This window comes from Jatropha curcas, chromosome 8 (assembly GCF_041381405.1).
Source record: "Jatropha curcas cultivar XTBG-Jc1 chromosome 8, XTBG_Jcur_1.0, whole genome shotgun sequence".
NCBI classification, from domain to species: domain Eukaryota; kingdom Viridiplantae; phylum Streptophyta; class Magnoliopsida; order Malpighiales; family Euphorbiaceae; genus Jatropha; species Jatropha curcas.
Window position 1 is genome coordinate 26,704,849 of NC_143158.1, and position 71,732 is coordinate 26,776,580.

At 31.2% G+C, this 71,732-nt stretch overlaps 6 protein-coding genes across 11 annotated transcripts; 2 read left to right on the forward strand and 4 right to left on the reverse strand.

Moving 5' to 3' along the window:
- Window positions 1–864: 864 nt before the first annotated feature.
- Window positions 865–5,281, reverse strand: LOC105639255 (putative 2-oxoglutarate-dependent dioxygenase AOP1.2). Its single transcript, XM_012223247.4, has 3 exons — window positions 4,867–5,281; window positions 2,140–2,464; window positions 865–1,197 (listed from the first exon to the last, which is right to left on the reverse strand). Exons 1-3 carry the CDS (start codon window positions 5,229–5,231, stop codon window positions 958–960), a joined length of 930 nt encoding a protein of 309 aa, XP_012078637.1. The 5' UTR covers window positions 5,232–5,281; the 3' UTR covers window positions 865–957.
- A 9,112-nt stretch (window positions 5,282–14,393) lies between these two features.
- Window positions 14,394–16,262, forward strand: LOC105639455 (putative 2-oxoglutarate-dependent dioxygenase AOP1). The gene is made up of 3 exons (XM_089725069.1): window positions 14,394–14,817; window positions 15,440–15,761; window positions 15,893–16,262. Exons 1-3 carry the CDS (start codon window positions 14,438–14,440, stop codon window positions 16,148–16,150), a joined length of 960 nt encoding a protein of 319 aa, XP_089581195.1. The 5' UTR covers window positions 14,394–14,437; the 3' UTR covers window positions 16,151–16,262.
- Window positions 16,263–17,020: 758 nt separating this feature from the next.
- LOC149494429 (transcriptional corepressor LEUNIG-like) lies at window positions 17,021–26,054 on the reverse strand. Of its 2 annotated transcripts, none has more exons than XM_089725068.1 (7): window positions 25,841–26,054; window positions 25,424–25,533; window positions 24,982–25,131; window positions 19,775–19,930; window positions 18,373–18,489; window positions 17,982–18,188; window positions 17,021–17,418 (listed from the first exon to the last, which is right to left on the reverse strand). In XM_089725068.1, exons 1-7 carry the CDS (start codon window positions 25,947–25,949, stop codon window positions 17,275–17,277), a joined length of 993 nt encoding a protein of 330 aa, XP_089581194.1. In that variant the 5' UTR covers window positions 25,950–26,054; the 3' UTR covers window positions 17,021–17,274. The 2 variants fall into 2 exon arrangements, with proteins under 2 accessions (XP_089581194.1, XP_089581193.1); XM_089725067.1 differs by having other exon boundaries at window positions 25,424–25,552; window positions 25,841–25,981.
- A 1,061-nt stretch (window positions 26,055–27,115) lies between these two features.
- LOC105639456 (putative 2-oxoglutarate-dependent dioxygenase AOP1) lies at window positions 27,116–34,111 on the forward strand. Its single transcript, XM_089725262.1, has 4 exons — window positions 27,116–27,170; window positions 32,402–32,726; window positions 33,269–33,590; window positions 33,722–34,111. Exons 1-4 carry the CDS (start codon window positions 27,116–27,118, stop codon window positions 33,977–33,979), a joined length of 960 nt encoding a protein of 319 aa, XP_089581388.1. The 3' UTR covers window positions 33,980–34,111.
- A 791-nt stretch (window positions 34,112–34,902) lies between these two features.
- LUG (transcriptional corepressor LEUNIG) lies at window positions 34,903–46,397 on the reverse strand. 5 transcript variants are annotated; one of them, XM_037639186.2, is made up of 19 exons: window positions 46,240–46,397; window positions 45,875–46,005; window positions 45,094–45,191; window positions 44,861–44,970; window positions 42,485–42,928; window positions 42,294–42,379; window positions 41,854–41,932; window positions 41,708–41,774; window positions 41,443–41,492; window positions 40,787–41,098; window positions 40,455–40,679; window positions 39,906–40,136; window positions 39,680–39,821; window positions 39,263–39,372; window positions 38,821–38,970; window positions 37,712–37,867; window positions 36,254–36,370; window positions 35,863–36,069; window positions 34,903–35,299 (listed from the first exon to the last, which is right to left on the reverse strand). In XM_037639186.2, the coding sequence occupies exons 2-19, from the start codon at window positions 45,904–45,906 to the stop codon at window positions 35,156–35,158; spliced, it is 2,760 nt and encodes a 919-aa protein (XP_037495114.1). In that variant the 5' UTR covers window positions 45,907–46,005; window positions 46,240–46,397; the 3' UTR covers window positions 34,903–35,155. The 5 variants fall into 5 exon arrangements, with proteins under 5 accessions (XP_037495114.1, XP_012078642.2, XP_012078639.2 ...); XM_012223252.4 differs by having other exon boundaries at window positions 39,680–39,794; window positions 39,906–40,151; XM_012223249.4 differs by having other exon boundaries at window positions 39,906–40,151.
- A 13,683-nt stretch (window positions 46,398–60,080) lies between these two features.
- Window positions 60,081–62,702, reverse strand: YUC1 (Flavin-binding monooxygenase family protein). Its single transcript, XM_012223253.4, has 4 exons — window positions 61,555–62,702; window positions 61,198–61,446; window positions 60,980–61,102; window positions 60,081–60,587 (listed from the first exon to the last, which is right to left on the reverse strand). Exons 1-4 carry the CDS (start codon window positions 62,203–62,205, stop codon window positions 60,369–60,371), a joined length of 1,242 nt encoding a protein of 413 aa, XP_012078643.1. The 5' UTR covers window positions 62,206–62,702; the 3' UTR covers window positions 60,081–60,368.
- Window positions 62,703–71,732: the final 9,030 nt, after the last annotated feature.

The window sequence follows — 71,732 nt, forward strand, 5'->3', positions numbered from 1 at the left end:
ACTCCGAGGCAAACCTCGCCATACCGTACCACACTGGTTTCGCTTTGCCATGGGCTCATTAGGAGAGCGGCCCAGCTCTCAACCAGTTGTGCCCCAGAGGCACATACCCCGCCTGCACGGAGACTTTGCATGGGGTAAGTACCACTAGGGTAGAACTTTCCTTAATCCGCTAAGCCGCCCCAACCCATGCAGGTTGAAACGCAGCTAGGTACGCTCTTCAATGCTGGCCTTAACACGGTCACGGAATTTGTCCGTAACATAGAGCTTCCTATCGTTTTGCTCATTCTCGTATTTGAGACACTATTTTGGATACGATTTTATCCGTATGGTTAAAATGATGAATATTTTCCTTTAAAAAAAATAGGCTACTAATTTGTTATATTATTGTAGGAAGTAAAAATAAAAAATAAAAAAAACAAAGAAAAATGTTGTTGGGCTAGCTTAAAGATGAAAAAGACACATAAAAATGGCTAAATGGTTCGATTTGGAGCCTTATCCAAATCCAATTTATAATGACGGTTATTAAGAAAATTGAAATTGAATTAAACCTTGAATGTACTCAATTGAATCGAATCAAATTTATAAATTGCAATTTAATTTGCATAGTATACTTTTAAATATATATGATTTCTCAAATTTCACTTCTTAAAATCCATAACCAAATTGGTCATAGTTGATATATAGAGTATAGTTGAGTAATAGCATGTGTGTGTCTATGTAATATGCTTGAAAAAAGAAAATTAGATTATTAAAAGAAAATCGAATTTACTTGTCTCGCTTGTGTCTCACCCAACTTGAAGCTGAACGAGTAATAGATGAATTTTTTAAGTGTATAAAACTATAAATTAGTTAATTAAGTTGATATTCAAAAATCAACTGCAAAGCAAAATTAATTGATTAAAATGTCTTTTACAAAACATTAATTATATTTACCCTATTAATTAAATAATTAAGTAATCAAATGGCTGCATATATCTCAAGAGCATCATCACTTAACTTGGAAACAAAGTAAGAAATGTAATCTGCAAAAATGAAAGGGCGGTAGAGAAGAGGATGGTCCTTGTCAACAAATTCTCGAGGCACTTCAATTTTTGCTTCCTCTTTTGGCATTGTAAATAGTCCACAAGAGAACCTGTCTTCCTCCCCACTTACTACCACCCTGTGTCTTGCTGCTTCAAGCCTTCCATTGCTCCATACCTACCAATCATTTATTTATTTATGTACCACCAAAAATTTCAATTCGTAATCTTTCAAAAACTTGCTTATTCTTCTAACACTCTTTTGATTTCTTTTATCATTTTCATTAGACATTAATAATTATTGATTGTTAAAGAAATAATAAATATAAAGTATGGTTCGTAACTGTTAATTTTGAATTACCGTTAATCTGCTTAAAATTTAGTACCATACCAATTTTTTTTAAAATATTCATATTCAAACCCGTTAATAATTTTACTATTGGTGTCATTCCAAACTCATTTTACTGTAAATAAATTATAGTGGTTTGAGTAGGTATGACCACGGTTTCAGAACCGACTATTTCAGTTTCAAAACCACCAGCTCTAGTTAAAAACTAGGTGAAATCGAAATCAAACACGCTTTTAGCCGTTTCTAAGACAATGTTGAAACCGTCAGTTTCAGTTTTTTTTTTCAGTTTCCACTGAAATTAAATAATATAGTTTAAACTATTTAAAATATTTTTCTAGATTTATAACTTAAATCATAATAATAAATATTGCTTCTAAAATAAAACTAAACTAATTTAATAAAAATTCTTAAATGCTACTTTAAAGATTATAATAAAATATAAAAAAATAAGTTTACAGTTTCTTTAAGAACATATTTTTCACGGTTTTGAACCAGAACCATCAAAACCACCAGTTTTGATTTCAAAAAACGAAGAACCGAAATCGAACCTTAAGTGCACGTTTTCAGTTACGGTTTGAAACCAGAATCGAATCTTAAGTTCACGGCTTCGGTTATGGTTTAAAATCAAAATTATTGACCACAATTTAATGCTGGTTTTGACAAGTTTTTTTCAAATTTGAAACCAAACCGTGGTCATCTCTAGGTTTGAGTTGCTAGAAAAACCTACCCCTCCATCCTTAAAATAAACCAAAGAGAGGGCTAGTCATTTACCTTTAGGGCTTCACCAATAATGACAAAGAAAGCATCTTGAGGAACCATTGCACAAACCCAATTGCCATCTTTGGTTTGAACCTGGAGACCCTGAACTTCATTTTGACATAAGATGGTGATTGCATTTTTGTCGGTGTGAGATCGTAGAGCAATCACCGAATCGTCACCGTTTCGTGGAGCTATATACTTCATTACACGAAACAGACTTGTGCTATCCTGAACATGCAAATCATAGTGATTTGCCATGCCAAAGCTTTCGAATATCATTTTCAATACCGCTAAATTCAGCTCCAGCATTTCTGAGCTCATCGTATGGAGACTCTCACTATTCACATAATAAGTAAAATGAAAATTAACAAATATATATATATCAAATAATTTCACAAGATGTAAGAATGAATTTCTCCGCCATTAAATTTTAAAATCATATATTAGAATAAGTATAATTTCTTTTTATTGGTTAAATAAGGACAAAAGAAACAAAACGCACGAATTAATAATAAATATATGTTCCTTCAAGACATGCGAAACTATATAATCTACATAAAGTTTCACAATACACAACTAATGTGTGATAACAAAGGATTAATGTAAAGACTAATGACTAAGATCTTGTTGTGCAATAACTATAGCTTTTAGAGGTTCAAAGTTTTTTTTATAAAACATTCAACACTTTAACGTTTAGCGTTTAACATTTAACTTTTAATTAATTAATTAATTTTTTTTACTATCATACCCATTGTGTTTTTTTTTTTTTCAAATTCAATTAATTAAACAGTTAATATATTATTATAAATTAAATAATTATTTTTACCAAATACTTTTAATTTAAACTGCTATATAAATAGCTACTAGTTAAAGTATTTATTTGATAAAATTAGCTATTTTAGTTGTGTATTTTAGTAGCATTTGCGTAACTTTTCATAAAATATTAAAAGTTAAGCGTTATAATGATTTGATCATTTATAAAACGCTACCTTCATATTATGTTATTAAAACCGTAAAAAATAGTGTTTCGCATTTTGATTTATTTAAAATATTATTGTCATAGGCTAACAGATCAACTAAGAGCTAATATTACTCAACAAATCTTAATTATTTTATTTTAATGCGTCATTTGTATTTATCCCAATAAAATTTGATGATTGGGAATTGAAATTTGAATACTATATGGAGCATTTATTACTGAGATATTGATACCGTACTGCAACTACAGGAAAGATTATTAATTGAGAGAGCAGTGGTTTTTAATTGAAGTGCTACTGTTACAAAAAAAAAGCTGACTCTCACTATATCTCTCTGTTTAGATTTTCTGCAACGACATGTGCAGTTACAATTATAACAATAATCATTTCAAAGCCACTGTAATAAATTCAATCTGTTATAAAAGATAAGTCTCAATTTATTAGGGCATTGGCAGCTTGTGAGAGAGTTTGGTAGCACCCATTATACACTTCTCCAACTGGCCTTTTTTTTTACTCTAAAATAGAAAAATACCTTTTATACAAGATACTATTTATGATAAATAATTGTTAGGATTTGAAATTGAATTTTGATAAACTCAATATTGATTTAGATTGATCTTTCAGAATCTTGAAATTTTTCTTTTTAAATTGATGTTTATATTCAGATTTATTAATTGGTAACAACGTTAGTGAAGAAATGACTCGAACTGATGTGAATAAACTAATCAGACAATGGTTTTATTAAGTAATAACTGTTTAACGTTACTTTGTTTCAGTGTTCGGCAATATAGTATTTAAACTAGCTCAAACATCTAACCGTTATTAAAATAATTAAACGCTTCCAAAACAGCTAATTTTGCCGAATATCTTATTGGCTCCTATATTCATAATTTAGATGCATATTAATTTGATTTTGATGTAGAAGGTGTGATGTGTATATATTTTGGCTGGAAACTGTAGATTGTGCATAGTGTGTTACAGGTTGGGAGACGAATAAAACATGTGAAAGGCTGGCTTTGCAAGAAATTACAAGGCAAATGATAGAATGTAGAAATAAAGTCAGAGAAATATTAAGCATGCATGGTGAATAGGCACACCCCATAGAAAATGGCCAAAATAGAAACTATATGAAGAGGGACCATTTTGAAAAGGAATCATACAATGATATGCCCAAATATGGAACCATATGATACACATCCTCACACCAATGACCAAATCAAAACTTATTCAAAAACAAAAAATTTTAATAGATTTCACTAACAACTATTAATGTAAATTTACAATCAAAATTACTTTATTTAATTTCATGATTTGATCTATATAGATTGGTCAATGCATGAACATAAATTTTAACTTAACTAAAAATTATAATTAACTACTTTGGTGGAGGAGATTTGAAAGGATTGATTAAATAAGGTTCAAACCTGACGTAACTTTTCATATAGAGTTGAATTCGATAGCAGCTTTTTAAATAGCTTTTAGTGTCAAAAATGCATTATAGTTTCAATAACATAGTGTTCGAACTGAGTTTTAGATGTTGAAATAGTGTTTTATAAAAAGTTAACCAATATAACGTTTAGCTTTTAGCGTTTTATGAAAAGCTATTCAAACAATTAATAGATAAACATTATTAAAAAAGTTACTAGCTACCAGAACAGTTAATTTACCGAACAGACTCTTAGTAGGGTAAAATTTTCAAATTTTGAAAAATGTTAAAGATTTTCAATGTAGAAAAATAAAAATCAAATGTGAATTGTCTTACCAGAAAGTTGGATTTCCTTGTGGCCACATGAGGTTGGTGAAGGAGTGAACAGTGTCGAGATTGTGAGCATCATCAAGGCCAAAGCTCTCAGAGAAAGGAACAATGGGAGACATACCAGAATAGCTACGATAAGGCTTTGGGTTTATGTACTTAGCTTTCACTTCTTGAGGAAGATCAAATAGTGAGTTCATCCCCATAAATAAGTCTTCACGTAATTTTGCAGAGAGATTATCATACATTAAAATGAAGCAACCATGTCTTTCACATGCCTCTCTTACTTGCTTACACACTGTTCCCCATTTCTCACTTCCAATTTCTAATGCCTCTTTTGAAAAATCAAGAATTGGTATTTGAGCTTTTGCCATTTTTTGTTTCTCTCTCCCTCTGTGTTTTTGTGCTTCAAGTAGCAAAAGAAATTGGGTATTATATAAGGGGAAGGGAGATACATGTCTAAAAAATTGAAATTGGGTTTTTTTTTTTTTTTAGAAATATAAAATTGACCAATTGATATGGGCACCCTTTTGTGGGGTTTTTCTTTTCTTTCAATCTACGGGATGAATTGATTGGGAAAAAATATGCATGTAAAAAGACTAATTAGTGAGAGGTCTCGACTCCTCTCGTCCACAAGTGTTTTCACTATTTTAGTAAATTTAGAGAAAGGTTATCTTTATTGCGTAGCCATAATATTATTTCGACTAGTGGAATCTCTTAATGAAAAAAAATAATAATAATAGGTGTGAGTATATATGTTGAGGCATATGCATATGCAATAGTAACCCAACGGCACTAGGAGTGTTGGATTGGAGGTTCCACCTCTCATGCACAATCCGTTAAATTAGGGATTTGACAGAATTCCCATTGGGGAAATTCTCATTGCTTGCTAACTAGTCCTGCTTACACATATCAAACTTGAGGGAAAATAAATATTAGTATGCATAAATAATTAGAGTTAAAATTTTATTTTTTATGATCAAGCTCAATTTGAAGAAATATAAAAGGACTCAAATTTGACAAGATTTCAATTTAAAATTTTAATATTTTTTTTATTAATCTCAAACCAAAGCTCAAGTAAGACAGTAAAATAACAACAACTTATTAATTAGTATATATTTTATATATTTATAATATATATATATATATATATATATATATATATATATGTAATTTAAAAAAATTTGAAATGACCAACTAAAAGTTTTAATTTAAAAATGTATATGTAAATATTTTATTACAAATATATATAACTATTTATATAAAGTTGGAACAAACCAAAAGTTTCAAAGTTGAAACAAATAAAACCTTTTCAATATTGACTTATCACTCTCATTTTTCACCATTCTATTTTTTTATTTTTTTAAAAAATTGAAATTAATTGAAAAAAAATTGATTAGATTATTCATTTACTTATTATATATTATTAAATTAATAAAAAATACCTTACATACTATGCTCTTCTTCATATCTATTTTTCCTTTAATCGAGTTTGGAATCCACAGTTTAATAAATATAGAAAATGAAGCCCATTTCTTTAAAATCCCACTATAGTAATGACAACAAAAAGAGAAATAAAATTATATTTTTATTTTTATTTTTTTCTAAATTGTTTTGATGGTTAGGAAATGAAGTTGTTATTGATCATTAGTTGCATATTTGAATTTTTAGTAGAAATAATTATATATACGAATATGTTTTTAGATGAAATTGTGACACTATACGTAGCCAAAGTGGATTTCGTTATATATATTTACTTGTATTTATTAATTTGTCAATAATTTTAATTTGAAAAAATATTTTAACATAATATAAATTTAGAAAATATAAAAAAGGTATAATCAATAATTAATATTTCAAAAAAAAAAAAGCTACATAAATATATAAAAGCTAAACGTGGTGAAATTTTAGAAACTCAATTTACTATCTTCTCAAAAATAAAAAATAAAAAGAAAAAAATTAATTTACTAAGTTGGAATTAAACTTAATTTTTCTTTTAAAAAGAAATTCATTTAATACAAAAGAATTAGTAATGATATTGAAAACTCAACTACCTTATATGTCATTAATCAATGGTCTTTTGTATCATTCATATTAAATGGTCTTTTCATATCTCTTTAGATGACTATATATTTTGTATGAAAGCTAAAACTTATTTGTTTGGAAACTTAATTTGTTAAGTTAGAATTAAACTTTTCTTTTTCTTTTTAAAGGAAATTCAATTAATGAAAAACAATTAGTAGTATATGTATTTTGTGTCATTAATTCATATATTGAAAATTAATAGCCTTTTATTGAAAGGGTAATTTCATATATCTTTAAATGATATTACCTCTGTTCCATAATATTTATCACATTTGAAAAAATAGTTTGTTTCAAAATACTTGTCACATTTGTGGTTTCAAAGGGTAATAAATATTTTTTTTTCATATTTATTCTTTGTATATTACCAATAATTATTACTTCAATTTAATGATTTTCTTAGAGAATTAGTATTAAATTAAAGGTAATATAGTCAAATTATCTAATAATTTATTATATTCTAGATAAATTTAATGATTTTTTTAAGAGACGTCTAAATGTAATAAATATTATGGAATAGATGGTAGGGATTGGTTGAGGTGCCCTTATAATAAATTGTTGCAAAAAGATATTTTGGATAGAGGGTAGGCATTTATGCATGGGAGAGAGAGAGAGAGTAAGTAGGAGTCTATGATTCCATATTATATCATTAAATGCAAATTACCAGAAGTGCAGAAGGGAACGCATTCTTTTTTAAGATTCTTTGGACACAAACAATTATGAGTTTTGATTGTTTTCTTATTAGGTCTGTTTCCAAGGACACGTTAAACCTAAAACCCTGCTATAGGTAAGAGGAGGACATGTCATCCCTTAACCTTAACCCTTGTCTTCTTAACAATACATGAACCTTTTCATAAGGGTTTAGGTCTTCTTCTCTTCAATAGAAGAGTTCAAACCATAATTTGTAAAGAAATAAATTAATATAAAAATAGGTTAAAGAAAGAGTAAGATGTTAAGAATCTCAATCGATTAAATACTAAATCCACAAAACATGTAAGGAAGATAAACCAGCTAGCCTGCTAATTGATTGGTATCGAACTTTTAGCATTGGTTGTTCCAAACCGAAATAAACCCATTAATATGATCTCTATTATTTTTATTTAATTTAATGAATATTTCAAATTTTCTTAATATAATATGATGTGGAAATGAGTAATGGAGCTATGTTTTGAGTGAATAAAATCATCAGTTGGGAGTTAGGAGAGCAGTAGGCACATGAATGAGTGTATTCCTCAGTTGGTCTGTTGAAAAGGTAGCACTCCATGTTATCTCCAAATTCTAGAATATTAATTGCATGATTTTTTTGGCTTTTTTTAGACGGAAAATTTTTGATGAGGGGATCACAAAATTTAAATTTAAGGCCAAGACTGAAATTTTCTTTAAAAAAAAAAAACAGTTAGGTTAACTTTTACGGGCCGAGGTTACTTCAACTTAACACCAATTGTACCTTATCGTATTCAATTTTTGATTATTTTGTAAATATCCGAACTTCAATTTATGCAATAATAAAATGATTCTTACTCAATTTTAAACTAGATTTTATTAGCACACAGTCTAGTGATAAGTGCATATACAACCCGATAATAGATCCGAATTCAAACTCTCCCTCCTCCAATATTTCTTTAACTATAATTATTTTCACCAATTTAGTGAATTAAGGAGATGATTATCTTTATTTTCACCTTTCTGTTGCTTATTTTTTCTCTCATTCTGCTTCTTCATTACCATAGTTAGTTGCAATCGACCTGCCACTCAACTCCCCCTCAAACTAATGACTTGCAACTAGTATCGTAGAAACCCAAGTCGAATCACTTCTGTTTGGTCATGTTGATGGCAATAAAAATATAGCTCCTCTAAAAAAGCTCACAATTGACGATAAACCCATCTTTTTTTTATATATTAAGATAAACTGATTCTACAATTGTGAATTTATAAATTGGAATTTAAATCCAACCTAGAGTTTATTTAATTAAATAAAAGAACAAATACCATTGTTATAGTGAGAATTTTAATTCTTGAAGACCAATTAAGATATATTGGTTGTAATTGGGGAAGCTAGAATTAGGATATTGAGATAGTTTTTGCATGTCATATAGGTTGTACTTGTAAAGACTTATTAATGGATAGGACGGTGAAAGATTGGGATAGCCGGTGGATGATGTTTTGGAGCAACAGAATATAGCGCCCACAAACTGCAAAAAAATTAATTTTGATGGGACTTTGTTCTAAGAATTTTGTTGATTGAAACTACAAGTCGGCAACCCACATGCCTCTCTTACTATAACCAGCTACTATCATATATAAATTTTAAAATTCATGTAATAAAATTTTAATCCCAATATGAAAAGAGTTTTAAGGTTTGAAATACCATAAAATATACCTACAGTGAGGGATGAACAGTCTTATCTGTAACTAAGCTCCGATTAAGCGATTTCTGGTTACAGGATCCGAATACCGATGGTTTATACTAAAAAATTTTAAATTTCATGTAATAGCATTCATCATTTTTTTTTATGGCATTTGGAGTGAGAATACTTCAAATTTTAAAATTAACGATAATTACAAATTAATATAAATTTAGAATTTGAGCTAAATATATAAATTTATTCATGTACTTTTTGTGACAAATTTTGTTACATTTTAAATTTTATTGTGAATACAGCGTTCCTCCTAAAATTACAAATTTTGATTAAAATTCACGCTTCTTTACATTTTGCCTCAACAATAGCTTTAAGGTGTTTAATTTTTATATAAAAATATTGATTTGATTTATAGTTAATATATTTTATATTTTTCAACTATTGAATAAATATTTATTTTATATAATTTTAAAAATTAAAAGATTCAATAGAATATATTGTAAATTGAAATATTTAATAACCGCAATTTTATTAATTGAATTATTTACCAAATGAAAGTAAAAATTAAAAGCATCAAGAAAATTTCTTTTTATGAATACAAGGGGGTTAGATTTATGAATTTATTCTATAAAATTGTATTTCTCTCTCTTCCATTCCACTCCTAGGTAGGGGGCCATTGGCAAAATTTGGTTAACTAGCTAGGTACTGGCCACATATCTTGTGATCATCAGTTAGGATGTGACTTCAATTATATCATTTCATTAGAGAAAGGTTTAAAATGTCTAATCATGGTTAAATACCTAATTGATATTTTGACTAATTGCACCCAAAATAAAGTCCTAGAAATGATTGTATTAAAATTAAAAAATATATATTCACCTTGAAAATTAAAAAAAAATTATATATTTTTTGACTTATGATGGCATAATGTCAAGCCCCGCACAACAAGCAACCAGAAATACAAGACAGCCTCTACAATTTATAAGGAAGGCTATAAATTAGGTCGCCATAATGGACTAAAACCTGTGAACTCTCTAGTCCAAAATTGGAGGTCTAAGCTCGCATTCTAGAAAACTCCACATTACTCCACCTAAAAAATATTTTGTGTAATGTCTACATAATTCTAGAATTTTTCATGTAATCTAGACCGTTCATTTTTATAGGTAAATCTTAGCCGCACATTAAGGAGGTGGAAATGACTATAAATACTACCCCCTCACCTCACTTGTAAATCATCCAAGCAAATACAAAGCATTTGAGCAATAAGAGTTCTTACAAGCTCTTTTGTGTTCTCTTCTCTACTTAACTCACATTTTCGCTCCAACACAACTCCAAAACTTATTTAGCGCATCCTAAAGCCTCAAGAGCGACTAAATGCAACACAGAAAGGTATAGCAAAATCTTATCTCCGTGGCAATAAGCTTACTTTCTTTTGCTCTTTGTAGATCCATGGCATTGATATTAGGGAAAATTGCTTTTTTATCTTTATATTTTATTGACTTTACCTTGATATTTTTTTAAATATATTATTTGACCTTTATATTTCATCTTTTGTTATACTGTTAAATCGTTTTATCAATTTATTTTATCTTTTCTATCAATTATTATTAATTAATTTTGCAAAATATATAGACAAAATAGTAAATAAATACAAAAAATATTAGTTAATTTAATATAAGGACAAAATAATAATTTAGTGATGAAAAAGTATAAAAAATTAACAAAATAATATAACAATATGACCGATAAACAAAAAAAACAAAGAAGTCGGACATCAATTTATGCATTAAGCTAAATAAAATATATATAATAGTTGGTGGTTAGCAATGATAGAGCCTTAAATTTTTCATGGGCAAAAATATATTTGTCATCTCATACGATGAATATAAAATAAACATGATTAAAAAAAGGCTAAAAATAGTGTAATTACATAAACAAATATATTATATGTGGTTAAAATTTTTTTAATGAAAATAAATAAAATAATACAGATTTTTTAAGTATACATAATGACTTTCAATAAGAAAAATTTTTTTTCTAAAATTTAGATATTAGAAATTACAATGAAAACAACTTTATAGTATTTAGAATTTTAAATATGTGGTTGAAATTTTAAAATTCAGTCAATTCGATTTCATATTATTTTCTAAAAATTATTAAAACAGAATCATGAATTGTAATATTAAATTCATCTCTTTAAATAAATTATATATCGTGTGTTTATTTTGTATTAACTGTTAATTCCATAAATTAGTACACATCTTTAGAAGCTAAAAAAATTTTACAATACTTAAGGAATTATACTGTCTTTTCTACGTGATGGAAACAATGGGCGTAGTCTCGTGGACTGATATATCTTCAAGCAATGACGGAGGCAGAGGTGGCGGGATGGCCGCGGCCTCCCTAGCTCCATTTTTTTTTTTTTTTTACATTTAAAAATTTTATTTTAAATTTTTGTCTTAGTTAATTTTATAAAAAATTTTCTTTTGCCTTCTGGCATTGCCACCGTGGCTGTTCAAGGTTTTTTGAAAGTAATGCACTAGCTAGAATGAAGTAAAAGTTTAGGAACAAAGAATAGTATAATAACCGGTTTCTACTCTCTACAATAAAGCCATGTATGTGCTATTTCTTTTAGGCATCCATTTTAGTTCCGAGGATGAGAGGTTTTCTACCTTATTATTGTGTATTCCATAATATTATTTCGGTCTATTAGACTTTTTAATAAATAGAAAAAAATATTTATCTATACTGTGTATATATTCATTCTTCATACACTCAATTTATTTAAAAAAATTTATCACTCTTTATTAATATTTTATTTCTTTTTTTTGGGTGAAAAGACTCATATGCACGCTAATATATAATTTAGTAATAAATGCATATTTGACTTGACAATAAATCCAGAGTCAAATCCTTCATCCCTTATTTGTATAAATATTGCTGCTAGTCTTCTAAAGGAATGCTTATTTTAATATTTGGAATGTCATCTCAGATTGCTTGTATGATTTTTATCCTCTTGGTCAATACATTTTTATGTATGCTCAAAGGATTTTTTTTTTTTTTTTTTTTTAGAAGATGCTGAAAGGATCTTAAAACTGCTAATCAATATTCTTTCTTTTGATTTTTTTTTTTTTTTTTGAAGAGTTTATAAAAATAATAGAGGGAAAGGGATTCCGGCATCACTAGTACTGCTATTATATGCTAAAAACAAGAAATTCAATCCAAGAATTTGAAGAGGATGACATAAAAGCTAATCAAATAACCAATAATAATGTAATTAATAAATAAGTACAAATTGACAATATGTTTATTTTTTTTTTTTTTGAGTGTTGAATAAGTAAAGGGCTTATAATTATTGAAATGGCATTCAAAATGAAATAATATAATTTAAAATTTAGTTATTGCTTTGAAATTAATTATAAATTCATTAATTCCAAAAAAAAAATGATAACTTTATGAATAATAGGAGAAAATTAAACCTTCTAGAAATAGCTTGTCACTTTCATGATTCGTATTACTTGGCTTCAATTTTCTTCATGACATGATTAATTAATATATATTTAATATTATTATGAGAACATGCCATTGTGCAAATGGTTTAAAGATGACTCATCCTAATATAGACATCTTACCAAAGAACCAGTAGATGATTTAATATGATTTGGACTATTTTCTTATAATATAAGGTCTTTTTCTTTTTCTTTTTTTTAAGTTCATCAAAATTTTTAAATCAAAATGAATCAATTTAATTTTGATGATTCAATTTAGTTTGGTTTTGATTTTGTTACATTTTAATTAGTTCACTTCATTTTAGTTTTGGTAACAAAAAGAATAAATTAACTAAACCAAGTAGAACAGGATTATATGTATATAATATTAAAAATATTTATATATATATATATATATATATATGTATTCGAAATTTTCCTAGATAATCTTGAGTCACAAAATTCTTTGCGGCAAGCGTTATTTTTTGGTGGCTTTGTGACAGACCAGATTCGGCTTTGGGTAAGCTTAGGCGCTTGGTACCACAGGTAATTGTATGGTCTGTGTAGAGAATGTATTGTAAGTGTAATTGGGATAATAAAGCTTGTTTTCCAGACCTCCTTTTACAAAATATCAGTAGGTTGCTATTAAACTAGAGCATTGCCAATTCTGGTAAGAGATTTGCAGCAACTTGTCCAGCAAAAGATGATTGCCACTTCATTTCGGCTTCTTTTGACCAACAAAAATTAAAACCAATGATTATTACTTGGATTCGACCTAGGCAAGATTGCTATAAACTGAATATTGATGCGTCTTTCAATAAATTTTCAGCAGCGGGAGTGCTATCCTCCGAAACAGCCATGGTAATTTTGTTGCTGCCGCTTGTTTTCCAATTGATGCCGGGACAGTTTATGATGTAGAGCTTGAGGCTTTGATTTGGTGGCTTTCTTGGAGTATTGATAAAGGTTTTTATCCCCTTCAGGTGGAAATGGATTGTCTGGAACTAGTTGCTCATGTTAATCGGGCACAGTGGATTAGAGCAGGTCCTTCGGTTTTGCTGCGTGTTGCTGACTTATTGCATCTTCACTCTTCTTCCATTCATCACATATATCGTGAAGGAAATCAAGTCGCACATCTTTTGGCCACTCATCATAGACTTCATCATACTTCTCTTTCTTTTATCTCTTTTAATTCTTTGCCTCATTTGATTAAAGGAGTTGTATTATTGGAGGCTATAGAGACTAAATATTTGAGATATAAATAAAATAAAAATATCTTTTGCTAAAAAATATATATATATATATATATTCGAAATTTTGATTATTTTGTTTCTATTTTCTTTATAAATAGTTTGTAGGAAATTGAAAGCAAGAAAGGTAGTCATGCAACCGTAGATATGTATATTAATGTATATATAATGACGGAGGGAGGGGTGCCAAGGGTAAATCCCTGCCGCTAATCCAAATTTTATTTTTAAAATTTACTCCTAAAATAAAATGTTAATAATTTTCAATTTTATTTACAAAATAGTGATTTTATGAATTTTGCGTCTCTTTAGTTTTGAAAATTTTTTTTGGCCCATTCTACCTTTTATTTCCGGCTATAAATAGTTGAAAGTACCTGCTATTAACAGTCCTGAAAAGTTGACAGAAATGGCTATGGCATCTCAAAATCAGGTTCCTATCATCAATCTTTCAAGAACTTCACTACATTGTGTGCGTGGAGAACAAGAGTGGCACAATTTATGCAAAAGGGTTAGGGAAGCTTGTGAAACATTTGGGTGCTTTGAGGTGGTTTACGATCAAATATCCCTGCAACTAAGAGATGAGACCTTCGAAATGGTCAGGCAAGTTTTTAGTCTTCCATCAGAGACAAAGAAGAAAAATTTTAACCCAAAGCCTTATCATGGGTATGCAGGGGGGTACCCAGTAATTCCCTTGTATGAGAGCTTAGGCATTGAAGATGTCACCAACTATGACTCCCTCAGAAGCTTTACAGAATTACTTTGGCCTCATGGCCATCACCAGTTCAGGTAAGGAGGATTAATCTTGACCTTGTCGGAGTTTCCTAGGTGATATCTTTATAATACAACTAGCTAAATCAATTGGTTGTTATTTTAAAAAACCGTTGATCATTGATACTATTTTTTTTATTGAAAAGACAACCGCTGTCCATATACTTTCAGTAAATAAGCTTATTTTTTTTCCAAGATGATTGGAAAGATTGTTTCCTGTCATTCAGGTTGAAGGAAAAGCTTACTGTTGCAAATGACAAGGAATGAAATGATTTTCTTGTCATCTGCTTTTGGAGGGAATTACATTAAAAAAAAAAAAAAAAAACAAGTGACCTCAATTTGGCGAGAACAAAAGTTTAATTCGCAAAAAGCGTAGTTTGCTGGAAGGCTAAAAACTTTTATGTTTTATAATCCGAGATGGACTAAACCTCGATGTTACCATAAAAAACAAAAGTGACCTTTATTACAAAGAATGAATTATGAAATTATGAACTATAATTCAAGTGAATTTAACCTTACTTTTTTTTTTTTTATCAGCAGAAAAAATACTATTTATTATTATTATATTAGAATCCAGGAATAAGATACTATTTAACCTTGCTTAGTACTAATTTCATGAAAAATGAATAAACTATTGTAGCCAAACAATTAGCTCCACGTTGAAGCCAGTGGAAGAGCTATGCAAGATAATACAAAAGATGATTATTGATAGCTATGGATTGAAAGAAAAATTAGGGTTGATAATGGAAACAAAGACTTTGTTAAGGATGATGAAATACAAAGCTCCTCCAAGTGGGGAATATATGGATGGACTCAAAGCCCATACAGATAAACCAATGTGTACTCTTTTGTTTGAGGATCAAGTTTCAGGGCTTGAAATTGAAACCAAAGATGGACAATGGATTCAACTCTCTCCATCCACCACCAATTCCTTTTTCTTTATTGTTGGAGATCCTCTTATGGTAATTTCCTTGGTTCATTGATTTCTTCTTAGGTTCTGTTTAGGATTGAGTTTATATCTGCTTTCAAACCATTCGAAGAAATTCCTCAAAGAACTAAGCATTGAAGTTGTGTTATGAACATTGATTTGCAGGCATGGAGTAATGGAAAATTGCATGCAGTGAAACATAGGGTGATGATGAAGGGTGACAAAGACAGGCATTCTTTTGGAGCATTTGCAGTTCCAGTAGAAGGGACTATCATCAAGCCACCTAAGGAATTAGTTGATGGAAATCAACCCCAGCTTTTGAAGGAATTTGATTATATGGACTTCATAATATTCTCATATTCAAAGGAGGGAATGACTATAGAATCAGCAAAGCAGATGTTTGCATTCGCTGGGAACAATTAAGTAATCATTCGTGGAAAGGCTCAATACATACATTCACCCTTAAACTTTGCAATTTTAATTTTATGACACCTTAAATTTTATAAATGATTTATCATACACTTGAACTTATAAATTTTAATAATATAACACATGTTTCAATACTAACATCAATTAATTTTAGAATTTTTGATTTCTATTGGTAAAATATCGATTCAATATCCAGCTAGCAAAATACGTTTAGAATAATGATTTTCACGAATTTCAACTTTTTAACGTGCTTAATTGATCTAATTTTACAAGTCGAAATTTCAAACTTTTTAATTATTTAATTGATCGAATTTTACAGTTAAGGTGTTCAATAAAATAATTTTTAAAATTGAAGTGTAGCAGACATAATTTTATACTGGATACATTTAATATGTCAAAATAAAAATTGAATATCACGAAATTAAAATAACGAAATTCAGAAGGTAAATTTATATATTCTACCTTTGTGGAAACATGGGCCAACCTGCCTCTCTCGGATGATATGTACAACATGCTCTCAATGATGTTTCAAATAAAATCTGTTTCTCTCTGCAATTTTAGATTTTGCATTTCAAGATATGTCGTTCAAATTATTGTGAAAGAAGCATTACATAAAAAACATCAAAAGGTTGTTTTTAAGGTACAATTTCATGTATTCTAATCAATGGATTTGTCGGTTTTTTCAACAATAGAACGCAAAATTGAAGAAGATATTACAATTTTAAGAGAATAAACATTAGTGGAAACCACAGTACAAAGTAATCAGAAAATGAGACAATTTGCAAGGCAGCCAAATGAACTGAGGGAAAGCATTCCCTAAGATGATGGTCATAACAGAAATTAAAGATGGTAAAACAGGTAAGCTATGGATGAAAAGCATATACTTCTCAATAGAATACAAGAGGCATTACGAACTGTCCAAGAAGCTTGAACAGTGATCTCTAAGTTAACAGTAGTATCATGTCAAAGGTAAATACAAACGACAACAACAACAGAAGAAAAGGTTAGTTTCTGGGATTATAAGGACCTGAGATTGAATAAAAACACAAAATAGGCCAGAAGATCAAGTGACCAAAATAGACAAACTAAAAGCATTTAAATAACAATGATCGAAAATATTACTTCCACAGCTTGACAAATTTATCATGGCCAACAGAGGCAACCAACCCTGTCACAGGCGATATGGCCAAGGCAGCAATTAATCCTTCATGAGCCGACAGAGTCATAGTCTTGTTCTCAGTCATATTCCAAAGCTCCAAAGACTGCAATAAATGTCCACAGTAGGAAATTAGAGACAATCCCTTAACAGCAACATAAATAACAAATATTTCATTGATGCCAGTAGTATAACAAGTACAAATTTAAACTGTAGAGCAAGGGAGAGAAACCCCACAAGACAGTAAATGAAACTGACTAAAAGTTAGACAGTTAAAACAATATTTCACCCTTAATTTGAAATAGGGAAAAAAGAAGTGCTGCTGCATAAAAATTGACAGATCATTGATCAGAAACTTTGTCAAGACTCGCAAGAATTCTCCCAATTGAAAATAAAGGAAGCGTGTTCATAGTTTTTAAGATCCATGTGAGCCCCAATGTTAACCATAATCAGTTGCAGGAAAATCCCCCAGACAGAGATACAAAAGCAAAAGCAGGTTTATGGCTACATTACACTTCTCATAAACAATATGGCAAGCTAGCAATTACTGTATCTGACCTTGGAAAAAGTTGCATCACAGACATTCATATTACCCACCAAAAGAGGCCCAGAATAAAATAATTTAGTACATCAATATATACAAAAAGCATGGAAACCAAAGTTACTTGCCTGGTAACAGCCAAGCACTAGTAATGATGGGTATGTAGGATGGAAAACACAGGAATGGAATTTGTTGCCATTACAGGTCAAGTCATGAACAAATTCCCCCTCACTCCCTGATCCAAGTCTCCACACTCTGACAGAATCCTCACTGACAGATGCTAGATACTCACCAGAAGGATCCCAGCACACAGAGTGGATTGGCTTAGTATGTCCCTGCAGTTGGCCATACGCATCCAAAGGCAGTTAAGCAATGACAGAGAGAGGAAAGAACGGCAGAGAATGGAAATATGATACAACCATGAGCAAAATACTCCTATGGAAATTTACAACCTCATCAAGTTTTGAGGAATAGCATAGCATTCATAAAATGCTGTCTATGCATCAAGTTTTAACTGACCTGTAATGAATGCCGACAACCTTGTGTCTCAACATCCAGTATAGATACAACATTCTCAGCAGCTGCAGCAAGATACCTCCCCATACGGGGCTGAAATCTCATTTGAGCCGTACCGCCCTAATCCATATGAAAAAATAAAAAAATTAATTAATTAATTCAAAAATGCCTCCAGTCCAACTCACCTGTATCCATTCCATCCAGAGAGAGAGAGAGATGGAGAGTAATCACAGACCTTCATTAATATCTCGTTTAATACACCAAATAGTCTATAATTGGTGTGTGTTAGAATTTAGAGAGAAAATTCTTATTGTTATTTCACTCTTTCAATCGTTATAACAGCAAGCATATATATATATATATATATACACACAAGTACAAAACCAGAATAGGAATAATTATGTAATCTAATATACTCATGTAGAAAGCAATTACTAATACGGAATTTCAAAATAGGAAGTAATAACTTTAACCAACTCTCCCTCTCAAGTTGGTGCAATAGATATTACACATGCCCAACTTGCATACCAAATTATGAAACAATTTGCCATTAAGACCCTTGGTAAACACGTCAGCTATTTGTCCTTCACAGGCCACATGAGAAATCTTCAAAATTCCATGTATTATCTTCTCTTTTATAACACGACGGTCAATCTCAATATGTTTTGTTCGATCATATTGAACTGGATTATAAAACAATACTACTAGCAGCCTTGTTATCATAGAACAATGGTAGATCTTCAATTTTTGATAACTTCCATTTTTTTGTAACTTTCTAGAGCCATAGTAATTAGCAAAAGCCTTGTGCCACAGCTTTATACTCTGCTTGATCTTGATCTTATACTTGATCTTGCTACCACATTCTGTTTTTGTACTTCTCCAAGTAACTAAATTTCCACCCACAAATGTGCAATAACCAGATGTGGACCTTCTATCATCAAGAGATCCAACCCAATCCGCATGTGTAAAAGCTTCTATCTTCAGATGACCATGCTTAGAGCAGAGAAGTCCTTTTCTGGGCGCGGATTTCACATATCTTAAAATGCGAAAAATAGCTTCTAGATATGCTGGTCTAACCTCTGGGGGGAGCAGTGACAGTTAACTCTTCGTTAGGAACCTCCAACCTTCAACGGTGGATTCGCTGTTCTTAAAAAAACCAGAAGGGAAATGGAATCTTTCTTTTTCTTTCTAAAATAACTTCGCTCTGATATCATGTTGTGTTTTAGAATTTAGAGAGAAATTTCTTTTTGTTGTTTCACACTTTCAATCTTTATAATAGCAAATATATAGTATAAACGTAGAAGAAGAATAATAATTATGTAATCCTAATATAGGAAGCAATTACTGATAGGCAATTTCACAAAATAGGAAGTAGTAATAGCTCTAACCAACAATAAGAATCTACCTTAAATACTCTTGAACAACTACCATTGTTAATACTCCAGTAACGTATTTCACCATCCCAATCACAAGAGCATATAAGATCATCCTTACTAGGGTGGAAGTCTAGTGACATGACAGAGGCTGAATGTCCGATTAAAGTGCGTAACGAGTAACTAGGCTGCAAAACATACCACAGAATTTTGAGAATGAACACCACCAAAATCATGCAAACTCACTTGAAAACTATACAAAGATTATTTAACAGGGAAATGAATAAGCAAAGTATGGATACATTAGATACACTTCCAGCCATTAAAATATGGGAATATGCATAACTATTGAATCTGAGACGAGAATATGGATTGTGACAAACTATACAGTCAGAACCAATGTAAAAATTGAAAAATACGTTTCCAGCAAATTTTGTTAACAAGAAAAATAACGGTCAATAGCAGAGAGCATGATATCACTACATAACCATAACCGGTGCGTAAAGCTAAGAACTGAATGCTCTGTGTATAAAACTGTTGTGGGGTTCCTCTGACATGTGAGACCCACATACATTTGAAACAATAAAACACAGTTGGCAAAGTTGACCGTTAAAAAGGAATCAAAGTTGCCAGCGAAAGTTATTCAAAAGTTGGCAACCAATCATGACATAAACCTCTCTCATAACCTGCCTATAAATAGAGGCGATGCACCTCAACAAAACACACAGCAGAAAGAAAGAGAAAATGTAGCGAGAGAGTTTTCTAGTTTTAGGATGGGTTTCCTAAAACCAGGGGAGAAAAATAGTGAGGAAATTATTTGGGGTATTTTTGGGAAATACTTTGAGTGCCACTATTTTTATATTACTCTCTTTGTGTATTTACTATTTTTAATAGTGGAAGAATTATTTGGAGTTTGTCCCGTGGATGTAGCCCTAAACAGTTGAGGGTGAACCACGTAAATTTCTGTGTGTCCCATTTCTATTTTTCCGCTGCGTTAATTTTCTCTTAATTCTTTGTGAGGGCCCAACAAGTGGTATCAGAGCTGATGCCCAACAACTGGTATCAGAGCTGATTCCTAACAACTGGTATCAGAGCCGAAGGTTTCGGCAGGTCCAGCTGGTCAGATAGCGGTACCGGATCCGTGAATATATTTTAAAAATAAATATACCACGATGAAGAGAAAATTATGACGAGTCCATTGGTGCTGTCCGCTCGGAAAGTGTTGCAGAATCGACTTAGTGATGAATAGTAAAATAGTAACTCAAAAGTTGATGGTGAACAGTACTATTGGTGTTACTATTGGTGAGTCCGTTTCCAGTAAGCCCAGCACTATTCACGTGTACAGTTACTATTCAAGTATACTGTTACTATTCATGGTCACTATTCACTTATACTACTGTTCACGTATACAGTTTATGTTGGTGATGATTTTCTGCGCAAGTCAAAATGGACAAGCAACATGATCAGTCTAAATGGCGGGAATTACCATATATGGAGAAATGAGAGATCTCCTTATGGTAATCAAAATGTATTTGTCTGTATTTAGTTGAACTAAATCGGAAGACAAGACTGATGAGGAATGGATTTTCGAGCATGCGTCCAAATCTCGGTTGGTAGATTTGATGATGAAGGTTTCTGTAGCACCTTCAGAAATGGTCAGTGGAAGCTCACACAAGGTTCATTTGTGGCAGCTAAAGACCGAAAGCTGTACGTGATGCATGCGAAACTCTCCCAAGACACTTTGAGTGTAGTGGAGAATGACAGTACAGTTGAATTGTGGCATAAACGACTACGCCACATGAGTACGAAAACTTTGGCAAGAAGGAATGTACTACCTGGATCGGATGAAGTTCACCTAGACAAGTGTCCTGATTGTATGGCAGGAAAAGCTAAACAGAGTAGCTTTCAAGATTACCCCTCCTTCTAGAATGAAGAATGTATTAGATCTGATTCATTCAGATTTGTGTAGACCATTGACGATGTCATATGGTGGAAATCGATATTTTGTGACATTTATCGATGACCATTCTAGGAAGACCTGGGTATAAACATTGAAGTCTTCTAAACCTGGTTGAGAGACAGACAGGCAAGAAGCTGAAGTGTATCAGAACAGATAATGGTGGAGAATACACTGGGCCATTTGATTCTTTCTGCAAAGAGCATGGCATTCGACATCAAACAACACCTCCCAAGACGCCGCAACTGAACGGTTTCGCTGAGAGGATGAACAGAACTTTGATGGAGAGAGTCAGATGTTTACTCTCACATGCAAAGTTGTCTAAAAGATATGGGGTGAAGCGTTACTCACAGTAGTTCGCCGTTCACTCTGTTTCCCTCTACAGTATGATACTCCAGAGAGAGTATGGTTAGAAAAGGATGTTTCCTATGATCATTTGCGAGTGTTTGGCTACAAAGCCTTTGTGCATATCCCAAAGGATGAACGGTCTAAGCTTGATGTCAAGACTAGACGGTGTGTATTCATTGGCTATCGCCAAGACCAATGTGACTATAAGTTTTATAATCCAATCCAAAAGACGATTATAAGAAATCGTGATGCTGTATTTGTTGAAGATCAGACTATTAAAGATATTGAAGCAGAGTGCCAATAGATCTGATGAAGACTCAACAGACATACAGAGAGTCCCTCCAATAAAATGCAGACAAATTGGAGATGAAGAAAATGTTCCACAAGAACGAGTGCCAGAGTTAGAAAATCCAGAAGTTTCTAATCAGAATGAACCATATGAAGATTATGGTTTTCATGTTCAACCACCAGCATCGAAAGGTTCTCAAACATTAAGAAGATCTAGTAGAGTCTGACAACCATCTACTAGATATCCAGTCAATGAGTATGTACTAACGACTGACAGGGGAGAACCTGAAAGCTTTGAAAAAGCTATGGAAATGAACAGAAGAGGAACTGGATTGAAGTCATGCAAGATGAAATGAAGTCCTTGCATGAGGACGAAACATTTGAGCTGGTGAAGTTGCCCAAAGGCAAGAAAGCTTTGAAGAACAAATGGGTGTTCAGGATCAAGCAGGAAGAACACAGCTCCCAATCACGATTCAAAGCTAGACTGGTTGTGAAAGGATTCAATCAAAGGAAGGGTATTGATTTTGATCTTTTCACCAGTTGTGAAAATGACATCCATTCGAACAGTGCTCGGAATGGCTGCTAGTTTTGAACTGGAAATCGAGCAAATGGATGGGAAGACTACCTTCCTACATGGAGATTTGGAAGAAGGAATATACATGGAGCAACCAGAGGGTTTCGTAGGAAAAGAGGATTATGTTTGCAAACTGAGGAAGAGCTTGTATGGTTTAAAGCAGGCACCAAGACAGTGGTACAAGAAGTTTGAGTCTATTATGGGGGAGCAAGGCTACAAAAGACTACTTCAGATCACTGTGTCTTCGTAAAGAAATTCTTTGATGATGACTACATTATTCTCTTGCTCTATGTAGATGATATATTGATTGTTGGTCAGAATTCTGTCAGAATTAATAGCTTGAAGAAACAGTTAAGTAAGTCTTTTGCTATGAAAGACTTGGGACCAGCAAAACAGATTCTTGGCATGAAGATTACAAGGAATCGAAGAATCAAGAAACTATGGTTGTCACAGGAGAAGTACATTGAGAAAGTACTTCAAAGGTTTAAAATGGAGAATTCTAAAGCGGTTAGTTGTCCTCTTGCTAATCACTTTAAATTAAGCTCAAAACAGTGCCCTTCTACCGACGGAGAGAAGGAAGCGATGGAAAAGATTTCATATGCTTCAGCAATTGAAAGTTTGATGTATGCCATGGTTTGTACACAGCCAGATATTGCTCACTCAGTCGGAGTAGTAAATCAGTTTCTTTCAAATCCTGGAAAGGAACATTGGACTATAGTGAAATGGATTTTCATGATATCCAATCACATTTGCAGGGGGAGCCGTGTCGTGGCAGTCAAGATTACAGAAGTGTGTTGCTCTGTCAACAACTGAGGCAAAAGGAGAAGTCTGAGCTGTGTGTCAAAGCGCCAAGAATGGAGAATCCCACCATGTCGTCGGGAGGAGGAGAATTATTGTGGGGTCCCTCCGACATATGGGACCCACATACATTTGAAAAATTAAAACTCACGTTTTTTTTTTAGAAGGAATCAAAGTTGGCAGCGAAAGTTATTCAAAAGTTGGCAACCAACCATGACATAAATGGACTCACACACGGCTCTCACATTACCTCTCTCATAACCTGCCTATAAATAGAGGCAGATGCACCTCAACAAAACACACAACAGAAAGAAAGAGAAAATGTAGCGAGAGAGTTTTCTAGTTTTAGGATGGGTTTCCTAAAACTAGGGGAGAAAAATAGTGAGGAAATTATTTTGGGGTATTTTTGGGAAACACTTTGAGTGCCAATATTTTTATATTACTCTCTTTGTGTACTTACTATTTTTAATAGTGGAAGAATTATTCGGAGTTTGTCCCGTGGACGTAGCCCTAAACAGTTGAGGGTGAACTACGTAAATTTCTGTGTGTCTCATTTCTATTTTTCCGCTGCGTTAATTTTCTCTTAATTTTTTGTGAGGGCCCAACAAGTGGTATCAGAGCTGATACCCAACAACTGGTATCAGAGCTGATTCCTAACAAAAACTACAACAATTCAATATTCAATTCTCATGATTGTATTCGTGATATTATGCATGTTCTTAATCACCCTAATGAACCCAATAACTTTATGCTCAATTCGACCACCGACAATTTGCTATAGGGTTCTAATCTAGCTTCAACAGTTAAAAAGGTGCAGGCTTTCAGGTTCACAAATTCCACCTTCAATTGATGAAACATCGAGCCTCTTATGTCCACAGCCCAAAAAAACCAGTTGACATATTTATGAGCACATGTTAAAAATCAACATACTAACAATGACACAACCTACATAAATTATTTTCCTATAGAACTAATCCGCAATGTAACACTAACCCAGTATATTCTACCACCATCATAAGCAGAAGGGGGCAAAAAGGGCAAAATATATATGTAAGAAAGCAGTTCATCTAACAATCCTTTGAAGAAAACACCAATTTGACATCATATCTTCAAGAAATTTCCTTAAATGCATATTTACATATGCATGTACAAGTTCCTTTTGCTTATATATGCTATCATACAAGTTACAAATTTCCCATCAAGAGAAGGGGAGAAAAGGCAAGAATTGCAACAAAAAAAGTTGAGCAGGAAAAAGATGAAAGATATCTACTAACATTGTCAGCATCCCAAACCCTGACAGTTTTATCAAATGAAGATGTAGCGAGGCGTGGCATGCCTGGACTAAAACGGACATCTGTAATCAATGAAGAATGTTCTTCAAGGGTGGTCTTGGGCTTTAAATTTTCTGTGTACCATAATACAGCCTGTGCAATAGACCATGAAGCAAAAAGTTCATATTCATTTTCCAGAAGTATACATCGAGCAAACTATTGCCATGACTTTTTTTTTTTTCCTTCTATAAACAATGTAAAGCAGGCAAAGATTACACTTGTTTGGTCAATTAAATCAGACTTTGAAATAAATCTTTCAGAAATATAATTATTTTACTTTTAGAACTTAATTTCAGAAAATTAATTGTTCATAAGAAATTGCCATCTAGTTCTTTGCCTCGTGTTTTAGTGCTTTACATCTTACAAAGTTTGTCTTCACACTTGCCTTTTTATCATGGCCACCACTAGCAACCAATTTTCCATCCGATGAGAAGTCGCAACAGATTACTTTGCTTCCACTCGCTCTAACAGAATTTACTTCAGTAAATGTAAACCCTGAGATGAAACGTAAACTCTATGCTCACCAATCATGTATACAGAGAGGAAATTCAGTTTAGTTACACGTGGATACTATAAATTAAATTCACACTCATTATTAATGTCTTTTGAAACTGTATCTACAAATCAGCCCCAAGAAAAACAACAGGAAGTATGAAGGAAAATAACCAGAGATATTGAAATATCTCCAAACAATTTGCTTATTATTGCATCATATTCAAGTAAACACCAATATGAACTCAGCAAAGTACTGAAAAATCTTTTTAAAAAAATCACGATCAATATTCAAAGAGTAGTTGCACACCTTTGCTAACATCCATACGAGGAACCCAATCCCTAGGATCAGTGTCATCATGGGATAAAATAGAATCAACATTATCCTCAAGAGATCCATCCTCCACGAAGCGATCCATATCAGCCTGCAATTCAAGATCCTTATCATCCCACAGCCAAAATGGAACTCCAATGAGAATATAAGCAAGGAATTTGAAGAGGATGACATAAAAGCTAATCAAATAACCAATAATAATGTAATTAATAAATAAGTACAAATTGACAATATGTTTAATCTTTTTTTTTTTTTTTTTTTGAGTGTTGAATAAGTAAAGGGCTTATAGTTATTGAAATGACATTCAAAATGAAATAATATAATTTAAAATTTAGTTATTGCTTTGAAATCAATTATAAATTCATTAATTCCAAAAAAAAAAAAAATGATAACTTTATGAATAATAGGAGAAAATTAAACCTTCTAGAAATAGCTTGTCACTTTCATGATTCGTATTACTTAGCTTCAATTTTCTTCATGACTTCAATTTTCTTCATGACATGATTAATTAATATATATTTAATATTATTATGAGAACATGCCATTGTGCAAATGGTTTAAAGATGACTCATCCTGATATAGACATCTTACCAAAGAACCAGTAGATGATTTAATATGATTTGGACTATTTTCTTATAATATAAGGTCTTTTTTTTTTTTTTTTAAGTTCATCAAAATTTTTAAATCAAAATGAATCAATTTAATTTTGATGATTCAATTTAGTTTGGTTTTGATTTTGTTACATTTTAATTAGTTCACTTCATTTTAGTTTTGGTAACAAAAAGAATAAATTAACTAAACCAAGTAGAACAGGATTATATGTATATAATATTAAAAATATTTTTATCTATATATATATATATATATATATATATATATATATATATATATATATATATATATATTCGAAATTTTGATTATTTTGTTTCTATTTTCTTTATAAATAGTTTGTAGGAAATTGAAACCAAGAGAGGTGGTCATGCAACCGTAGATATGTATATTAATATATATATAATGACGAAGGGAGGGGTGCCAAAGGGTAAATCCCTGCCGCTAATCCAAATTTTATTTTTAAAATTTACTCCTAAAATAAAATGTTAATAATTTTCAATTTTATTTACAAAATAGTGATTTTTATGAATTTTGCGTCTCTTTAGTTTTGAAAATTTTTTTTAGCCCATTCTACCTTTTATTTCCGGCTATAAATAGTTGAAAGTACCTGCTATTAACAGTCCTGAAAAGTTGACAGAAATGGCTATGGCATCTCAAAATCAGGTTCGTATCATCAATCTTTCAAGAACTTCACTACATTGTATTGAATCAGAGAATATGAGAATTGAAGGACAGGAAGAAGGATTGAGATAAGTGTTCTCAATGTTTCATTACTGTATCAATATGATTTTTATACAAGAGATTATACAATAACGGAAACAATCTATGCTAATAATGGTCAGTTATTCTGTGCAAGAAACTTTCCAAAACAACAGATTTGACTTGCTGGAGAAGAGGCTCTAAATAAGGAAATGATGATCTGCATAATCTGATCCTATTCTGGCTAACACTCCCCCTCAAGTTGAGTAGTAGGATCTCTGATACTCAACTTGCTCAGTACCTTCTCAAACGACCTCCCATTGACTGCTTTGGTTAGAATGTCAGCCAATTGGTCTTCTGATCTGACATAGGGGAGATCAACAATACCTGTCTCGATTTTTTCTTTGATAAAGTGCCTATCCACTTCAATATGCTTGGTTCTGTCATGTTGAACTGGATTCTCTGATATGCTGATAGCAGCCTTATTGTCACAAAATATTTTGCATGTGTCTATAGGAGGAAAGCCAACCTCTGTGATTAATTTCCTGAGCCATAAAACCTCTGTAAGACCTCTAGCTACTCCTCGAAATTCAGCTTCTGCAGAGGAGAGAGCCACCACCTTCTGTTTTTTACTTCTCCAAGTCACCAAATTACCACCAACCAGTGTGAAGTATCCTGATGTAGATCGACGATCAATTGGACTACCTGCCCAATCAGCATCAGTGTAACATTGTACTTCTAAGTGACCATGATTTTTGAACACAACTCCTAGTCCAAGAGTACCCTTGAGATACCTTATGATTCTGATCACAGCTTCCATGTGGTGTTTCTGAGGTTGGTGCATGAACTGGCTAACCACACCTACGGCATATGCAATATCAGGACGAGTATGGGACAAGTATATGAGTTTTCCTACCAGTCGCTGATATCTTTCCTTGTCAGTTGATTCTCCATCTTCTAGAATTTGTAGTCCATGGTTTACTGCAATGGGGGTATCAATGGGCTTACAGTCAACCATGCCTGTTTCAGCTAGGAAGTCTAGAATATACTTCCTCTGGCAGATAAATATCCCTTGTTGAGATCTCAGAACTTCTATGCCAAGGAAATACTTTAATGCTCCCAAATCCTTCATCTCAAATTCTGCAAACAATTTCTTCCTGAGGCTGGTCATCTCTTCTGTGTCATTCCCTTTGATAATCATGTCATCGACATAGATTACTAAGCATGTAACAAGATCATCTCGTCGTTTGAGGAAGAGGGTGTGATCTGAGTTGCTTTGTTCAAATCCATAATTCTTCATTGCCATAGTAAATCTCCCAAACCACGCCCTAGGAGACTGTTTAAGACCATACAGAGACTTCTTCAAACAACAGACTTCACCTCTTTTGAAATTGTCTGAGAAACCTAGAGGAGCTTCCATATAAACTTCTTCTTTGAGATCACCATGTAAGAAGGCATTCTTGACATCGAACTGGTGAAGAGGCCATCCCTTGTTAGCAGCAATAGAAAATAACACTCTTATGGTATCAATCTTGGCTACAGGAGAAAAAGTTTCTTAGTAGTCAATCCCGTATGTCTGAGTGTACCCCTTTGCTACTAGGCGAGCCTTGTATCTTTCAACTGTCCCATCAGGCAGGTACTTGATTGTAAAAATCCATCTGCACCCCACTGGTTTCTTTCCACCTGGAAGTTGGCACTTTTCCCAAGTCTCATTTTTTGTCAGGGCCTTCATCTCTTCTTCCATAGCTCTAGTCTAGTTTTCAGACTTCAAAGCTTCTTCTATATTTCTGGGAACTTCCTCTGCATAAAGTTTGGATAAGAAAGCTTTGGCACTCTTAGATAAGTTTCCTTCACCTATGTTGTTTACAGGGTACCTTGATCTTGAGGTTTCCCTTACTGGAGAATATCTCTTAGGAGGGATCCCTCTATTGCTTCTAGGTGGAAGAATGTGTCTGTTACTACCATCTAGTTCAGTAGTTTCTTCACTCACATAGTTCCTTGGAGACTTTTCTTCTATTACATCATAAGGATTATTATTCAAAGGCTCAAGAGAGTCAGGACTTCTTACCTCGGATATTGGAGCCAGGGCAGATAAATCTTCAGTGGTACTGACTTCCTCAGTCTGTACTATTATTTCAGAGCTTAGCTCGGTGGTCCTATTAACTTGCTCTTTTGGGTCCGCTTCAATAAGAGGACCAGACACAGGTAACCAACCTAGGGTGTCACTCTCTGTATTCTCCCCCTGACCACTTGGTTGGTTATTGTAGAAAAATTCTGTTTCTAAGAAGTCACAATTCATAGTGGTAAACATTCGCTTATTCTTAGGATCATAGCATCTATACCCTTTTTGGTTCACTCCATATCCTAAGAATACACACTTAATAGCACAAGGATCAAACTTGGTTCTATCACTTTTGGGTACATGAACAAACACAGTGCATCCAAAGATTCGAGGTTCAAGATTCAAAGAGGATGGAATTTGGGTTTTTTGTGCTAAAGTCTGGAGAGGTGTTTTAAGGTTAAGAATCTTTGTGGGGAGTCTATTGATCAGGTAGGTAGCTGTAGCTACTGCTTCAGGCCAGAAAAATTTTGGGACATGAGAATCAAAAAGTAAGGCTCGGGTCATCTCTAACAGAATTCGGTTCCTTTCAGCTACACCGTTTTGTTCTGGTGTATGTGGGCAAGTAGTTTGATGAACTATGCCCTTTTTTTGGGTAAAGCCTTGAAGGGTAGAATTGATGAATTCTCCCCCATTATCAGATCAAAGGATTTGGATATCCGTGTGAAACTGTGTTTTGATCATATTATAAAAAAGCATAAATTTACCAGGAACCTCAAATTTATTTCTCAAAAAATATACCCAAGTCATTCGGGTACAATCATCCACAAATATCAAAAAATATCTCAGACCATGACTGCTCACTACTGGTGTCGGTCCCCACACATCAGAGTGAACTAAAGAAAAAATAGTGTTTGTTCTGGTATTATTATGACGAAAAGTTTGTCTGTGACTCTTAGCAAACACACAAGTCCCACACTTCAAATTATCAATAGACTTAAAAAACTTTGGAAAAAGAAGTTTTAAATAATTAGTTGAAGGGTGCCCTAGGCGACGGTGCCATAACCAAGCCTCTCTATCAGCAGTCCCGTGAGCTAGCATCACAGTACCTTGTTGAGCCACCTCATTCACATAGTACAATCCAAGTCTTTCAGTGCCACGTCCAATTATCTCCCCGTCCGAATATCCTGTAATAAACAAAAAGTTGGAGTCATTAGGACAATGCAATTCAATTCTTTGGTAACATGACTAATTGATAGAAGCTTGTGAGACAAAGACGGCATATAAAGACAATTAGACAATTTTAACTTAGGAGAAATTTCAATTGACCCAGCTCCTTCTACCGGTGTAAGTTCCCCATTAGCCGTCTTAACATGAGTTTTTTGAGGTTCTGAAGGCTCAATAATGTCTTTTGCATCATTTGTCATAGTATCAGTAGCACCAGTATCAAATACCCATTCATTTTGTTCATCTTGGCCCTGAATTAGGTTTGCTAGTCCTATTTTCTCATGTTCAGGGGTTAAACTACAATTATCAGAAACTATGGGGACCTTAGTGTAATTCTGAGGACAACAATTATCATTCACATGTAAATCTGGACCAATTTCAGTATCAACAATATTCCAGGTACTATTTCCGTATTCACCAATATCAGACAGATTAAATAAGTAACCAGGGAGAGTTTGAGGACTTGAGTGTAATAACTCAAGTCCTTTACCTATAAAACCATCGGTTTCCATATTAGGAGAAAGCCTAGTCGTTGCCACCATAGCTCTCCCCTCTATTCCTGTTCCTCGAACCTGTTTGCCGTCGCTGTTGCCGGTAGCGCTGTCAGCGTTGCCCACGGCGGTGGTAGATTTTCCCATTGAAGTCCCCTTGTTTCTGTGTTTTTCAGTCCACCATTCAGGATATCCCACCAGTTCAAAGCATTGTTCTTCCGTATGCTTGGCCTGACCACAGTGAGAACAACGAAGTTTTGATTTGTCTGGCCGGAAGGATGAGTTTTTCTCTGATCGGCGTTGTTGCTGTCCGCGGGTGAGAAGGCCGGCCACTTCAGTTATGAGTCCTTCTCCGATTCCTTGCGAGCCTTGGTCTCCCCCTGTGACAGAGCTCCCGATGATTTTTGTTGTTGCCGATTCCTTTCTTACTGTGGCATACACCTGGAAGGGGATCGGTTCTTAGTATTTCTCTCTTAATCTGATCATATCTGTAATCCAGTGCATTTAGAAATTGAAACACTTTTTGTTCTTGTCTGAGTTGATTAAACTTTGCAATATCAGACGTGCAGGTCATTGGGTTGGGTTCTCTCCGATCTATTTCTCCCCATACCCCTTGCATGATGAGCCAGAAATCTTCAAGTCTTGTTGTACCCTGTTTCAGTCCGTTGGCTTTGACACGAAGATCAAAAACTTGAAGCTTATCACGGCCACTGCAATAAGTGATGGCAAGGGCATTCCATAAGGCTTTTGCCGTCGGATATTCGGTAAGATTGCTTGCAATTTGTGGTTCTATATTCTGAATTAGCCAAGAGAAGACCGCAAGGTCGTATTGTTCCCACCTTTCGAAATTCGGATCTGTGGTCTGAGGAGGTTCAGTTCCTCCAGTGACATGGCCCAGAAGTCTCTTAGAATTGCCTCCAATGGCAACTCTGATCATCCTAGACCAAAGTGCATAATTTTGGGTGTTAAGCTTGGTACTGATGGTCAATTGATCTGGAAGGTTCTGTTTCTAGTTTGAGCCGAGTCCATTCTTTAGTAAATTGGCTATTTTAAGGGTGAGTTCATCATCCATAATAACTGAGGTCTCTTCGTCAGACATAATGGATGGATGCTGAATTTTGATCTTGGTTTTAGGGTTCAGAGAAGGGTAAAGGTAAATGATGAGATTGGTTTATTTAGGCCATCTGGCCAGCTCTGATACCATATTGAATCAGAGAATATGAGAATTGAAGGACAGGAAGAAGGATTGAGATAAATGTTCTCAATCTTTCATTACTGTATCAATATGATTTTTATACAAGAGATTATACAATAACGGAAACAATCTATGCTAATAATGGTCAGTTATTCTGTGCAGGAAACTTTCCAAAACAACAAATTTGACTTGCTGGAGAATAGGCTCTAAATAAGGAAATGATGATCTGCATAATCTGATCCTATTCTGGCTAACACATTGTGTTCATGAAGAACAAGAGTGGCACAATTTATGCAAAAGGGTTAGGGAAGCTTGTGAAACATTTTTGTGCTTTGAGGTGGTTTACGATCAAATATCCCTACAACTAAGAGATGAGACCTTCGAAATGGTCAGGCAAGTTTTTAGTCTTCCATCAGAGACAAAGAAGAAAAATTTTAACCCAAAGCCTTATCATGGGTATGCAGGGGGGTACCCAGTAATTCCTTTGTATGAGAGCTTAGGCATTGAAGATGTCACCAACTATGACTCCCTCAGAAGCTTTACAGAATTACTTTGGCCTCATGGCCATCACCAGTTCAAGTAAGGAGGATTAATCTTGACCTTATCGGAGTTTCCTAGTTGATATCTTTATAATACAACTAGCTAAATCAATTGGTTGTTATTTAAAAAACCCATTGATCATTGATACCATTTTTTTTATTGAAAAGAAAGCCGCTGTCCATATACTTTCAGTAAATAAGCTTATTTTTTTCCAAGATGATTGGAAAGATTGTTTTCTGTCATTCAGGTTGAAGGAAAAGCTTATTGTTGCAAATAACAAGGAATGAAATGATTTTCTTATCATCTGCTTTTGGAGGGAATTACATTAAAAAAAAAAAAAAAAAAAAAACAAGTGACCTCAATTTGGTGAGAACAAAAGTTTAATTCTCGGAAAGCGTAATTTACTGGAACGCCAAAAACTTTTATGCTTTGCAATCGAGATGGACTAAACTTCTTGATGCTACCATAAAAAACAAAAGTGACCTTTAGGACAAAGAATGAAATATGAAATTATGAACTATAATTCAAGTGAATAACCTTGCTTAGTACTAATTTCATGAAAAATGAATAAACTATTGTAGCCAAACAATTAGCTCCACGTTGAAGCCAGTGGAAGAGCTATGCAAGATAATACAAAAGATGATTATTGATAGCTATGGATTGAAAGAAAAATTAGGGTTGATAATGGAAACAAAGACTTTGTTAAGGATGATGAAATACAAAGCTCCTCCAAGTGGGGAATATATGGATGGACTCAAAGCCCATACAGAAAAACCAATGTGTACTCTTTTGTTTGAGGATCAAGTTTCAGGGCTTGAAATTGAAACCAAAGATGGCCATTGGATTCAACTCTCTCCATCCACCACCAATTTCTTTTTCTTTATTGTTGGAGATCCTCTTATGGTAATTTCCTTGGTTCATTGATTTCTTCTTAGGTTCTGTTTAGGATTGAGTTTATATCTGCTTTCAAACCATTTGAAGAAATTCCTCAAAGAACTAAGCATTGAAGTTGCGTTATGAACATTGATTTGCAGGCATGGAGTGATGGAAAATTGCATGCAGTGAAACTTAGGGTGATGATGAAGGGTGACAAAGACAGGTATTCTTTTGGAGCATTTGCAGTTCCTGTAGAAGGGACTATCATCAAGCCACCTAAGGAATTAGATGATGGAAATCATCCCCAGCTTTTGAAGGAATTTGATTATATGGACTTCATAATATTCTCATATTCAAAGGGGGGAATGGCTATAGAATCAGCAACGCAGATGTTTGCATTCGTTGGGAACAATTAAGTAATCATCTGTGGAAAGGCTAAATACATAAATTCAGCTTTAAACTTTGTAATTTTAATTTTATGACATCTTAAATTTTGTAAATCATTTATCATATACTTAAACTTGTAAATTTTAATAATATTACACACATTTCAGTACTAATATCAATTAATTTTAGAATTTTTGATTTCTATTGGTAAAATATCGACTCAATATCTAGTTAGCGAAATACATTTAGAATAATGATTTTTATGAATTTTAACTTTTTAATGTGTTAATTAATCTAATTTTGCAAGTTGAAATTTCAAACTTTTTAATGTGTTTAATTGATTGAATTTTGCAGTTAAGGTGTTCAATAAAATAATTTTCAAAATTGAAGTGTAGTAGATATAATTTTATACGTAGATATATTCAATAGGTCAAAATAAAAATTGAGTGTCACGAAATTAAAATAACAAAATTCAAGCGGTAAATTTATATATTCTGCCTTTGTGGAATCATGGGCCAACCTGCCCCTCTCGGATAATATGTACAACATGCTCTCAATGATGTTTCAAGATATGTCGTTCAAATTATCGTGAAAGAAGCATTACATAAAAAAACATCAAGAAGTTTGTTTTTAAGGTACAATAATCATAAAAGCTTCAAGACAAATAAAGAATTTCAAACCAGCTTTTTCCAACATCTAAAATAGTGCTTAAACAAAATCAATTTCAATGTTAAATTCACTCTTGCTAATCAATGGATTTGTCTGTTTTTTCAACAATAAAACACAAAATTGAAGGAGATATTACAATTTTAAGAGAATAAACATTAGTTGAAACCAGAGTACAAAGTAATCAGAAAATGAGACAATTTGCAAGGCAGCCAAATGAACTGAGGGAAAGTATTCCCTAAGATGATGGTCAAAACAGAAATTAAAGATGGTAAAACAGGTAAGCTATGGATGAAAAGTATATACTTCTCAATAGAATACAAGAGGCATTACGAACTGTCCAAGAAGCTTGAACAGTGATCTCTAAGTTAACAGTAGTATCATGTCAAAGGTAATACAAACGACAACAACAACAGAAGAAAAGGTTAGTTTCTGGGGTTATAAGGACCTGAGATTGAATAAAAACACAAAATAGGCCAGAAGATCAAGTGAACAAAATAGACAAACTAAAAGCATTTAAATAACAATGATCGAAAATATTACTTCCACAGCTTGACAAATTTATCATGGCTAGCAGAGGCAACCAACCCTGTCACAGGCGATACAGCCAAGGCAGCAATTAATCCTTCATGAGCCGACAGAGTCATAGTCTTGTTCTCAGTCATATTCCAAAGCTCCAAAGACTGCAATAAATGTCCACAGTTGGAAATTAGAGACAATCCCTTAACAGCAACACAAATAGCAAATATTTCATTGATGCCAGTAGTTTAAAAAGTACAAATTTAAACTGTAGAGCAAGGGAGAGAAACCCCACAAGACAGTAAATGAAACTGACTAAAAGTTAGACAGTTAAACAATATTTCACCCTTAATTTGAAATAGGGAAAAAAGAAGTGCTGCTGCATAAAAATTTGACATATCATTGATCAGAAACTTTGTCAAGACTCGCAAGAATTCTCCCAATTGAAAATAAAGGAAGCGTGTTCATAGTTTTTAAGATACATGTGAGCCCCAATGTGAACCATAATCAATTGCAGGAAAATGCCCCTAGACAGATACAAAAGCAAAAGCAGGTTTATGGCTTCATTATACTTCTCATAAACAGTATGGCAAGCTATCAATTACTGTATCTGACCTTGGAAAAGGTTTGCATCACAGACATTCATATTACCCACCAAAAGGGGCCCCAAATAAAATAATTTAGCACATCAATGTATACAAAAAGCATGGAAACCAAAGTTACTTGCCTGGTAACAGCCAATCACTAGTAATGATGGGTATGTAGGATGGAAAACACAGGAATGGAATTTGTTGCCATTACAGCTCAAGTCATGAACACATTCCCCCTCACTCCCTGATCCAAGTCTCCACACTCTGACAGAATCCTCACTGACAGATGCTAGATACTCACCAGAAGGATCCCAGCACACAGAGTGTATTGGCTTAGTATGTCCCTGCAGTTGGCCATATGCATCCAAAGGCAGTTAAGCAATGACAGAGAGAGGAAAGAATGACGAAGAATGGAAATATGATACAACCATGAGCAAAATCTTCTTATGGTAATTTACAACCTTATCAAGTTTTGAGGACTAGCATAGCATTCATAAAATGCTGTCTATGCATCAAGTTTTAACTGACCTGTAATGAATGCCGACAAACTTGTGTCTCAACATCCAGTATAGATACAACATTCTCAGCAGCTGCAGCAAGATACCTCCCCATACGGGGCTGAAATCTCATTTGAGCCGTACCACCCTAATCCATATGAAAAAATAATAAAATTAATTAATTAATTCAAAAATGCATCCAGTCCAACTCACCTGTATCCATTCCTTCCACACACACACACACACAGAGAGAGAGAGAGAGAGAGAGAGAGAGAGAGAGAGAGAGAGAGAGAGAGAGAGAGAGAGAGAGAGAGTTATCTCGGACCTTCATTAATATCTTGTTTACTACTACACCAGATAAGTCTTTAACTGGTGTGTCTTGGAATTTAGAGAGAAAATTCTTATTGTTATTTCACTCTTTCAATCGTTATAATAGCAAGCATATATAAATATATATATATAAAAGTATAAAACCAGAATAGGAATAATTATTTAATCTAATATACTCATATAGAAAGCAATTACTAATACGAAATTTCAAAATAGGAAGTAATAACTTTAACCAACTCTCCCCCTCAAGTTGGTGCAACAAATATTACACATGCCCAACTTGCAGACCAAATTATGAAACAATTTGCCATTAAGAACCTTGGTAAACACATCAGCTATTTGTCCTTCATAGACCATGTATTATCTTCAAAATACCATGTATTATCTTCTCTTTTGTAAAACGACGGTCAATCTCAATATGTTTTGTTCGATCATGTTGAACTGGATTATAAACAATACTACTAGCAGCCTTGTTATCATAGAACAATGGTAGATCTTCAATTTTTGATAACTTCCATTTTTTTATAACTTTCTAGAGCCATAGTAACTAGCAAAAGCCTTGTGCCATAGCTTTATACTCTGCTTGATCTTGATCTTATACTTGATCTTGCTACCACATTCTGTTTTTGTACTTCTCCAAGTAACTAAATTTCCACCCACAAATGTGCAATAACCAGATGTGGACCTTCTATCATCAAGAGATCCAACCCAATCTGCATGTGTAAAAACTTCTATCTTCAGATGACCATGCTTCGAGCAGAGAAGTCCTTTTCTGGGTGCGGATTTCACATATCTTAAAATGAGAAAAATAGCTTCTAGATGTGCTGGCCTAAGCTCTGGGGGGAGCAGTGACAGTTAACTCTTTGTAAGGAATCTCCAACCTTCAACGGTGGGTTCACTGCTCTTAAAAAAACCAGAAGGGAAATGGAATCTTTCTTTCTCTTTCTAAAATAACGTGGCTCTGATATCATGTTGTGTATTAGAATTTAGAGAGAAAATTCTTTTTGTTGTTTCACACTTTCAATCTTTATAATAGCAAGTATATAGTATAAACGTAGAAGAGGAATAATTATGTAATCCTAATAGGGGAAGCAATTGCTGATAGGGAATTTCACTAAATAGGAATTAGTAATAACTCTAACCAACAATAAGAATCTACCTTGAATACTCTTGAACAACTACCATTGTTAATACTCCAGTAACGTATTTCACCATCCCCATCACAAGAGCATATAAGATCATCCTTACTAGGGTGGAAGTCTAGTGACATGACAGAGGCTGAATGTCCCGTAAAAGTGCGTAACGAGTAACTAGGCTGCAAAACATACCACAGAATTTTGAGAATGAACACCAAAATCATGCAAAAACTCACTTGAAAACTATACAAAGATTATTTAACAGGGAAATGAATAAGCAAAGTATGGATACATTAGATACACTTCCAGCCATTAAAATATGGGAACATGCATAACTATTGAATCTGAGACAAGACTATGGATCGTGACAAACTATACAGTCAGAAACAATGTAAAAATTGAAAAACATGTTTCCAGCAAATTTTGTTAACAAGAAAATTTAACGGTCAATAGCAGAGAGCATGATATCACTACATAACCATAACCGGTGCATAAACCTAAGAACTGAATGCTCTCTGTGTAAAACTACAGCAACTCAATATTCAGTTCTCATAATTGTATTCGTGCTATTATGCATGTTCTTAATCACCCAAATGAACCCAATAACTTTATGCTCAATTCAATCACCGAAAATTTGCTATAGGGTTCTAATCTAGCTTCAACAGTTAAAAAGGTGCAGGCTTTCACGTTCACAAATTCCACCTTCAATTGATGAAACATCTAGCCTCTTATGTCCACAGCCCAAAAAAACCAGTTGACATATTTATTATCACATGTTAAAAATCAACATACTAACAATGACAACCAACATAAATTATTTTCCTATAGACTAATCCGCAATATAACACTAACCCAGTATATTCTACCACCATCATAAGCAGAAGGGGGCAAAAAGGACAAAATATATATGTACAAACCAGTTCATCTAACAATCCTTTGAACGAAACACCAATTTGACATCATATCTTCATGAAATTTCCTTAAATGTATATTTACATATGCATGTACAAGTTCCTTTTGCTTATATATGCTATCATACAAGTTACAATTTTCCCATCAAGAGAAGGGGAGAAAAGGCAAGAATTGCAACAAAAAAAGTTGATCAGGGAAAAGATGAAAGATATCTACTAACATTGTCAGCATCCCAAACCCTGACAGTTTTATCAAATGAAGATGTAGCGAGGCGTGGCATGCCTGGACTAAAACGGACATCTGTAATCAATGAAGAATGTTCTTCAAGGGTGGTCTTGGGCTTTAAATTTTCTGTGTACCATAATACAGCCTGTACCATAGAACATGAAGCAAAACGTTCACGTTCAATTTCCAGAAGTATAGATCGAGCAAACTATTGCCATGACTTTTTTTTTTTTCCTTCTATAAACAATGTAAAGCAGGCAAAGATTACACTTGTTTGGTCAATTAAATCAGACTTTGAAATAAATCTTTCAGAAATATAATTATTTTACTTTTAGAACTTAATTTCAGAAAATTAATTGTTCATAAGAAATTGCCATCTAGTTCTTTGCCTCGTGTTTTAGTGCTTTACATCTTACAAAGTTTGTCTTCACACTTGCCTTTTTATCATGGCCACCACTAGCAAGCAATTTTCCATCCGATGAGAAGTGGCAACAGATTACTTTGCTTCCACTCGCTCTAACAGAATTTACTTCAGTAAATGTAAACCCTGAGATGAAACGTAAACTCTATGCTCACCAATCATGTATACAGAGAGGAAATTCAGTTTAGTTACACATAGATACTATAAATTAAATTCACACTCATTATTAATGTTTTTTTGAAACTGTACCTACAAATCAGCCCCAAGAAAAACAACAGGAAGTATGAAGGAAAATAACCAGAGATATTGAAATATCTCCAAACAATTTGCTTATTATTGCATCATATTCAAATAAACACCAATATGAACTCAGCAAAGTACTGAAAAATCTTTTTAAAAAATCATGATCAATATTCAATGAGTAGTTGCACACCTTTGCTGACATCCATACGAGGAACCGTATCCCTAGGATCAGTGTCATCATGGGATAAAAAAGAATCAACATTATCCTCAAGAGATCCATCCTCCACGAAGCGATCCATATCAGCCTGCAATTCAAGATCCTTATCATCCCACTGCCAAAATGGAATTCCAATGAGAATTTAAGCAAGGAATTTTCAATTCCTTTACCAATATAAAAAGATTAGACATGCACTCACCAACTGATTCGCTGGAGATGTAAGAGTTCCTGTGCCATCAGCTCCGAACATCACTAGAGGCTTAGAAGAACTACCACTATGTGGCAAAGATGGCATCGAGATCACATCTCCAGGGGTGTGAGTTGAAGGTGTTGACGGAGCTGAACTTGGGGAGGGTCCTGCAGTATTTGCCGTGCCAGAGCTATTGGCAGGACCTGAAGATGATACTGGCTGTTTTCTCTTTCTCCCTGTCTGGTTTTTTGAAACCTTAAAATGGCACAAGGAAAACCATGTTAGAAACCTGTCCAGATTGGCTATCTGATAGACATCACGACTCAACAAGCTTTCCAAAAAATTATGGAATGGCCAATTATGAATAGATTGCCTAAATTCTTCAAAAATAAATTTCAAGGAGCCCAACTTTTAAGTAGAAATTTTTTAGAACATGTATTGCCCTTAAGTGCACAGAAATGTTCTTACATATATTTGATCCTTTATATATACATTAGTCTCTAGAGCAACAAGTTTCTATGATTACTATATTATAGGAGGTAACTTAAAAAGACAGACCTGATCATTTCCTCGAAATGAGTTGGACATGCTTCCATCTACTGTGACACTACCAGCACCTCCCATCTTATCTTGTTGATGAAGGTTGTGGTTTGAACTCTGTGACTGCTGATTGGAAAGTGCATGTTGCTGAAGCTGCTGTTGCTGCTGTGGATTACTGTTCTGTTGCTGTTGCTGTTGCTGTTGCTGCTGCTGCTGCTGCTGCTGTATTTGAGCCAATTTTAACTACAAAAGAAGGAATATTTTTAGAAAGGGAAAGGCAATGGAAGTAGTGCAGGTTCAAAGACATACTAGCAAAGAAAGATGAAAAGTAATTGGTAAAACCATGGGACCTTCATCAGCATATCTGTATCTCCACGAGGCAAGAGAGAGCCACCAGCTTGTAAAGGAGACCCAACATTTGGAACCATATCACCAACAGGATTTGTAAGCCCATCCTTCCCGAGCCCCATATTCCGGTTATTCCAAATCATTCTCAATCTTCTAGCGTCATCACTACCAGATGGTGATGTTAAATTTTGCTGTGCGAGCATAAGCTGTTGCTGGTGTTGAGGTGTCAACATCTGAAGTTGATGAAAGGGCTGAGGAGCCTGTATGAAAGGTTTTTGTTGTTGAAGAAACCCAGAGCGAAGCTGATCCAGTCCCTGACAAAGGTACCAAAAAAGGTAAGCACTTCAAAGCATTAACTTTGTAAATATATACAACAACTGAGCCTTATTCCCAAACTAGTTGGGGCAGCTATATGAATCCTTTATTTCCAACATCCGCTATGATCAAATTAATATCATAAAAGCAAAGTATATGTCAGAAAAAAAATTTTGAAATACTTATTTAGAAACACTTTTGGAGGGTTTGTAAATATATAAATGCACAAAAAAACCAAACAAAAAAGATGTCATTTTATTTGACGATTTATCCAAAAACTATATACTTCAGTTCTTATGATTAGGGCAGAAACAGAGGAATAATTGAACCACAGAAGACTTACAGTGAGTGGCCACCCTTTTAAAGTCAAATTGCTACAGCCTTGATTTGATCCTGAAACAACAAAACCATACATGTTGTTGACAGAAATCTCAAAGGCATGTACAGTGCAATAACCATGATAAGAAATTTATAACTTTAGGCACTCAAATTGAAAGGTAAGGATGCTAGATTCAGGTGGCCATAATTGAAATAATTGTTTCCCCAAAACTCACCTTAGTTAAAGGTTCTTGGAAATTAAATTCATAAGCAGGAAGTACCAGGAATACCTATTAATGATGCCTCTGGACCAGCAGCTCTGGGATTTAGCACTGGATTGATCTCACTCTTTATGTCCTGATTCCAGATAAAATTTAGAACAAAATGAATAATATGAAAATTCATAGCTATGAGATCACTTGCTTGAGATACATACCAGTGTAGACCCTGGAATTTGTTGATTTCGGGCCTGAACCTGTGGGGACATTCCACCTGCTGTGCCATGCAACACTTGCCTGAAATTTGTTATAACAACAATACGCTTTATCTCAACAATAGTATTAGGCACAAGACATTTAAGGAAGGCCCAAAATTGGTTCTGTGCTTATTCAGACATTTGAATTTAATAATAGTCTAACTTGTTTTTCCTAGCCTTGTTTACTGTAAATCCACATTCACATGCATTCATTACATTGATGGCGATGGAACAGAGAAAAGGAAAACAGGTTGGAGTCACCAATGTTTAGTTTGGATGCTATTTTTGTATTTTTGCAAAACGTAGAACTTTTTAGACAACATAAACAGAAAAGACATTCAAATGCTGCATACAGTCCCGTTTCATCTGAGCATTAAAGGTATAATAAACAAGAAAAGCACCCTGAAGGCTGGCCAGTTGCCGCAGACTTCAATATTGAGGCATGATTGGGATCCAAAAGCTGGCCTACATTCTCACCAAATCTTTGCTGTAAACAATTTGGAAGACAGTTAAGCCAAGAAATCCACCAAAATTCAAGATATGGAAAGAAGCCACACAAAATGGTTTAAAACAAAAAGGGCAATCCAGTTACCTTCATTGCTGCATCATCCAAAGAATCCCTCTGAATAGGCAGTTTTAATCTTTCCTCATACATCTTTGTTGCCAAAGCATTGGCAGTTCCAGGATTTTGGCGCAAAAGAGGATCATTTCCCACAAGCCCATTTGTATTACCATTTAAGAGGTGTGCACCATCCCTTCGCTGCTGTTGCTGTTGCTGGGGAGGCTGTTGTTGCTGCTGCTGTTGTTGTTGTTGCTGCTGCTGCTGCTGCTGCTGTTGCTGTTGCTGTTGTTGCTGTTGCTGTTGCTGCTGCTGCTGCTGCTGCTGCTGCTGCTGTTGCTGAGCATGCCTCTGCAATAGAAGCTGTTGCATCTGCAGTTGCTGTTGTTGCTGCTGTTGCTGTTGTTGATGCTGTGGCGGTTGAGCTTGCTGCTGCTGTTGTTGCTGCTGCTGTTCCCGTACTTTAATCAACTGAGTCTGAAATTCCGATAAGCCATAATGTTAAGAATGGAATTTGAAGTTATTATAAATCCAGGGATTTTTATATAAACACTTGCATGTAAATGAAAAGGTCACGGATTCCAGAGTTTCAACATCAAAAAATATCTAGAACCATAAACAAAAACCCCCAAACAGCAAGAGTTGGGCCAGTTGGGTAAAAGATGCTAGCACAGTTCTCTTGAGCCAGTATACTGTTTATCCTCCTAAAAAATCCCTCAACTAATATGATGTTGCCATTTTGACCACATCAAACCACGGGGACTATTAATGCAGGATATAAAGGTACCAACATATCATAAAGCAACCTCTCAGAAAAGAATCCTATTTGTGTTTCCTATGAAGGTTTACTGCATCTGGAAAGAAAAAGGGCTTGCTTAGGCCTCTGTAAATTTAATCCCACTAAAGAATTTAAGGACAAAAAATATGCAACTGGTAACAGACTGAAAAATACTCTGGAGCATATTTGGTCAGATCAGACTTGAATTGACAGGAAAGGAACTTCTGCAGAAAACCATGCACTTCTCTTTTTTACATTTTTGTTAGGGCAAGAGTGGGGCAACCAAGTATGCAGAGGACAGGGCAGGTATCCAGCCAGAATGCAGGTCCATGCACTTGTTTGCACATATACATACATTTTATTCCCTCTGTCCACGAATATAAATCGTTTAAAATTGTTGCACGATGATTAAGGAAGCAATTAGTTCTCCCAAATTATAACAGAATATTTATCAATTTGACTAAATTACCAATTGTATTGATATAAATAAGGGTAGAATTGAAAAAACTTTATTAATTACATGCTGCATCTAGACTTCAACAGTTTAGCTTTAACAATGTTAATGGTCCCATGTTATTTGTTTGATAGAGAATCAAAGTATATTCATGGTCCTAGATATTCTCAAAACAACATATACTTATGGATAAAAGAACTACTCTAAAACGACTTATATTTGTGGACAAAGGGAGTACTTAAAAGATAGGAATAGCGAAAAAAGAGTTTCCTTTTAAGGATTGTAGTCAACCACATCAAAAACTAGGTCCAACTTTACAAGAACTGACCTAAAATGCAACAAATAAAAATTAAAAGGGTTTTCTAAGAGTTTATTTAATAAAATGGAAGGTTTACTAATACCTCTTGCAAGGGACAAATTGAACAATGCCAAGGAAGTGGCATGACTTGTTTTTCTTCAATACCTTCTTAATAACCAATTTATCTATCAATTTACCAGGAATTACTATGTTAATACGAGGAGCTGGAGTTAGCTGTAAGGAGGAAGAACAAGACTACTAGAGCTTCAGAAACAGTATCTGATGAATTTAATTATGTTCTTCACTTATTCAGTTTTACCATCACTGGAGGATTTACATGGGTTACATTTAAAATCCTGCTGATGGACAAATAGAAGTGAACCAGAACCAAGACATAAAATTTCTAGAACTCATAAAAGACATAATTTTAAGTGGCTTCAACAAAAAAGGATAGTAAATGAAGAATTAGGAAAAAAGGTAGAAACCAAGAAGCAAGAATTCTTCCATTACAATATTGCACATATCAATCTCAATTTCATATACAAAAGTTATCAATGGGATTAAAGAAATAACTCAACTTTCACCTAAAAAATAGACAAAGTTATCAATGGGATACTGACATGAAAAGGTCAACTATATGCAGAAGACCGGAAAATTTTCTTTCTGCTTTATTTCTTCTATTTTTCTTCCCCTTTTATGGGGAGGGGTATGGAAAAGAAGAAGTTTGGACACAACAACAGGATGCTTGAAATGAGATTTTTGTCAATAAACAGCATCAAATAAAAAGCACCTCTTTGCCTACGCTAGCACTCATACCATGTACAAATAAAGACTAAAGGTAAATAAATAGGATACATAACATAAGAAAAGTCCTCAAACCTCAATATAAGATGCAGCAACCTCTGAATGCTTCTCATTAGTCCTAGCAATAAATATATCCCAGAAAACTGACCACCATTCAAAGAGAAAGCCTCCAGGAGCATCAATAGCTAGAAATTCAGGGTCAAAATTCAAAATCAATCAAGAATCCAGACACAATTTCCAAAAACAATAACATGAATTTATAATCTGAATTCATATTCTTCCCCTGAAGCATAACTTCATTTACCCACCTACAGGATCAGATGACACTTTTCCCTCAGCTTGAAAAGCCTGAGCAGAAGCCTTCAAATCTCTCTTTACTAGATAATCATGGATATACACATCTAACCTGTTGTTTGTTACAAAAATAAAACTCTTCATTTCATAAATAAGGGCGAGAAAAGCCACAAAGAAATAGACTTTACCAAGCATAATAGCACAAATCAGAACCAGAAACGCAAAAAAAAATCCAAAAACTATATTCTTCAGATACTACAGACTCTTGTCAAGAAATTCATGCAATGTAAATGGAGAAATTCCAAATCTAAATACTATAGTCCTTAAAAATAAAAACAAGAACAACAAAGAAAGGAAGAAAGAAATAAAAGCAATGAAGTAGAAGAGAAAAAAAATATATAGAAATAGAGAATTCAGCTGACACACAAACAAAGAAGAATACAAGTAAACAGCAGTAAAGGTAGCATGAATTCAAATTCTAAAACTAAACAACCAACAACCCACCTACTAAAACCAACTCTTAAACAAGTTCAGACCACCAAAAATGAAAAAAGACACTGTACAGAAATAAAACCCTAGAATAACAATGTGATAGCACATATGATGAAACAACTTGAAAGAACAAAACTTGAGTCCAAAACCTAACAGAAGCGGCAAAACCCGGAAAATCCCAACTACCAATGATACAAATCAAGATGAAGAAATAAAAAGAGTGAGCAGCACAAGAGAGAGAAAAAAAAAAAAAGAAACCCAACTAAGAAAAAGGAAATGAATAAATATGCAAATAGAACTTACATTTTATCAGCTTCCCAGTTGGTTTGAGACATGTTGTTAGCTTAGAAGCTTGCATAAACAGTTTATAATAATGTCTCTTTTTTCACCTCTAGAATTGCAACCCAGAAATGAACACGTTACAAGAATTCCAGCTACAAAGTAAAAAAGCAAACTTCACTAATAGAACCTAAAAACACCAAGATAAAGACACACTGCTAGAGAGAGAGATGGAAGAAGAACTGAAGAAGAATCTATTTGTGGGAATAGAAGCCGAGCTTATAGTCTTCGGCATATGAAAAAATAAAGAAAGTAAAATGTTTCTTAATTGCATAAATTAAAAAAATAAAAAAAAAAAAAACTAGAAAAGGAAAGATGGATAAAGATACCTGCAAACCCAAAAAACGTTTATTTGTCTGAGAATTTCTAGATTTTTTTCTTTTTAAAAAAAAATTTTAGACGAATTTTTATTTCTGTAGCTTTGGTGGATTGAGTTGCTATTGCAGATATCATAATGGCTTAGCTAATTGAATTTACTAGAAAAGCCCTCAGATCTTGTCAAATTTTCAAGTCTAAGCCACTTGATCATGGACAACTTTTTCTATTGATATGACTAAAATAGGCTTTGATTTTGGACCGATTACCCTAAAGACTTATAAATTGATGGTCCTTTAGCTTAGGTAGCGGAAAGGATTTACAGGTAAATCCGTCATTCTATATTTTCTTATGCCTTTTCACTTTAAACACTTGACTTTTGCTCTATTTATAACGATCAAGTTTTTTATTTTTTATAAATTACCCAAAACTTTATAAACTTTTGTTTTTCGACCCATTTCTGGGCGGAGTTATATTATATATCCATTGCGTTTGTCAACTTCTGGTTGGTGGTCTCATTTCTTTCCCAAAATAACCTAAACGTTACGTAAGAATGTCTGAATAAAAATGGCGGTCGTAGTCCTTTTTTTAGATATTTATTATTATGGATTTTTACCATTAAGTAATAGTAAAATCTTTTATTAACATAGTTTTAAATCCAAATTAGATAATTAAAATATAATAAAGTTATACATATTTTATAAAGTTGTTTAATCTCAAAATAAGTAATTTAATCTTAATTAAATTTATTTGAACGAATAAATTGAATATGATATACAAAAATTTTAAAAAAAATTTACGTAGACCCGGTTTATGGTGATCCATAGATCAAACCAGTAGAAATAAATTTTTTTTAAATAAAAGTAATTTTATTCATTCATTAGGAAAAAATTATAAAAAGGAAATAATTTTTTTAAAAAAATCTATATTTTCATTGATTTAATTCACATGCTGAATTATAGATTTGATTTAAATAATATCCAAAATTAAATATTAATTTAGTTATAGACAAATATACAATAAATGCACTTGAGGCACTTATTCTCATGCCACATGAAAATTTTAGTATGCATCTTTATTCTTTTATTAATTTAGTGCTTTCACTGCTCTAATTATATGGGTAAAATTTAATTAGACTGGATCTATGGTCCTACCTATAAATTAAACTAATGAAATTAATGATTTTTATTGAAACGAAAGTATATTTTACCATAAATTTATGGTTTGGTCCATAAATGGAGTCATGAATCCGGTCTAGACAAATAATTTTCCTATCGTATATTTTTATTTACCTTTACAGAAGTAAAATCCTGAATCTGGCTTTGATGTTACCATCTCCCCACAGCACAGATACACAAACTGGGTTTGGAATATTGACAAGTTACTTTGCAGGTGGATTCAAAAGCACTAGTTCATTTTAGTGGGATGATAGGCCTATTCATGGTCATTTTAACAACCTGGTCTTGGCTTCCAATCTTCTATGGAGACTCAAATTAGTTAGTGTTCATTCAAATAAGCAAATTTGGTTGTTGATTGCGTTTCCAACGAGGCACTGGATTCACAAAAGGGATTCATGTTTTAGTTCAAGTTCTTCAGCTATGTGCGAGGAAGAAACTGGAACTTAGAAAGAATGAGCGCAAATTAGTATAAAATAGGAGGACAAAATAGTTGGAAGTGCATTTTGGAACAGGAAGGGACGCATACAGGGTCGAAAAGGGCTCTGGCACCTAATATAGAATAAAAAATAAAAAAATTCAATTTTTAGTGTAAAATAAATTATTTTAGTTTGATCCGCCCATATTTGGAAACCTTGTTAGGCAATTATCAGTCCTTAATATTGTTAATAATTTTTTTTACTGACAAACATTGAAATGATTGATTCTATATTTTTATTCCTTAAGTGAAGTTGAAATTTCGATCTTGATAGATGGAGCAATATTCGTTAGGAGCTGCTTGTTTTTTAGGAGCAACCATATGCGAGTGAGATTTAATTTTAGTCTAATAAATCAAGGACACCTGCGGTCAATGAAAAAATAAAGATTTTTTTTTTATTTTTTTAATAATAACAGAAAAGAGGGAGGGAGGCAATTACTTGAAGCAAGAGAAGAAGAAATGGTTAGATGTTGTTTCCTAGGGTTATGAGTGATTAATATGAATTTAGAGGGATTTGGCACTTTCTATTTCTATACAAATTAGGATTTTAAAGGGTTAGTTTCTCACATTGAATGTCACTTTGCCTGCTTGGCCACCTTATGCAATAAAAAAAAAGGAAGTATTTTAGATAATAATTGAGATTATTTTTCTCTTTGGAAATAAACCATTTAAAATTCAAAATAGAAGAGTGCATAATAGAATAAGGTTAAAGTAAAGAGGGAGCTACCAATGTTAGTTGAGATAGAGTGGTTAAGACTCATTCTCCCTTAATCAAATGTCTCGAATTCGAACTTTCGGTATGGAAATTACTACATTTGAAGAGTTGCCCCTTATATAAACCCTGCAGTATTTGTATCAAATGTGGTCAGAGTCCACTTGTCTAGTGAACTTTTCGATATCAGTGGTTATATTGCCAAAGAAAAGTAAGAGGGAGTTTTCTGCAAATTTATGAAGACAAAAGGGATGTAAAAATATTGTGTGCATGCATGACCTCCCTTGGGTAGGATCTTTAATGAGATGCTGTTGTCAACATACAAGCAAAGATTTTGCTATCTCTTCCTCTTTGTCCATATTCCCTTTACCACGATCACATTAAGGCAATGTCCATTTCTATTTGTCAAACTTAATCATTCATGCAAAAGTCTTTTTTTCTCTCTCTCTCTCTCTATTTTTATTAATTATTTTAATATTTTAAAAGCAAATTTAGATAACCAATCAGTACAAACATTTGCCTCGAGATAAATATGAGACAAATTAAATTGGCATCTTACTATACGTTCGGCCTGCGTTGCCAATTGAACTATAATCTATATGTTATGTTTTATATTATTTACACATTATAAATTAGATATTTTAATATTGAACTTTTAAATTCATTTCTTCGTCTTTTATCTTAATGATGGATTTGAATATTATGAGATAAATAGGAATGAAGATAATTTAAATGATTTGTTTCTATTCAAAACTAGGTAAATGAATTCCATTGTAAAGACTTTTTATTTATAATATAAATCTAATGAATAGAATGGAGAATAAAATTCCAATTCTCGATTATATTATTCAATAACATAGAAAAAAAAGAATAGAAATAAAAAAGAAATGGATAAAAAAAATAAAAATTCCTTGAAGAAAGGTTAGAATAGAAAGAGGGAGTAGACATTTTCTTTTAGTGAAAAAACCAAATACAACTTTTTTTAACAAAATATTCAATATGTCCTTCTCATTTTAGTCTTTTGATTTTTTTTTTTTTTTTTTGGTGATTTTTCATTACATTTCTTCTCTCATAATTCAAAAAAAAAAATGAATAAAACAAGATTTTTATTCTATTTTTCGTACCAAGCCTAAGAATAAAATGCATATTTCTATTTACCTTCTCTTTTTTTTTTTTTTACTGCTTATTCTATTTTATTAGGTGTATTATAACCTAATATTAGTGAGATGAGATCTATACATATTCATGATATATTCTAAATTTTGATATCAGTATAAATTTACTAAAATTTTTCTGAATATGTTACTGTAAATAAACTATTTTTTTATTTCATAAAAACTTCTTTTTTCATTAAAAAAATTTTTTTTTCTTCATTTTCAAAAGTAATAAAGCATGATTTAAAAAGTATAAGATAATTTATTATCCTTTATTTTTTTTAAAGCAGTATTATGAAAAATCTAAAGGAGATTGGAATTTGAGTTACATCTGGCAGTGCTTAATATTTTTTATTTCGTCAAACAAATTTATGATATTTTAATAAATAAACTAAATTTTTAATAAAATGAATAAACACAAGAGAGTTTGCTAAGAATTATTTGTTTTGGTTAAATTTTAAATATTGAATTTGAATAAATAATTATATTAAACGTATCAACTCGGTTTTTTTTTAAGTTGTTTCATTCAAATAAAATTTTGTTATACGTCTAAATAAATATATTATCAATTCAGTTTAAAAATATTAATGTTTTTACTATTATTTAAATAAATAATTTTTCAATAAACTGTCAATAAAATAAAATAAATTTACTTAAAATAGAAATTTAAAAAATGTTCTTACCGAAACACAAAAAGATAAAAGTGAAAAAGAAAATCATCAAATCAGATATTTTCTAGAATGATAAAAAATATTGAAATAGAAAAGAGCCAAGTGCTAGATAGAATTGAATGGAACATTGAAGAAAAAGGCTAAATAAAAAAATATTTAAAAAAGAAAAAAGGATGACCACAAGAGTCGGTCAACCCAGTTTAACCAATACGTTGCTTTTTAATTTTGGAAGTGATTTTGGTCCGTTGACCCAAAAATCAAACAAACACGTTGGCCTCTGCCTCAGTAGAAGAGGTCTCCTTTCTTTATTCTCTTCATGTGCCTTAAAAAATTCAGCTTAAATGTGTCTCTGAAAGGACAAATCATCTCACTTTTGTGGGAGAGATGTTGAGGGGTAAAAACAATAATTTGTATTTTATTTTTATTTTATAAATAGATCATATTCGGTAATAGATTTTTAACGTAACTTTTAATATTTTAACTAAATCAAATTATAGTCAAAGCACTATTTATATTATTAATAGTGTTTGGCGGCGTGTGGTTTATAATATTATTTAGAATTTAATAGAGCGGATTATAAAACGTTTCTTTTTTTTTTTTTTTTTTTTGATAAAATGCTAATGGAACAACTGACTGCTATTAAGACAACTAATTTTGTCAAATATACACAAAGTAAACCTCCTTTTCTTTAAGTAATAACTATAATATTTCAATCCGACAAAGCAATCCAAAGAATGCAAGTAAAGCAAAGCTGTTAGCAGATTTTTAGGATGGTTGATGTTAGCTAGAGTAGTGAAATGAGATTTTAAGAATGAATTAAACCATATATTGATGCGAGAGAAACTAATTACTAAAGGTGCATTTTGGTGGAATGTTATGGAAAGTCGCTTAAAGGAAATCTTAATATGGGTGACCTTTTAAAAATTTTTCATTCTATGGGACAAAATTGTGTGGATATGTCTAAATCTAGGATGCGGTGAAATTAGTTTGACCTAAAGCTATCAATTCCTCTAATAATCGGAGTTAGGATGTAACATAGCTTAATCATTTCATTTGTGTGCAAATTATTTTTTTATTAGCAATAGTTTTTACTCTATCAACTAATAAGGAACGATTTCTATAAAATAAAAATTTAATTCTTGAAAAAATATTTATATAGAAGAGTAATTACAAACTCCAAAATAAGATTCGCTTCTTGTAAAAAGAAAATACTCATAAGAAAACCAGGAAATCAATTTCATACTCAACAAAAATATCAAAATATTATTGGAAAAACTAAAAAAAATATTAGTAGTAGTATTTTTTTTATTTAATGGTGAGAATGATTAAATTTTATTTACTATTCATTAAAATTAAATTATTTTTTAAAACTTTTGTAACTGAGAATATACCAAATACATTTTAAAAATTAAGTTTCTTTTAAAGAAAAGCTAAAACAACAGCAATTAAACAAACCCCTTAAGATTCAAGATCGGCCTATCTCGAATGGGAAACGGGAAAAATCAAGCTAGGTCCAGGCCCATTTAAGAAGAACAAAGCCTACATTTCTTTTATTTTATTTTTTATTTTTTTATTTTTTTTAACATTTGAGAACGAAAAGAACTTTGGAGCTGCTAAAAATACTGCAAAAGAAAAATAAAATGCTTGGAAAATAGAAGGAAAAGATACCGCCTAGTTTGGAGAAAGTGTTACTTGAAATTGGTTTGTTTGCAGAAATAACTTAGTTTTAAAAAATAATTCTTAAAAATATTTTTAATGATATATTTTCATTTTTGTTGTATTCTCAAAAAATTGAGTAAAAATAAATATTAAAGTCTATAATTTATAATACTATAAAAATATTTAAAGGTATAGAAATTTCACATGTAAAAAATTATTTGTTAAATATAAAAATACATGAAAATTATAAATTGTGCAAATCATTGGTAATCTGTGGTAATTGTCGGTAATAGATAATATTAATATTGGTGATAATAGATTAATATAAAATGACAATGGATTAATTTAAATATGTATTTATAAGGTTTATAAATTTGTCGATGCGTACAAAATGTTTTACAATAGAAAGTTTTTCTTATTTGAAAATTTTTATTTTTTTATTAAAAAAATATTTTTCCGTTGATCTTTTTTTGAATATATATGTATATATACATATACTTTTTAAAATAAATTATTTTCCAAAAATGAATAGAACCTTAGATGTTCCTTTGCACTTTGCAAAAGGAAGAATGTTACTATTTGATAGATAGTTGCTGCATAGAAACATAATATGCTAATTATGGCGAATTTGTAAACAATTAATTAATTGATTCTTAGAGTTATCAAGTATAGGTTGATTTTTATATTTGATTGCAAACGTTTTTTTATTATTTTTATAAAAAATTTAATACTCTTCAATTGGTATATTGATTTTTTATATTTGCTTGTAACATCTCTCTATTATTTTTGTAATAAATTTATCATTTTCAATGAAGTTACAAATTAGAAAGGAGGTGATGGTAAGATTCGAACTCGGATATAATTGATATTTTTCCTTGGTTGTTAAGCTAGAACTTTATTTGAGTTATTAACTTACGTAACAATTGCAATTGAGCATAAACAAAGTATCTTCCGCTGTTTTGAACATAAAATGTCTCATTTTAGTAGTCAAATTGAAACTAAAAAATTACACATCCGCCAAACTATTGAAAATATCTTAAACTCTATGTCTTGTAATAATCGCACCCCAATTCTAACTTAATTCATTAAGCATTCCAAATGTAACTTTCTTGTCACAATTGTACTCTAATTTGACATTGATCAAAATTAGTAAATACGATAAATTAAATATGGATCTCACAACTCATATTTGAATTAATTTAACTTAGAGAATGAGTTAGCTAAACTATATAATACTCTAAACATTAGCTGTTGTAACAATTGCACCACTACTTTAACGGTGGTGTTTTAGTATGAGATAAAATTAGCACCAATTCTACAATAAAATTAAATATGGAGTTTTTAATTTTGAAAAGCACAATTTAATCATTATACTATGCATTTTTATAAAATCAACGTGTTTTAATCATTTTCTTTTATTCTTGTAAAAAACCGAAATGTTACTATTAAGAGTGAAACCGACGGCTAACCGTAACCTTAAGTGAATGATTTTTATATCATAGTGAAATTGAATGGTCCACAATGATTTAGGCTCATGGGCTAGGTTCATCTTTCAATGAATTTGGGCTCAAATGTCGGTAAAGGGCTAAATGTCATGGGTCCAGGAAAGGCATAAATAATAGTTGAAAGAAAACAAAATGGTAGTAATATATATATATATATATATATATATATATATATATATATTTTAGAATTATATTAAAATAAATGCAATTATTCTCGATATATTTTATTTCATTCTAATATAATTTTAAAATTTAATTATTATAACCTATTTTTTATATAAAATGGAGCTTATAATCATCAAACCCTAAGAAATTCAATAACACAACAAGCAAGACATTCTTTTGCATGGACCAAGGTATATAGATCCTCTGTATCCATTTAGTTCAATTGGCATTTTCTCAAGTCACAACTTCCAAGCAATCGATCTTTCCCAGAAAATGACAATTTGCATGGAAAAAGGTTGGCTAATTTGTCATGCGTTAGACTAGCTGTGGCCTGTAAATTAACACATACAACATAAATATATATATTTTATTATATATAAATAATACTACAAGACATGGAATTTATTTATTTTTTTTAAAAAAACATTATTTATAAATAAAATTTGAGGGCTTGAAATGAATGGTCTATCCAATTTGAAAAACAGGGGACAAATAAGGTAGACACTGTAAGGTCTTTCTCGCCCATAGTATCATCCCTCAATGTAGATCAGACTTAAGCATGGCAATACTTGTCCACATCCATAGCTTGGGCCACCTTCAATATCCCTTGTTATGCTATTTTCTTAGCTTACATCCGTAAGAATCTTTATATAGATATTTATTAAAATCATAAATCGGATCAAACTCATAGAATTTATTAAAAAATTAGATAAATATCGACAAAAATAATATATATAGAGTATATTGTAATGAAATAATAAAGAATTTAACATTGTGTAATGAAATTTAATTAATAATTCATTAAAAAAAAAGAATAGAATTGAAGGAATTGAATATTGTTTTATTTTAATTGAAAGATTATTAGAAAAGAAAGGAAGGGGTCAAGAAAGAGGCGGGCATTGAGAGGTCCCTCTCTTGCTATTCACATTTCTCCTAACGTCAGCTGCTGGAAAAGCAACATACCACTGGGATCAAGTGGGGCCCAATTAATAAGATCAAGAAGAGGGAATTCCCTCTGCCACCTTTCTCTTCTATCATCATCTCCTCTGTACCAAGTAGAAAAACACCTCAAGAAAACTACAAAATCTTGAATTCCAACTCTATTAAATATACGATTTTGTCCTTGTGCACAGTATTTCAATTTTGGGAGTGCAAAATATTTTCTTTTCCTTTTTGACTTTTACACAAATTTTTCTACACCACTTTTAGATATTTTCTTAAAGATTTTTTCATAGATTGAATTATTAATTTTATATAATTTTTTTATCAAATTAAAATGTGTTTTGCCTTTGAAAATAGAAAAATATTACTTGAAATTCATTATTGGGCAGACGAAAATTAAAAAATGTAGAATGAGTAACACGTAGCGAGTGGGATTGGCATGCATGCCATGTCATGCCAACCTATACTTGCATAGATACGCCCCTGCCTGCATCGAAAACCTGAGGTTCATTTTACCCCACCTACCGCACCCGCCACTCCTTGCGCGTGTCTTCCACGCAGTCCACATAAAACATATGGGTCAGACTTATCTGAACATCGATGCACCAAACGAATCAAGAAAAAATCTTGAAAAGTTAATTCTACTTTGTTTTTTTTTCATGACTTAACTAGATCGTACGTAGACAAGTAAATCTCAAAACATTAAAATGAAAGAAAATGACTCCATATATAAATTTATCCATATATAATATTTTAAATTTTTATTTTAATTTATTAACTATTTTAATTTATAAAATTAAACATATTAAATATTTTATTTGATTTATTAAAAACTATGACTTATAAAATTAAATTAATTACATAATTATTGAATAATTTAAAAATATAAAAATTATACTATCCACGTACTAAATCAATATTACACATATAAAAATAAAAATTTTAAAATATTATTTTTGATGTTAATATTTGGAGAGTTATAAAATTTTTTTATCAAAATTCAATAAGTAAATTATATATTAAAAAGATGGAGAGAGTGAGCAATTGGGGTAGGATGAGGTGGAGTAAGAAGAGAGGGTATGAAATGAATCTATCAGAAACCATGCAATCTGCCTCTCGCTCTGAGAGTCACACAGTCCTTTCATATCTGCCAAAAATAAAAAATGTTGCAGTAAACTATGACGTCATATTCTGATAACCATAAGGCATGCTTGGAAGCGTGTGAGAAGCGGATTTCGAATTCTTCTCTCTCCGTCTGTCTCTGCCGCCATAAGAAAAGTCCAAGTTATTAGGGAGAGTGAGGAAGCGTTTCGCAATGGCTTGCATCATCAGCAGCAAGCAAGTAACCAGAGAAAGAGAAAGAGAGAGAGCTGTCAATCCGTTTCTGAGAGCATCGTACAAATAGTCTGTGGAAGCGAGAGGTCAGAGCCCCATCATTGTCTCAATTATCGGCCAGCTCTGAGCTCTACCTCCATTGCTATTTGCAAATGCTCTGTTTTTCTTTTTAATTTTAATTTTTTAAAATTTTAATAGTATCACAGTCAGTACGTACTGTACAAGCAAACAATGCTTAATATTACTATAGCAGTTGCGTTGGCTACCCGTTGGTGACACCACCCCTCCCTCCCTTCCTCTCTCTCTCTCTCTCTATATGTATATATGTCACGTGTATTACAGAAGATGGAAAACGATCTTTCTTTCTTTCTTTTAACTTTGGTTTTCTATAAATTCAAGTGAATCTCACCTCTGTTTAGAGGATAATACCTTTTTTTTTTTCTTTTTTTTTTTTTTTTAAATTGAGAATAAGAAGAGAATTGGGAATTGCATCCTAATCACAAGTAAAACGAGCCAAGAAAAACAATCGCTTACCTTCAAATTCAAGACACGTAAACTGCATGCAAATCACTAAAATAAAATTTACAATGTGCAATACCAAACTTTGAAAAATTAACATGATAATATATTTTTTTATTGAACTTAATAGTGAAAATTTATTCGTAATTATAAACATAACTTAGTAAAAAATATATGTACAATTTAAATATAAATGTAGATTTGAGTCTTTTTTTTTTAGTACTAAAAATAATATGAAATTAACTTATTTAGATCCGTTCTATTCATTGACCAAATTAATAAAAATTAAATTTATTGAAAATAAAATATTTTTGACCATTTACTAGAAAATGAAAAAAAGAAAGAAACACTTGCCACAATCTTAAGAAATTTTTATTTTAATTGATTGATAGACCACAAGCCTCAGTCTAGATAAATCTGTCCCAAGAAGTGCATATCTAATTTTGATAAATAAATAATAATAATAATAATAATAATTTTAATATGAAAAAAAAAGGATTTTAAATGAATGGAAACTACATAAATTATAAAAATATTAAAATTTTAATCGATTAATTTTGTTAAGCCCATATTTGTAAGGGACTAATAAAATGGACCCATAAATATGGGTTAAATTGGCAGGCCCGATTGGGTGGCCTAATGAGATTCCGTAGTGTAACCATTCGTATGGCACGTGCCCATTTAACCGTCTTAACGATAACAAACAACATAGAAGGAAAAAACCTAACCCTGCGTGTGACGATGGAGGGCAGGTATTTAACAATTATTTAAACCCATAAAAAAAAAAAAAAAATCCAAAAGGATCGATCCTAAAGAAAGAAAGGTTCGTATGTTGCTAATGAAACACACCAATTTTAGGAAAAACGACAAAAGAATAAAAAAAAAGAAAAAAGAAAAATGGTAAAGCCAAGTTAAAACTACGTGTCTTTTAAAAAGTTTCACAAGTACACCATTTATAACTTTTTACCAGGAAGGAACAAAGGTATAAAAGAAAAGGCATAGGTGATGGAGTACACGGCTATATTTACCTTTTTCAAAAGCTGTTACTCTCTTGTTATAAAGAGAAGGAACACTGCTTCCACTTGTTCTTCTACAATTTACTTTTATTCATAGATTTTAGCCAATAATTTTTTTTAAAAGACTAATTTGACCCATTTTTGGTTCGTCAAAACGTGTCGTAAATACCTTTTTGGTTCTCGTTAAATTTGATTGTTTTTTACTTTTTTTTTAAGAATTAAAAAAATAATAATGTAATCACTTCAATTATAGAAAATATATAAGACAACGGTATAGTTGGAATAAAGTAATTAATACTACTTTCATTTCCTAAAAATATCATTTAAATTGACAAAGAAAACTCTAAAGCCTTCAAATTTGAGAGAACGGAGGAAATAGCACACCGAGGCATAATTTAATGATAAGTGCATATACGGACTCATAATGAATCCAGATTCAAATCCCTTCTCCCTCGATACTCAAGGAAAAAAAGAGAATATAGGGCGTGAATAATAGAAAAAAAAAGTCAATAACTTTACTTTCTTTCATTTTGAACATGTTAAAGTCCGTGCCAAAATATAAATAGTTTTCATTGACGTTTTCGTCCCAACATGTTTTTTGTTTTGAGTGTTTTGAGTATTTTGAGGAATGATAATTATTTTTTTTTTAATTTACTCTTATTTATATTAGATAAAATAATTATCTCTATAAGTTACTATTGATTTTGAGATTAAATGTATCCTTGATTTTGTTATAATTTATTAGAACTAATTGTTTTCTTAATTCATGTGAAAAAAACCTTAAACGATTTATATTTTGGGACAGAAATAATATTAAAAAGGATTAAAAGAATCCAGGACAAGCTAAGTATTATTATTCTTAAATAAAAATCTTTTCACTGCTTGAAAATTTAGAATTATTATCATTACAAGAATTTACTTGAATATCATTATTCTGGCCCTATCTTTTTATTGCTTTGTCAATCATGAAATTTACTAACAGGTACATAAGTTAGCTTTTATCTATGGATTAAATAGTTGACTTTTATGTACACGTGGGAATATATAATTTGATCCTTAAATTTTTATAAAAAAAAAAAAAGTTGTGACTTTTTGAATTTTTAAAATGACCATGTGGTTTCTTCAATTCAATCTTTTATTTTTTTAGCTCTCTAAACTTCAGATTTTTATACTAATGATTTCTTAAAAATGATTTACTGAAAATACGACGTAGTATGATGTCATTAAAAAAAGGATAATTCAGATGTAACGTGTCATACTTGTATTTCTCATTAAATTCGCAAACTCAAGAATTAAATTATATATTTTTCATTAAATAGGTCAAACATGTCAAGTCATGTCATACTTTTTCTTCTCCTTGTTTTCCAATTATTATAAATTAATTGCTAAAGCATCCAAACTTCAATTTTTTTTCTAATTTTCACTTATTAATCAATTATTGTAAAATTCACATCTGAAAATTATTAATCAAACTTGTATTTTTTTAAATCTATTTCTTGGGAATTATGCAACTATTGAAGGCTACAAGAGCATTTGAATTCTACTAGTCTAATCTTGTTAGTTTAGAATCTTTAACAATAATATTTGTGCAATGGCTTTCTGAATAATAAGTAGTCCTTTCAATTCTAAATTTGATTTAATCCAAGATTGATTTCATTTTTTTAACTAGGCCATTTGCACTATCAAGTAATCTGGTTGAATATATATATATATATATATATATATATATATATATATATATATATATATATGAAAACAATGAGAGAAAAGGGAGGAATAAGCACATAAAAGTTTTAATATTTTTGAGATTTTTTTTCTGCTTTTCTCCTTTTTTTTGGAGATTTTTATTATTAAAATATTTATATCACATCAACATTAATTTTATTATTTCTTAAAAAAAGTTGAGAAAAACAGAAAGCTAGAAAATATTTATTTATTAGTTTGCACAAAAAAATGCCCAAGGCCTACTAAGTAACTAATTGTTTTTAATTTTTATTCTCAATTTTTTTTAAATTGAAAAAAAAAAAGCAAAATTATAGAATAGAAATAATTTTTTTTAAAAAATTATAGCATAGAAATAATTTTATTTAAAAAAATTATTTTCATTAATTTGAAAGAAGAGGGAGTCTAGAAAACTTAATAAAAAATGGAATAAGAGAGAAGAATGAATGATAATATTTTAGGCGATAGCTTTTAACAGTGATATTTCCACGTACAAGTTTCAAAAGGAAAGAAATGGCATTATAGGAACTTATTTGATTCAGCTTTTAATGGATATATATCCATTAACAGACTCTGCACAGTAAGCCGGAAGGTAGGTTCTGCAGAGAAGAATAGCGAAGACTGAAGATTAATGACTTCCCCAAAACTTTCAAACCTGTGGCTGTGACTGTTAACGCACGTGGCCAACTACAAATTTTGAAACGTAAACTCATTTAAGAATGTCCAGAACCAATATTAAGCTCGTGTCCAAATTCACAATTCAAGAAAGTAAAAATGTAAAGCTTTTATACATTATTGAAACTGAAAAAGAAAAGAACAAGAGTCTATTCATGAAATTATTTTGTACAGAAGCTAAGAAAGATATATTAGAAGTGGAAGTTAATCCTTCATACAAAATTGGAGCATTTACAAGAACCCAGAAGAGAAAAAGAAAGAAAGAAAGAAAGAAAATGAAAAGGGAAAATTTAGAATTAGTCCTGCCTGGTTAGGTGAACAAATAAAATCCCCAAAGTTAAAAAAGGAAAAAAAAAAAACTACCCTATGCAATTTACCCCTTATTACTAATTTTTTTTAATCATCGTTCTTATGATCATTTCCCAAGTTGGATAACATGGGAATTACAAGCTTTGTTGCAATCCTTGATTGTCCTCCATTGATCAGCTATATCTCGAGCAATTTTAACAGCGTCAGAAGCGGTTCCTTGTAGACCTCTCCTTGTGAACCCAACTGTGTACAATCCATTCTCTCCTTTCCATCCGTTAGGAAACGGCGTTTTGGGCATACCATCTTTTGTGAAAAAATCACACCCCTGCATTACAAAATTCGGTTTTAATTAAAACCCATTTCGATTTTCCTCTAGAAAATAACAAAAAGGACAATTTTGTAGGTGGGTTTTGGGCAAATTGCACAATGTATATATCATGAAAGCAACTTATCACAAATGAGAAAAATAAAAGAGTAAAAATAATTTAGGGTACGTTCCAAAAAATATAGTAACCCCAAACAGAACCCAGTTGATTTTATTCTTTTTTGCATGGGAGAAAAATAAGAGATTTCGCAGAGGTTCTGCTCTTTCTGTGGCATGTGTCCAAGCCAAGAAAATGATAGATGATTGATTTATATAACAAGACTAAAAATAAAAGGCAAAACAAGTCTGTTTCTGTTTCTATCTTTTATATTCTTCTTTCTAATTCTTAATACCTTGAGCCAACTTGGCACATTACTTCTGTATCCAGTTGCTAGAATTATAGAATCAAACTCCTTTTCTTGTCCATCCATGAATTTTACTCCACTTTTTGTTATCTCTTTCACACCTTCCATCACCTGAAAGAACAAGAAAAGAGGAAAAAAAAAAACCCATTAATACCTTAATCATAGTCTAATCAAATAACATAATTAGGTAATCTTTTATGAGTTACCTTAATCTTGCCGGATCTAATTTGAGATAATGCACCGACATCGAGGACCGGAGTCTTTCCGGTGACATTTTTAAGCTCAATTGGGCCGGTTTTTGGTCGCCGGAGACCTAATTGGTCAGTGTTGCCTAGAGTGAAACTAGCAACTAGTAATAAGAACTTGTCAACTAGTTTTAAAGGGAACCACTTTAAAAGTGCCATAGCAATTCCAAATGTTGACATGCCAAACATTTCTCTAGGTAGTACATGCACCTGCGTATATAGAGAAAAATTAGAAAATTGTTACCAAAATGAAAAATACCTACAAAACTATTAATATATAGAAATAAACTAACAAAGATTGGAATAGAGAAAACTTACTGTATTTCTAACAACCATATGAGGAAGTGCATTGTGTCTACAAAGGTCTAAACTAACTTCCATGCCAGAATTGCCACATCCAATAACCAAGATTTTTTGATTCTTGAAATCAGAACCAGACTTATAAACACTAGTATGTATAATAGGCCCGTTAAACTTTTCCATTCCAAGAATCTCTGGTATCACTGGCTCTGCATTTTCGCCGGTGGCGACAATAAGCCACCGGGAAACGTATTCGTAGTCTTGGGTATGAACTCTCCAAAGCCCGGAAATATTATCAAATTCTGCATTTAAAACGGCTTGTTTGAATTTTGGTTGGATTGAGAAATGTAAGGCATAAGATTCCAAGTAGGAAATGAATTGGTGTTTGGAAGGATATTTGGGGAAATTATCAGGAAAACCAAGAAGTGGAAGTTCACAGAAGTTTTTAGGAAGGTGAAGTTTTAAACGATCATATGTTTTTTGTTGCCAAAGAGAAGCAATACAGTCGCTTTTTTCAAGAATTAAAGAAGTGACTCCATGTTTAGAAAGGCAAGCTCCTACTGCTAAACCAGATGGTCCTGCACCTATTATAATAGGCCCGCTAACCCAAACTTGCTTCTTCTTCATCATCAAAATATTTTCTTGTCCTTGATTTTTACAAGAACCCATGTTGGAAATCCCAAGGAAAAGAGAAAGAAAGTGAAAGAATTAATAAAAATCAAGAAATCAAGGAACTTCTGTTTTCTTTTCTCTTTTCTTTCCTTTTAGCTCCTCTGTTTCTTGAATCTGTAATGCTCTGTTTTCTTTCCTTCTGAGAAAAATTTTGAAGTGGGAATTTAAAGATGGAAAAAGAACAGTGTTGTGATGGTGCGGAAGGAAAGAGAAAGAGTAAGAGTGAATGAGAAAAGAAGCGCGTCGACTGTGGGTTTTAAATGCGTAGTCATAGAAAACAGAGACTGTAAAAACAGAGGTTTTTATGAGAAGTGAAAGAGAGAGAGACGAAGAGGATATGGGAGTTTAGAAGGCGTGAAGGCAAAGGAAAGGATTTGGTTCTGCTTCTCAAGGCTCTTTCTTCTCAGGCTCTCTGCAGAGGGTTTTCCCTTTTGTTTTTTTTTTTCTTTTGTTGGTTTTGGGGGTGTAGAGTAGGCAAGGCAAGCAATGGCTGAACATCAGATATAAATACATTTATGTGAGGTTCGTTTAATTTTCTTTTTCATTTCCAAAATAAATAAATAATTTTTTTTTTGTGGCTTCCTACTTCTTTACTCTCAGGCTTAGCTCAAGTTTCTACTTTCTACCATTTACTTGATAGTACTTCTGCAATAGGTTGACCTTGAAAACTTGGCTTTAATTAGTCTAGAGTGCATTTATACTCTTTTATTCATTTATTTTTCTATTGTTTTCATTTATGTAAATATGATTCTTTGGATAATATAAAAAATTTTTAGAGTATTAAGGGATGCGTTTGAGATTCAAATTATATTTGTTGCTCTTGAATAGTTACACTGTTATTGTTAAAAAAAAAGTATTTTAAGATGAGATGGGAGACATGAAAAAGTAGTGGCCAAATATGTAAATTTACCTTGGTATTTTTCGAGAAAAATTCTGTTATATTTTGAAGTTATAAATTTTTGTAATACTGTGCATCTATAGATAATATAGCAAAAAATTTTAAAATTTTGGACTTTTATACGTGGATTATTAATTTCACAATTTTTTTGAAATAATAATTTTTATATTTTTTAATATTGAACGATTTTCTTTTTTAATCAAGAGATAGTACTTCTTGGATCTTAAAAGTAAAGGTTTTTTGCCTTTCTAATAAAGTGCGTTTCCCAAAAATTGAATATGTATTCTCAATCTTACGGATATTGAGCTCGCTTACCACCCAACCAACACCTTTTCGGTCATTTAATAATTATTTAATCAATCTAATTTTAAGTTAGAGTATTCCAAAAAAAAAAAATTTATAAATTTAAATATTTAATAGATGCTATCTTGGTTCCATTAATTTTTACACTCTTTGATCTTTCTATTCCATTTTGATGATATTTTTTAAAAATGAAGTATTTTATTCTATTAATTATTCTAACTTTACCCTAATTTAGATATTTTCACCGGATTCTATCATTTAATTATAAAAAATTAATTAAAGGATAATTTAATCAATCATATTTATTTTTTTCTAAATTTATTTTTAAAAAATTGAGGTGGTTCAATTTTTTTTTATTCTCGTGAAAAATAAAAAAGTCAAAATTAACAGAATAAAGGTAATATAATTTTTAAGTTGAAGAGTTAAAGATTTTTACACTTTTTGATATATTTATTCCACTTAAATGACATTTTTAGCAAATTAAAAATAATATTAATTATTTTATTCTAACTTGATCCTTATCTAGATATTTTCAATAAATTCTATCTTTTAATTACAAGAAATTAATTGAAGGGTAATTTAGTCAATTATATTTATTTTTTTCTATACTTTATGTGGTTTAATCGTTTTCTTAATTCTTGTAAAAAATTAAAAATGTGAAAATTAACATAATAGAGGTAATATAATTTTATAAGTTGAAATATTTAAGAAATCAATAAAATTTTGCATAAATATAAGAGACAAACCGAAGCATTTAGATATTGTTTGACAATAGTGTTTGAAGTAATATTTAGTGTTTTGGTTGGGTTAAGCACTATCATAATTAATTATGACGTTCGGTAATATAATATTTACTCTACGATTAAAGTTTGAAGTAATGTTTCATAAAATATTATCTATATTAACATTTAATGTTTTATAAATCTTGTATGACACCTATATTCATCACTTGTCTTTATCTTATTCTGTACTTTTATACTTTTTGTGTCGTTTTAGGTTAAACAACTAGTTAAACAGCTATTTTTACCTAACACCTTTTTTTTTTTTCTAAACCGCTATATAAATGGATAATATCTAACATCTAATCGCTAGTAAAACAGCTAACAGCTACTAAAATAATTAAGATTGCCGAATGGGGCTTAGCCAAAAGTAGTTAGATACATGTGGTTGTTGTTAAGGAAAATAAGGTTCTACAGTTTAAGGTTTAACATCAATGTAATGTTGGGAGGATGTAGTTTTCAATGCTGTTTTGTGAAACATTTGGCCATTTATTTGTTTCCCTTATGGCAATTGTATACCTTAGTACCATATGTTTTGGTACTCAATCTATTCTTGGTATCTTTATTTGATGTCAATTTGAGTAATTATCACAAAATTTCATTCAATGAAAGTGGAAACATAAAAAAACAAAAAAAAATTATTATAAGAAAATGAATTTTTCTAGGTAAACGCATGAATCGAGACATGAACATTATAAGAAAAGTTTCTAATGGCATTTTCAATTTTTACCTTAATCTATTAAATCTCTTAAATTATAATATTATATTTATTTTAATTTTTTTAAACATTTCAATGTATAAAATTATATTTGTTAATAAGTATCAAGTGAATAAAAATATGAATTTCTTTATTCTAATAATTCACGTTAAAAATGCATAATGTCACACCGTTAAACATGTGTGCAATAACTGAAACATATATAGCAATACATTAAATAACTTCGGTTTTATAAATTAAAGAATTCAATAGATGTAATTTTATTAATCAAAAGATAATAGGGCAATTTATCAATCAGGTTTGAGTTTAGTTGATCTTTTTACTTATGTGAGGAGTGGAAAGTTTTGAGTTTGAGTTTTTTCGACAATAGTTGTTTTCACCAATTTTGTGAGCCAAGAGGAGAGCTACCCCATGTTCTGTAGCCTCCAGTCTTATTTCGGCGCTTAAAAATCATCCAATGAATTAAAAAAAAATAGTAGGACAATTTGAAAAAAAGTAGAGAATGTTACTAAATTTTTCTCATAAATTGCAGGTATCAATTTATAATTTTAAACATTGAATTGAAATATTTCTTTTGAACTTCATAATTTTCCTGATATCTCAATAAAAATCAAATTAATAAAATATAATTACAAGATCTGAACATAATAAGTTTTATAGTTCAAAGTCCAAGCTTCTCGAATGGAAGCTTCAATCGTGAGAAATATTGCCTATTGACTTAATTATACGTTTATACTGTACACACTACTTGTATATCATTCTAGCAAGCAGAGTGTAACACACGCGCTTGAAGAGCGTCGGTGATGGACCATATTAATGCTGCTTTGCTACATATTGCGACACGTGGAGGCTCCAGAAGCATGTTATTAAGAGTAATTTATCTTTCATTTTCCATTAAAATTGTTTCCTTTTAGGAAACAGCAAGGATTTACATTTGCGTGCATCAGCAGCCGTCGGATCTTAGACTTTCCACGCGGCTTTACTCCGTTTTCCTTTCCATCATATAAAACAATTTCCGACAACTTCATTTTTTTTTCAAACATATATACATTATTATTTATGAAAAATTATTAATAATTAATTAATGAAATATATATATATATATATTTGTTTGTTCTTTAATAGCAGCGCGTATCACCGGCTCCCAAAAAGCATTACTTTTGATTAAATTAATTTCTTAAAAAATATTTGACTAAATTAATATAATTCACTAATAAAATTTTTAAAAGTCTAGCGTCCCAACACGCAAAAAAAGAATAGAAAACATAAGAATTAAAAATGCATAATTCACAAATAAAACTTTAAAATTGGCAATATTAGGAAGTTAAAGTATTAATTAAATATGTTAATGATTGGATTAGAAGATATGATTAAAAGAAGATTATGATTGCAAATAAAGAGAGTATCTATAATACCTAGAAAAGTAAGATAAATTTGAAATTATAGGTCAAGTAATTCACATGATTAGAAAGTAAGTGGATATATATAATTGAAGTGCGTGGGAGTAAGGTGAAAATATGAAAGATATAATTTATTAGCTTCGGATAAGTTTGCCTGACTTACTGTTTACCTACACATTTTTACTATTAAATACTGATTCAGGAAGGAGTTTACATCATCCCAACCCAAAAATTTCTATTCCTTCTTGTCTACATCATATATATATATAGTGTCGTGTTATATCCATTAATAGTGTATATAATGGAAACCATAATATATTATTTAAATCATAATCAAGTGTAGTATAATATGTATTTTCGATAATACGAGGAGTGATACATCTTAAGTTTGAGTCATCTCAATCATTTTATTATATAACTTATCGTGTTATTTTAGCCATTTAATTCTCTTAATAAATAAAAAATTAAGAATTATTTTATAGAGGGAGGAGGCTAGGGTTGCCCCTCCCCTCGCCAAAAAAAATTACATTCCGAATTTTAAAAAATTTTCAATTTCATCCCTTGAACTGTTTTTTTTTCTTTCTTTCTTTTTTTTTTTTTTTTTTTGAATTTTGTCTCTTCTAACTTTTGAAAAGCATTTCTGTGCTCTTTGTTCTAATTTCTGGCTCCACTACTATATGTTAGGTTAGAGTAGGCAATTTGAGATTTTGAATTATTAATTTTATAGGTAAAGTTGTATGGAACTAAAAATAATGTGGTTTTTAACAATAGAATTTTACATTTTTTAAAAAATAAAATTTGTTAATTTTTTATTCAATAAAAATTTAATAATTTTTAAAAATTAGTAATCATACGGAATGTGCAATTTCTCCTTGATTAACAATTATTTGTTATGTGATTCTAAATATTTCATAATACTATCAAGATACTGTTAATATTTGTAATAATACCCTTACACTTTAATTAAAATACTAATCTGTTAATTAATATTTCCAATAGCAAGCAGTTAGATAATATTAAATTAATATTACTATCTAATATTTACTAGTCTGCTGTAATATAATTACAAATTAAAAAAAAACGAAATAAAGCTTAATTAACAAAAAGAATACAAAAGTATCAGGTCGTCTTAGAATGAGAGAAAGGTAAATACATGCCCATTTTTTTAAAAAAAAATTTTGATTTTTAAAAGCACCTAAAGATATTAGGTTTCTTTTTTTTTTTTTTTTAAATATTGAATAAAAATAATATTATAAATTACATAGCAAACTATTCATATCGTTAACTCGATCATCAAATTGATGAAAATTTTTGTTAGTCGAGCGAGTTCATATTCGAAATCTCATGTTATTTATATAGTTATAGAAAGTAGACCAATTAGATTACTTTAATTTTTCGTTCATAAAAATTATCATAAATTTAAAGAGAGTTAATGAAAAATATTTTTTATAGTAGAACATTAATTTAGTTTTTCTTTTTCTTGAATAAAAGAATAAAAAGTATTACAATTAAATATTAACAAAAAATAATATTCATACATAAAAAAGTGGAAGGTGGTGTATTTATTATAATATTATATATGGAGAAAATCTAACATGTACATGGCATCATTAATAGTTATAACCTGGTTGTGGGGCCTACTTATATAGTCGTAAAACACGTTTTCAAATGTAGAGTTTTGGTAGGCTTTCATTTAATTACTATAAAAGCCATACCCGAACAACAACAATATCTCTCTCATTATCATTATCCTCACCACCACTTTGCATTATCTCCTTCTTAGAAGCTTACATCTTAGTTTCTTTTCTTCTTCTCCTTCTCATATTTTAAAAATCTTTTTTATAATTATTTTTTAAGGACAATTTAATAATAATAATAATAATAATAATAATAATAAAAAAGGTAAGGGTAAATAACTAAAAAAAATCCTAAACTTGGATTGTTTTTACAATTTTATCTATTTTTTAATGTTGACAATTATAGCGGTGAATTTATTTTTTTTTTTTTCAATTATATCCTGTGCTATGTGAAGTTGCCTATAGTGGGATCTATATTTTGACATCATTAATGTCACATCACCATGTCATGTTGTCAAAAGAAAAGGTCAAACAATTAAAAAAAATCCTAGACTTTGATCGTTTTTGCAATTTAATTTTGACAATTGATGTTATGATCTTATTTATTTTTCTTTATTTTTTAAATTTTTAAAAATTATTTAATTTTGAAAATTTATTTACCTTAAAAATAAATTATTTTGGATTACGATAATTTATTTTTTAATTTTTTAAAAATTTAAATTTAAACTAAATGGAAATTATATAATACATTTGTATGTGATAAAGTTATTTTAGTATTTTGAAATTAAATTTTTAGTTTTATATAGTATATTAATATTAATTATTAATTAAGTGAATAATTAAATAATTAAATTTAAACAATAAATTTTACATGATAGATTGATATGTTATAATTTGGAGAATCTTTCAAGAAAATCTAAACTTTACAGAATTAAATTATAATTGATTATGAGCTAAGTATGTATTTGTAATATTATGAAATAACTCATATTACATTCCCAAAATTAAAAAAAAAAAGGCTAAAATTGCAAAAGCAAATAAAGTTCATGCCTTTTCTTTATTTTAAAAACGACCAAAGTTCAAAATTTTTTAATTATTGTTAAGTAAAGGGCAGAAGGTAAATGATGTTGATAGGTAGTTATAAAATATATGAGGATTGAACTGTTAAGCACTACAACATGATATAATACATATGAGATTCTATATAAACATTTACTTTGATTATTAGGTTTTTTTTTCTCAATATGAAGTCTTTTAGCTTTAATATCTTGTTCATAATTATTTTATTATCATATCATATGCAATGCATTTGATAATAAAATTATTTTATTATCATATCATATGCAATGCATTCGATAATAAGTGCATATATAATATTGAAATTGAAGAAATAACTCTACTGAATTATGTTTAAAAAAATTTATTTTCATTTCGAACTCGAAATTTAAAATATTTGATGATGAAAACCAAATTACTATAATGTATTTATCTATGAAACATGTGATTTTTAATTATAATTAGGTAAAAGTTTTGGCGACAGGTTATCTCTAATCTTCAAAGCAAATATTGGTGTCTAGAGCTCAAAATTCACAAAGGACACAAACAGGATTAGGTGGGCATTGACAGTAGAAAGAATATAATTATATAAGATCCCAAACATGGTCGGTTTGATACTGTTTGGATGCGCGGATCTATGGATAATTTTCGTACACGCAGAAACCTAAATATTAATAAATACTTCTTCCATTGCTTTTTTTTTTTTTTTTGTAGCCACCGATATTTTGACTCTATTATTAGGAACCGCTTAATTCGGCTCGGGGTTTAGTCATAGTTAAGACTATTCGCCCCTTCCTGCAGATGCATTTAATTGGAATCAAATCCGAGAGCTCTTTCCAGATGCCCAGCCTGCGTTGCCAACTGAGTCGCAACCTATTGGTTTTCTTTCCATTGTACTTTAATAGCAACAAATTGACATTATATCTTGTTTTACTTTAAATGCTTATTAAGAATTTTGAGAGTACATTAACATTTTTTTTTTCAATTTTACCCATATTTATTCTGTGTTTCGTAGTAAAATTAAATGAGGAATTGTTAATTTCAAGAAGGGCAATTTAGACATTTTACCATATATGTTATAATTGTTTTCCTAATCTTTATGAAAAAAAAAAACAGATGTTGTTATTAAAGTGAGATGGAGAGAGTATTATTTTATTATCAGATAATAAAAATATAACATATCGCTCCTTTCCCCATTATTTCCTCAACCATTTTAGTTTATTTATTTCCCCTCTAATTTTGTTTAATCAACTCACCCAAAGAAAATTTTATTTTTTTTATTATAAGTACTTAAATTTAGTGCATATAGATTTTAGTCACTATGGAGTGAAACTACTCTTTTCGAATATTGCACCTGCAAATGTTGTTTATAAATAAGCAAAATAATTAATTTTGACATTTTGATTTTTCACAAGAATTAAGAAAATAATTAAACCAACTCAATTCATAAAAATATAAATATAAAATTGATTAAATTTCCCTTTAATGAATTGTTTTGTAATTAAGAGAGACAAAATTTAGTGGAGATATTTAGATAAGAGTCAAATTGAAACAAAATAATTAATACTCCTCCATTCCATTTTAATAGTAATAAATAGATATTTTACCATGTTCTACTTTAAGTGCTCATTTAGGATTTTGAGACTATATTAATTATTTTTTTTTGTCAATTTCACTCATATTTATTACGTGTAATTTATTTTTATATTTACATTTAAGAAGGGTAATTTAGACATTCTACCATATTATTTTAAAAAATCAATAAGTTTCAATCATTTGCTTAATCCTTGTGACAAAAGCAAATGTTACTATTAAAGTGAAACGGAGGGAGTACTATATTGATTTTTTTAAAAAAGAAATGATAAAAAGATTTTAAAATTAATAGAATGGAGGTAATATAAATTAGTACGTCTATTCAAAATTGCCATGATTTTGTAAATGAATAATAATCAAGATCATAATTTTTTTGGAAATATAATTCATTAATAATAAAATTAAGTATCACAAAACTCAATTAGACCAAACATAGAACTTATTATCATAATTAATAGAAAGTTCGTCGATCCTTAACAACAAAAGAATTATCTATATCCTTTTGAATAATAAAATTAAAAGTAAAAGAAATAATATCGGAATTTTCCACTTGAAAATGACTTTGACTAATACAAATCTTCATAGTAGTAATTGGTCCTTTAATTGATTTGGACAATAAAATAAATTTTTTGGATCTTTTATGTTTGGATTACTTTTCCAAAAACTTGTTGCATATGACATACACAGGTGGGTTCATGTCACTATGCATTAACAGCATCAATGAAGGAACATGTAGTACTATTAGACTCTATTGATCGAAGATACACATCAGTAAAATAAGATCTAAATTCTCTAACCAAATAAAATCAAATATTATACCTTTTAATAACAAACCTTCACAAAGAATGAATTAAACCCTCATTGAAGAATGTATAAAAGGGCTCCAAATATAGAGATAAAGCAATAATAACAAAAGAAAAAAAGAAAAAAAAATAGATCTATTAAAAGAAAATAGATCTGAGTTTATTAAAAACAAATGAAAGATCAAGAATGCGAAGAAAAAAAAAAAAGAAAGAAAAGTAGCCTCAAACGAAAATTAGGGTTAGATAGACAAGAGAGAAAGAGGATGAGAGAACCATAAAGTAACCTATACACCAAATAATCTTGATATAATAATCGAGATAATATTTAATGTTGGGAGGAAATTAAAAAAAATGAAAATTTCACCAATTTATATTATGAAATTAGAATTTTTTTTTG

Bases quoted from the DNA above. Each gene is read 5' to 3' on its own strand.
- LOC105639255 (XM_012223247.4), bottom strand. From the start codon at position 5,231: ATGGCAAAAGCTCAAATACCAATTCTTGATTTTTCAAAAGAGGCATTA. The intron at 2,465-4,866 runs GTAAGACAATTC...TTATGTGAATAG, and splicing joins CAAGGAAATCCAACTTTCTG to TGAGAGTCTCCATACGATGA. The intron at 1,198-2,139 runs GTAAATGACTAG...AATGATTGGTAG, and splicing joins TTATTGGTGAAGCCCTAAAG to GTATGGAGCAATGGAAGGCT.
- LOC105639455 (XM_089725069.1), top strand. From the start codon at position 14,438: ATGGCTATGGCATCTCAAAATCAGGTTCCTATCATCAATCTTTCAAGA. The intron at 14,818-15,439 runs GTAAGGAGGATT...AAACTATTGTAG, and splicing joins CATGGCCATCACCAGTTCAG to CCAAACAATTAGCTCCACGT. The intron at 15,762-15,892 runs GTAATTTCCTTG...ATTGATTTGCAG, and splicing joins TTGTTGGAGATCCTCTTATG to GCATGGAGTAATGGAAAATT.
- LOC149494429 (XM_089725067.1), bottom strand. From the start codon at position 25,978: ATGATAAGGATCTTGAATTGCAGGCTGATATGGATCGCTTCGTGGAGG. The intron at 25,553-25,840 runs GTGTGCAACTAC...TGGTGAGCATAG, and splicing joins TCGTATGGATGTTAGCAAAG to AGTTTACGTTTCATCTCAGG. The intron at 19,931-24,981 runs GTTAGTAGATAT...TATGTTTTGCAG, and splicing joins GGGTTTGGGATGCTGACAAT to CCTAGTTACTCGTTACGCAC.
- LOC105639456 (XM_089725262.1), top strand. From the start codon at position 27,116: ATGGCTATGGCATCTCAAAATCAGGTTCGTATCATCAATCTTTCAAGA. The intron at 27,171-32,401 runs TACATTGTATTG...TATTCTGGCTAA, and splicing joins CAATCTTTCAAGAACTTCAC to CACATTGTGTTCATGAAGAA. The intron at 33,591-33,721 runs GTAATTTCCTTG...ATTGATTTGCAG, and splicing joins TTGTTGGAGATCCTCTTATG to GCATGGAGTGATGGAAAATT.
- LUG (XM_012223249.4), bottom strand. From the start codon at position 45,906: ATGTCTCAAACCAACTGGGAAGCTGATAAAAT. The intron at 41,493-41,707 runs GTATTCCTGGTA...TTGTTGTTTCAG, and splicing joins TCCAGAGGCATCATTAATAG to GATCAAATCAAGGCTGTAGC. The intron at 37,868-38,820 runs GTTAGTAGATAT...TATGTTTTGCAG, and splicing joins GGGTTTGGGATGCTGACAAT to CCTAGTTACTCGTTACGCAC.
- YUC1 (XM_012223253.4), bottom strand. From the start codon at position 62,205: ATGGGTTCTTGTAAAAATCAAGGACAAGAAAATATTTTGATGATGAAG. The intron at 61,447-61,554 runs GTAAGTTTTCTC...CTATATACGCAG, and splicing joins ATATGGTTGTTAGAAATACA to GTGCATGTACTACCTAGAGA. The intron at 61,103-61,197 runs GTAACTCATAAA...TTGTTCTTTCAG, and splicing joins TTAGATCCGGCAAGATTAAG to GTGATGGAAGGTGTGAAAGA.